This window comes from Hemicordylus capensis, chromosome 6 (genome assembly GCF_027244095.1).
Source record: "Hemicordylus capensis ecotype Gifberg chromosome 6, rHemCap1.1.pri, whole genome shotgun sequence".
In the NCBI taxonomy this organism is placed as follows: Eukaryota; Metazoa; Chordata; class Lepidosauria; order Squamata; family Cordylidae; genus Hemicordylus; species Hemicordylus capensis.
The window spans coordinates 125,478,157-125,550,245 of NC_069662.1; the positions used below are offsets into that span (position 1 = coordinate 125,478,157).

Here is a 72,089-nt window from a genome sequence, read left to right on the forward strand (position 1 = left end):
CATCAGCCACACAACAGATCTACATATGTGGGAGCCTGAATCTCTAGCCTGGAGAACATATTTAGAAATAATGAGTGTTTAGAAATATCCAATTATTATGTTACCTAGAGTTAGAAGACTTTGAAAGATAAAGAAAATAGAAAACTTTGATTACCCATTTCATCCTTTGCTCTCTTATTGCATAGGTTATAGGAATTCTCTAGATGTAAGAAAATATCAAAATGTGCTTTGTGGCAATTGCATTTGTTTCCTAATTGGGGTATCATTTTCAAAGTTCTCATTAAAGAGATTAAAACACTGTGTTAAAGTATCAGTGTCAGACTTCAAGTTAGAAATCTTTCACATCTCATTTTCAGCATGCCTCATAGTTTCCCTAATTAGGCCAAAATGATAACATATATGCAAAGCATTGCTTTACCTAAAAAGCATTTAGGTGTCCAATGTAATCAGATAAATAGCTAGGAGACAGATTTCTCATATTCGCTTTGCAAGTAGAACACCTCCCCCCCCACACACACAACCACATTTTGTTCAGATTGCCAACATGCATTTCCACAAATTCAATGCACAGAGATAGGACTACATCTTGGTTTCACAAGGTGCTGGCTGAAATGAACACATTCATAGGGTAGCTTTTCACAAATCGATCTTCCCTGCAATCATTACTCTGAATTTTATGCCATTTATTTCCCTGTCACTCCCTGCTTTCCAAGAACTGTTATATTCCGGGGTGGGAGGGCGTGTTTCAGCATCATCATTGCTTCTTTCCATTCATTGTGCCTCTTGTATGTCCTGTGTTGATTCTCTGGTAGTGTGTGGAGACCTAAATTAGTGAGAAGTTTCCATTAGTATGCTCAATTTCATGACAAGGTCAGATGTGTTGCTACTCGAGCAGTCTCACCCGCTGACAGGCACAGTTCTTCCTTATCTCAGAATCAGTATCACTGATAATTTAAGATGGGTTCATTTGTGAATTGAAGATGGATTCACTTTTGAAAAACCAAAGGGCCTGTGAAAAGACACTGCACTCCTAACTGCCTAGATCAACCCACCTGCTGTATTTTGTGGTGTATGGTTTAGTTTTGTTTTTGGATGAGCTTTGTTCTTCATTTGCCCTTTCACTGTTAGCCATTTTTATTTCTGTTGGATTAAACATTAAACCTGGATCATTTTATTAGCCTACTTTTCTTAAGGAATGTAAGCTTATGAGATCACCCAGCTTTCTGTGTGTGTGTGTGTGTGTGTGTGTGTGTGTGTGTGTGTCCCACTATCAACTTTGCAGTGCCTGGACTAGGGTGTGCAGAACGGGTTCAAATCAAACCCGGTTCGATTTAAACTGGCCCGATTTGACCAGTTCGAGCTCAAACCAGCTCAAACTTCCTCACCACCAAATTTATGTCACCACAAAATGGTAATGTAAATTTGGTGATGGTGGTGAACTTATGTCACTACCAAATTTGTCTGGTGACATAAATGGTTCTCCACGTATGCGCCACCCACCAGCCCGCAGACTGGGAAACAGGCTGCCCACCAGCCTGCAGTGCAGGGAGGGGGGAGTGACGGCGAGGCTGAGAGGAGCTGCCGCTATTACAGAGCTGCCACTGCACTGCCACCGCGGGTATGGTGCCCACTCGCCTGCCCCCTCCACCCCTCCAACCCCTTTTTAGTTGGGGAATCCTCTTTACAAGCAAGGCACTCAAAACGGGTCAAATTGCCACCACTACTGGCATGGTGCCTCTCGCCTGCCCCCCTCAGTTCAACCCAGTTCAACAGCACAAACCAAACTGCCAGCAGGTTATAATGAACCTGTTCGCGGACCTTCAGTTTGAATTATGTTCAGACTTGTAGGGACACATGGGACACCTCAATGGCATAGTTTGTGATGATGCCATCCATCCCAATTCAAGATGGCAGGCCTGTGAACATTTGAGGCACATGTGAGCTAACTTGTGAACCGTCTCACCAATTTGAACCAAAATTATAACCGTTTTAGAGATATATAGGGATACCTCAATAGCATAGTTTGTGATGATGTCATACACACCAATTCAAGATCGTGGATGCATGAACGTTTGAAGCACAAGTGGGCCACCTCATCAATTTGAACCAAATGTCGTACCATTCTAGTGACACATAGGGACATATCAGCAGCGTAGTTTGTGATGATGTCAGCAACCCCAATTCAAGATGGCAGATGCATGAACAGTTGAGATGCAAGTGGGAACTGATTTTAGCCAAATTAATACAGTTGTAGCAACACATAAGGACACCTCAATGGTGTAGTTTGTGTTGGTGTCATCCATCCCAATAGATGGCCGATGCAAGAAAGTTTGAGGCAGAATTGGCTAACGTGAAGATGGTAATTATCAATGTAGGTTATAGTGAAAGGAAAGACAGGTTAGTTATTACTAGAACTTATTGTTCTTTTTCTTCTCACTTGTAGCCAAACAATCCAAAGCTAATGGGCAAACTTCAGTATGCTTACTGCAGTTTATAGATGATGAATGCTATAAATTGGGTATATCACAACAAATAACTTAGAAAAAATGTAACTCTTGTAATTGCGGAGTGGTTCCTCAGTTGTGGAACTCCTTCCTATGAGAGCAGTGTTCTTCAGCCCCCATTAATCCTAAGTGCTAAACAATCCTATTGTCTATTTGGCCTGTGTGGCGCTTCAGTTGAAGCTGAATACTCTGCACAGCCACCCTGGCACCATGCAGAGGTGAGCATTCCCACTGTGCAGTGCTGCACTTTGCCCAATTCCAGGGAGCTTCTTTAAAGGAAATTGAGCCCTCTTGAGCCCCTGCACCATCTTGGAAGGAGTGAATGGAGTGCTGGGAAGTGTAGCCCTTAAGAAAGGAGCTCTATGAAAGAAAGAAAGTCTCTCTTAAAAGGCCTTCCCACCACTGAGAAAAGGGCAGGACAGCACAGAGATCATCACAGCAGGAAATGACTCAATCACTGGATGGTTTTTGCAAAGTGGTCCCCGTTTGAAAAATAGTGAAGATCACTATACTAGAAGTTTGTATGGTCCCCACATTCTGCGCTTTCTGCCATACTATGAAGATAAGTTTTGATTCAGCAGAAACAACAAAGAGCCTTGTAGCCTCTCGCACATCTCCTCCCAGCCCCTAAACCTCCCTGTGTATGTATGTATGTATGTATGTATGTATGTATGTATTTATTTATTCGATTTTTATACCACTCTTCCAAAATGGCTCAGGGCAGTTTACAATTAAAAACAGAAATCATTAAAAACAATTAAAACAGAAATACAAATATGAGCACCAATTTAAAAACATCTTGAAAAACAATTGAACTATCAGAACAATTAAAACCCTGAAAACCAGGTTAACATTAAAACAGTTAAAACTAATTAAAAACCCTGAAAGGCCAGGCCAAATAGATGGATATTAAGGGCTCTCTTGAAGGTCAGTAAGGAATTAAGATTATGAATTTCTGCTGGGAGTGCATTCCACAGCCCAGGAGCAGCTACAGAGAAGGCCTGCCTCTGAGACACCACCACACGAACTGGTGGTAACTGCAGACAGACCTCCTCAGATGACCTTAACGTGCAGTGGGGATCATGTAAAAGAAGGCGCTCTCTAAGTTATCTCGGACCTTAGCCGTTCAGGGCTTTAAAGGTAATAACCAGCACTTTGTATTTTGCCCAGAAACATATCGGCAGCCAGTGTAACTGTTTCAAAACAGGCATCATATGATCTCTCCGGGTTGCCCCAGAGACCAATCTGGCTGCCACATTCTGAACTAACTGAAGTTTCCGGACTACGTACAAAGGCAGCCCCACGTAGAGCACATTGCAATAGTCAAGGCAGGAGGTTACCAGCTGATGCACCACTGTTTTGAGGTCATCCTCTTCAAGGAATGGGCGCAGCTGTCAAATCTGCCAAAGCTGATAGAATGCACTCCTGGCCATGGCCTCCACCTGAGAAACCAGAGTGAGGCTTGGGTCCAGGAGTACTTCCAAGCTGCGGACCTGCTCCTTCTGGGGGAGTGTAACCCCATCCAGCACAGGAAGATCTAACTCTCCCCTGAGATTCTGAGCCGCCACAATGAGCACCTCCATCTTGCTTGGATTCAGCTTCAATTTGTTATCCCTCATCCAGCCCATTACTGCCTGTAGGCAGGCATTTAGAGAATGAGTGCCATTTCCTGAAGATGAAAAGGTTTTGGGTGTCATCAGCAAACCCAGCAACCAGGAGAGGATCATCTGTGGGGGAGGTAAGCTTCTCGGAGCTCCCTCCCCTTTCCCCTTCAAGTCCTTCCCACAGATTGTGAGAAAGGGCTCCTTGTAGGGATGTGCACAAACTGAATGCCCATTCTGCACATCCCTAGCTCCTTGTGGTGTATTTTGATTATTGCTCTCTGTTTTTAACTTGCAAACCACCTTGAACACTTTATTCTGAAAAAAACAGTCAATAAATATCACAAATAAAAAACATGTATATTTATCTTGGACAAAAAGATACCTAGATGGTTTTAGAATCGTCTATTATTTTCCATGAGCAGCTCATTTTGACAGGTGCACGGACTGATTGCATTAACAATCCAAATGCCCCAATTGGTTCATAAACTTTTGGCAAAATATTCCACTTCATTTACTCCTATTTATATGTATCAGTTTCCTCCTATTTACGTGTGCAGCTGAGGTTTTATTCTTGCCAGACCTATTTCTGATACAATATATTTCTTTGCAGTGAGTGCATGTCAGGAGGTGTAGTAAATAACATGATAGATGTTGTTATTTATACAAAAGGGGAAGGTGACTTTTTCCATTATAAAGCCTGAAACACAAGTGTGGAAAGCATGCAACAATCCTATTTCTTATACATAATGTCCAGATGAATGTCTCCTTCTTTAAACCGCTCAGGAGCTGCTATTACATGTAATATAGTTATGGGACTCCACATAAGCAAGTGAAAACAGATTTTCTCATGTAGTATGTATGTTGTTGACTATCCCGCAAACATGATCAAGAAACCAGAATTTCAAGATGCACAGTGCCTGCTTCTCTGGAAGGCCCTTAAGCAATCCATTTTGCGTCTATGATCGACTTCAAAAAAATAATGATTATCCTGTTCTATTTTAGCAACAGAATGAAGCTTGTTAAATTGGAAGACCAGAGCCACCACCACCACCACGAGCCCCCCCCCCTTAAACAAATTCTGCCCCTTTGCTGGGGGTGGGAGTGGGGGCGAAGAGGGGAGAGTTCCGCTTCACCAAAACTTTTACCTTCACCCAGGAAGGCAGGGTGGGATGGGGAGCAATGGCTGCAGGGAGGGGGGGGCCAAGAGGGGTGTCCTGGCCCCCTGTTACCTGGATGGAAGGCGGCTATCTCCTGCCAGATCCCCTCCCTCCTCCCAGAGGCTCTCTGCTTCCTCCACATGGAGGGAGGCCAGAAATGGGCTGCTTAGCAAAGATTGAGAGGGAGGAGAGCTGGGAGGAGCTTGCTGCCCTCCATTATGGCAACAGGGGGGGGACTCTCCCCTTCTTGCCCCCCCCCTTACTGCAGCCACTGCAGCCCATCCCACCCTCCCTCCCTGGGTCAAGGTAAAAGATTTGATGAAGGGAAACTCTCCCCATCTTGCTCCCCGCAACCTCCCTGCAACAGCTAGTGATGCCACCAAGCAGCGGCAGTTTTTTTCATGCAAAAGGGGGGCTTTCTCCTTGCCTCCACCCCCACCCTCGCTGCAGCCACCACTGCCATGCCTTGGGGAAAGGGGGAATGTTTTCCCTCACCCCGCTCCCTTCCCGCAGCCTACTGCCACCACCACACAGTGGCTTTTTAAAGAACAGGCAAAAGCCAGAAGAGAAGGGCAGGCGCACTAGGGCTGGGTGCATGATTTGGAGCCCCCCCCCGAGACAGGATTTGGAGGCCCCCCAAGACAGAGGCCACAGACCAGCGGCCCCAAGTCCGGGGGTAAGAGTGGCCCTGCTAACTTGCCAAAGAGGCACCGTGGTGATTCTCTTTATTTAGCAAGGGGAGAGTAAGTGGCCCTATACACTCCCAGCACAGTACCCCCAGTGGTTGTTGCTGGTGTCTATCTTGTGTTTCTTTTTAGATTGTGAGCCCTTTGGGGACAGGGAGCCATCTTATTTATTTATTATTTCTCTGTGTAAACCTCCCTGAGCCATTTTTGGAAGGGCGGTATAGAAATCAAATGAATGAATGAATGAATGAATGAAATGAAATAAGATCACTCTTTAGGAGCAATGCCAGTGGCACCCCATCAAGGGCATTGCCTTTCTATCATTTCAGCATGCAGCAACAAATCTAAATGAAGCTCAAAAGCCAGAAGATGGCAGAAGAGAAGGGACTATGAGAAGGTAAAGTCTAGGTTCTATGGTGCAGATAGAAGGGGAAAAGGAACTGGTGACAAACAAGTTCTAGTGTAATGAAGATCCTTCACAAGACAAAGGGCCAGTTTGCACAATACCTCCCCTGGCTACTCCACTGAAATGGCTAAGACATCAAGTGCATGCCCATTGTGAAACCTTTATGCCCTAATGCCCTCCTTGCATGTCTTTTTATCATGAAAATGTGTATCCCTTTTCTTGACCCGCTCTCCCTCCACACAAACACGAGCAATCAGCTCACCCTGGGCAGCCAAATCGGCCACCCACACAATTACTGGCTCCATCATGGAGCTGGTTGGGGCAGCGGGAAATGGGGGGCCTCAGGCCCCTGGATGTCCCAGAATCCCCCACGCAAGTGCATGGGGCATTGTGGGGAGCCCCCTGGTGCCGGGAGGCTTGTTGTAGCCTCTTGGTCAGGGGTCTCTTTGTGAGTCACCATAGCGCTGAGCCGCACCTCAATGACACACAATCAGAGAAATGGGGCTAGTGAAACCTAACCTTGTTTAACATAGGAACATAGGAAACTGCCATATACTGAGTCAGACCATTGGTCTATCGAGCTCAGTATTGTCTTCACAGACTGGCAGCGGCTTCTCCAAGGTTGCAGGCAGGAATCTCTCTCAGCCCTATCTTGGAGATGCCAGGGAGGGAACTTGGAACCTTCTGCTCTTCCCAGAGTGGCTCCATCCCCTGAGGGGAATCTCTTGTAGTGCTCACACTTCTAGTCTCCCATGCATATGCAACCAGGGCAGACCCTGCTTAGCTATGGGGACAAGTCATGCTTGCTACCACAAGACCAGCTCTCTTCTCCATAAAAGGTGAACACAGGAACATAGGAAGCTGCCATATACTGAGTCAGACCCTTGGTCTATCTAGCTCAGCATTGTCTTCACAGACTGCCAGCGGCTTCTCCAAGGTTGCAGGCAGGAATCTCAGCCCTATCTTGGAGATGCCAGGGAGGGAACTTGGAACCTTCTACTCTTCCCAGAGTGGCTCCATCCCCTGAGGGGAATATCTTAGAGTGCTCACACTTCTAGCCTCCCATTCAAATGCAACCAGGGTGGACCCTGCTTAGCTAAGGCGACAAGTCATGCTTGCTACCACAAGACCAGCTCTCCTCCCTATTAAGGGGTGGGATTACATGGGCTTGCCACCGGGAGCCACACAGCTCCTGGCAGTTCACACGCGCTGTGAAAACCGGGCTGGGCATCCTTTGCCTGGTTTCCACTGTGTGAGAGAATAGCCTCTCTGTCTGCTCCACTATCACAAATGCAGTTAGTGGAACAAGAATCTTCATCCTTCAGACTTTTGAATTTGCCCACAGTCCTTTTCTCGTGCTTTTTAAGAGCAGTAACCTGAATGCATGCCATCAAAATCCACAATAGTTAGCATTTCTCAAGGGCCCAATAGGTAAATACTCAGATAACTTTCTGTAACTGAAAAGATTTCGAATGTGTTGACATGGAAGCGCTCAGAATCTAACAAGGCAGATTTAAGTATTTGCACCTATAATAATCTCTTCACACTACATGGGAGGTTGCTATAAAAAAAATAACAAGAGTCATAGTTGTCAGTTGGGAGCAAATGAGAAAAAGAATGATAGTGAGGTTGTTTTAAGCCACACAATTAAAGTGTTCGCACTAATCACACCCCTCCTAGATGCAAGGTAAATAAAATATAGGACTCCTACAGAGAGAGAGAGAGAGAGAGAGAGTGTGTGTGTGTGAGAGAGAGAGAGAGAGAGAGAGAGCGCCATAGGGCTATACTATGATTTTACATCTTACTAACTTGATCACTTATTTCTTCAGCTGAAAAGCATTTGGTAGCACTTCTAAGTCATTTTTGCACCTTTAAGGGGGAAAATACAATATAAGAGGTCACCAACAGTGCAGTCTTTTCAATAAGGGAATCCCTGCTCATAGAGATATTTTCCAACATAATAACATGTTAAAGCCACAGCATTTTCCCCTGCTTAGATGAAATCAGACCCTGGATCCACCTAAGTCAGTATGGTCTAAGTCACCTGAGTCAGTATGGTCTACACCAGGGCTGCTCAACTTTGGCCCTCCAGCTATTTTTGGACTTCCATAATCCCCAGCCACAGCAGTCAATAACCAGTTGATAGGAATTGTAGGCCAACATCTGCAGAAGGGCCAAAGTTCAGCAGCCCTGGTCTACACGGATTGGCAACGGCTAGGCTTTCTCGAACAGCTAGGCTAAACTCGATTGCACCAGCAATGAATGCACCACTGAGAGACCTTAAAAGCCAAGTAGAAGACAGATCATCCTGGAGAAAATCTATCTATGTGGTCACTAAGAGACGACACCGACTTGACGGCACTTAATCAATCAATCAGGCTTTCCCAAGGGGCTTTCTACCTGCAACTGCCAGAGACTGAACCCGTTGTGTGTGCTCTTACCAAGCTTCTAGGGGTCTTCTGTTGTGGTCCTGCCTGTGAGATCTAGCACGCTGCCAGAAGAAGTTACCTGTCTGTGCAATAAAGAAGCTGTTGCTGTGGACTGATGTTCAGTGTTGTGTGTAGCCTGTAGTTTTAACAGAACCTGGATCCTTTTGCATGCACAGGATTAGCTATACCTGAACTCCATCCAGAACCAGAGGCCACAGGCACATTATTCAGCTTAGATGCTTCAAACCCAGATCTTGGCATAGGCCTACTAAGCGCTACAGTACACTGCACTAGCTTTCTATATCAAGGCATTTATGTCTCAAGGCATTTATCATATATATATATATAGGGTTATGCGTGGGCACCCCTGAAAATCTAAAAATAAGTCATATCTAGCATAATTATCATTCTTCCCATGGTGCAACATTGCGCTTCCCATTGTTCTGGAAAATCCAAGCTGCATACTGGCAGCAATTGCCATAGTTAACATAAACACAAGTCTTCAAAATGAAAGGCATGTGGCTTTTGATCAAAATAAATGCTATTTTTAGGACAGCCAGAAGAAGCCAAGTACATTATAGGTCTGAAATTGAACAGTTTTGTTTTTATAAAAAACTGTGTCTTCCTCTATGAAATCACCATAATGACCCAATTACCACAAGGAATTTTACTGTAACAATTGTTTGTTACAATTGTTTACTGTAACATCCATTTAGATGATGGGCACTCTGATCCAAAACACTTTCAATGATCCACAACACTCATCACTTCTTAATCGGAGAACATCTGCTCTGTCTTCTCTGAACAATTTCATTTTCACCAATTGCTACATTTGCACATAACGTGAAACTGGAGTTGAAAGGGCCAGAGGTTGCCAAACCTGAATGTCCAAATGCAGGACAGTCCCTTCAAACTCTGGTTTCATGTGGAGAACGATGTGAGGTTCTGCCCTCCAAACTCCATTTTGAACCCTCAGGTTGTAGTGAGTTTCCCCACCCCAACCCGAGGTTTAATGCAGCCTGCTTTACCCCAATTCTGTACTGGAGGCTGTGTTCCTTGAAACCAGAGTTGAGGAAGAAAGCTCTTCCCTCTCTCTGGCTGTGATTGGCTGTGTGGGCTATCCTTCAGGAAAGAAGGAAGCCCACACAGCCAGCCAGTTCCCCCTCCTCTCTGCAGTCTCACTCTCCTTTATGTCCTAATTTGGACAGCAGAGCAGGGGAATGGAACCATGAGTCCAATGGAACAGCATTAGATGTAAATATGGCCAGGATCTATCCAGGGAGCCAATAAAACTAAATCACATGGGTTTCATCAGATGTCACAGGAAAGAAGGGTGGGGAAAGAACTGGAAGCAGCATGTGGATACTTTCATAGCTGCTATGCATTTTTAGCACATCCAGAAAACTGGTAAGGACTCACCTTGACCGTTTCTGCCCGGATTTGGGGTCCTTTTATGGCACTAGCTGCAAACCAACATAAACCAATTGACACTTGTTTCATTAACTAGACAGCCCTGTGTATCATAGATATCAAGGCATCTAGAACATTGATAGAAATTCTGGGTTCATGTCAAGCATGCCAGCAATAGGGGTGTGCACAAACTGGCTGACCCAGTTCAGTTCAAGGCCAAATCAGCCTCAAACTGGAGCAGGCCAGTTCAGTCGTTGCACCCTTCGAACCCCCCCAGTTCGGTTCAGCTGGGGGGGGATTCAAGATATATATATATAACTTACCCCCTCTGGGGGGGGTGCTTCTCTGTAGCTACCGAGGGTCCGCGGATGTTCCCCATCCACCTGCCAGCCTTCCTTATGTATAAAAGCACCCAATTCGGGCAATCTTCAGCCCTTTCCAGGCCTTGCTCCCATCGCAGTGGCCATTTTGGAGGCTACCACACATGCACAATGGGCCCCTGCATGGCCTGGGTCATGACCATGTAGTCCCTCCATTTCAGACTCAGTATCACATTGGTAAAATCAAAATAGAGACCTTTCTCACAGGGTTGATGGAAGGATGAATGGATTAAGAAAGAATCATGAAGAACGTTTCTGCACTAAAAAGTCTTATAGGAAGTAATAGAGCTGCACCAGGATGGTCAGGCATGGGCACAGAGAGGGGCACAGGAGACAGGAAGTTCTGCCCTCCCACCACCATGGGCACCACCCCATGGACATCCCTGCTGCTACTACCCTTCCTCATCCTGCTGGGGCTTGCTGTTCATTTTCCTCTTTTCACTCTTCTGGAGCATGCCCCTTTCCTCTCCCCCTCCCCACATGAGCTAGAAATGTTCCTTCCACCACTGCCTAGCTTGATGGCATAGTCTACTAGCATTCTGCTGCATGGCCCAAGAATACTGAGAACCCACCTGCAGATGGGGGGTGTGTGTCATATTGTCCTTTGTCTCAGGCAGAGATATATTTTGGACTGCCCCTGAGTCCACAAAGGTGGTGTCTAGAGTACTGGGAGTTATCTGGTCCCAGCTGCTCCAGAGCTGGGGAGCCCAGCTCCTCTACTTGGCTCTTTACTGAGGTCGAATGGACCGCTGGTTCATATGATCACGCCCAGGTAGCTGGGTTCCCTATTGGCTCACTGCCATTTTAAGCAGTGAGCCAGGGGGAGGGAGCAGCCGCACAAACAGGACAGGCTGCACTACTGAGAGCAGCTGCTCCGCTGCTTGTGTGGTGCTCTGTGGGATGCAGGTGGACTTCCTCCGTCCGAGCTGTCCTTGGGATTCTGCAGCCGAGTTGGCTGTGTGGGCACATGTCACAATGGAGTATGAAGGAACCATCACTCATGTGGGGGGAATGCAGGTAAGCTCTTGCCTTTCCCCCAGCTCTCCCCAACTAAGGTCATGTGAATAACCTTCCTGTCTGTTGCACACTCATTCAATTGTAGAATTTGGTTCTGTGTTTTTCAGCACTTAGCAGAGCCCCTGCACCGTGTTAGAGACTGTGGGCTGTGGTCTCTAACATGCACCCAACAGCCACATTCTGCTCTTTGGAAGAGGACTGAGCCAAAAGCAGAGGTGCACCTAGGTAATTTTGGAGCCTGGACTTAAAGGCCTTTGGAGGGCCCCCCTTCCCCTGCAAAATGAGCATCATCATGTTCAGCTGGGCAACCACACCACCCAGGACAGACTAAAGAGGATTTGGGGGCCTCCAGGGGCTGTGGAGGCCCCCGAAGTCCAGGGGTAAGAGCACCTCTGGCCAAAAGAGGGGGTACACTGCATGAAAAATATTACCTCCCTTACTCTGTTTAGTCACCTTGGAGGGCTGACAAGAAATGTTCATCCATTCAGAGTGAAAATAGGAAGCATTGCCCTCACTCCCATTTGGCTTAGTGATGTCATTAGATAGCTAAATCCAATTAGCTAAATGACATCCTCAGGAACTCTATACAGATTGATAACAATGCTGCCTGTGCTCTGCCTTGTCATCCCGCAACCAAATCAAGCTAGCTTATCAGGAAGAAGCTCATATATTTTTTTAAAATGTCACTGAGGTTGCAAATCAGGGAAGGTAGCAGCTTCAGAAAAGCAAGTAACAATATAAAAGAGAGAAGCAGGGGGAAGCAGCAGCAGCAGCAACAAAAGGTGGTTCATGACACATCCCTTTCCAAACCTATCTCCAAGACGCAAATTTTGTGGGCAAACACAGCACAGCCTTTGTTCTGTGCTAAGATGCTACAGGTTTCTAGGCTGTTTCCTCTACTGTTCGTTTGTTCTCAAGCCTATTTGTCCATTTTCTTGGTTTTAAACTTTTAGACTCTCTTATAATCCTTTCCTAGTGAGAGATCACTAGTTCTATTTCCATTACAGTTCACTATAACAGCCTGTATGATGGATGGCCACCATTTGCACACAAATGGAAGAGACTGCGTAGCTAATGAAAGCAACAGAACACTGCTCCTGATTGTGCTGCTTTCTGACCTTTTCTAACTGCTTTTATCTCAATGCCCTTGGCATGCTACACAATGCTCCCAAGCCCATCTTTTATTATATTTTGCTCTGGTGATTTGAGCTTGAAAAAAGTCATACCAAACTCAAAATCTTTTCGCTTCCTCTTTCCAGCTGATACCACCTTGGTGCAGTATTTCCTGACATTTTGCAACCCCTGGCATATTTGCACACATTTTTAAAATGCAGTACACCACTTCCCCTTGACACACTTCATCAGCCCCAGCATATTACTATATGTACATGAAATGCGATTCAAGCATTGAATCGCAGCACATCCACATGAGGGATCTACCCCAAAGGAGGAAAGGTACCACTAAGTCCAGGAGGAGGCCAGCATGGCTAACAGGTAACATCAAGGAAGCCATAAAAGGGAAGACTTCCTTCTGAAATTGGAAGGCCTGTCCAAATGAAGAGAACAAATAGGAACACAAATGATGGCAAAATAAATTCAAGGTGACAATAAGGGAGGTAAAAAGAAAGTTTGAGGAACATTTAGCTAAAAGCATCAAGGGGAATAACAAAAACTTCTTTAAATATATCAGAAGCAGGAAACCTGCCAGGGAGACGGTTGGATCATTAGACAAAGAGGGTGTGAAAGGGATTATTAAGGAGAATATGGAGGTTGCGGAGAAGCTAAATGAGTTCTTTGTGTCCATCTTCACGGCAGAGGATACTGAGCATACACCTGTTCCTGAACCAGGCTTTTTGGGGATGGAGGCTAAAGAACTGAGTCAGATGGAAGTGACAAGAGATGATGTTCTAAACTGTCTGGAAAAACTGAAAACTAGGAAATTGCCAGGGCCTGATGGCATCCATCCAAAAGTCCTCAAAGAACTCAAATGTGAAATTGCCGACCTCCTTGCTAAAATATATAACTTATCCCTGCAATCAGACTCTGCACCAGAGGACTGGAAAGTAGCAAATGTAACACCAATTTTCAAAAAGGGATCCAGGGGAGATTCGGGAAATTACAGGCCGGTTAGCCTAACGTCCATTACAGGCAAATTGATGGAAAGCATCCTCAAGGATAAAACTGTAAATCACATAGAACAACAGGCCCTGCTGGGAGAGAACCAGCATGGCTTCTGCAAAGGTAAATATTGTCTCACCAACCTTTTGGAGTTCTTTGAGTGTGAGTGGATAAAGTGTCTGGATAAAGGTGACCCAGTTGACATAGTATACCTGGACTTCCAAAAAGCTTTCAACAAAGTTCCTCATCAAATACTCCTGAGAAAACTTAGCAGCCAAGAGTGTAACCCCTGCTAACTCGGCAAGGAGGCATCTTTTAATGTGGTGATTCTCTTTATTTAGCAGGGGGAGAGTAACTGGCCCTATCCACCCCGAGCATAGTACCTCCAGTGACTGTTGCTGGTATCTATCATGTTTCTTTTTAGATTATGAGCCCTTTGGGGACAGGGTTCCATCTTATTTGTTATTTCTCTGTGTAAACCTCCCTGAGCCATTTTTGGAAGGGTGGTATAGAAATCATCATCATCATCATCATCATGATGCTCTGCACCACCGCAGTGATGTCGATAGGCTATACCTCCCTCACAGCTCAGGTGGAAGAGGAATGCTGCAAGTCCATCAAACAGTAGAGGAGGAGAAAAGAGGCCTTGAAGAATATATCAAGGACAGTGAAGAAGATGCACTTCAAATGGTCAATAATGAGAAACTATTCAACACCTATGAAACAAAGCAGGCCTACAAGAAAGAACAAGTCGAGAACCGAGCAGAAAAATGGAAAAATAAGCCACTGCATGGTCAATATTTACACAATATAAGTGGAAAATCAGACATCACCAAGACCTGGCAATGGCTTAAGAATGGCAACTTGAAGAAAGAAACAGAGGGTTTAATACTGGCTGCACAAGAACAGGCACTAAGAACAAATGCAATAAGAGCAAAAGTCGATATCCCATTAAACCTTTTAAAAGCAATATAACTAAACTTAGCTACAGGAATAGAAATTAAAGCATCTTTGTCTGAAAGCAGATGTTTTACAAGGTTAGCATCGGATTGATCTGCCATTTTACATAGAGGAGCAATAAGGTGTTCCCTGGGATACAAATGGAGATTACAGTGGAGAAGGATATGTGCGACAGTTTCTGTATCTCCTGACCCACAACGGCAGTGTCATGCTTCTAAAGGCACACCTTGAAACCTCCCAGCTAGAAGTGCGGATGGAATGGAATTAACCCTTACTCTCGTGAATATCCATAGAAACTTAGAGAAAGTAATTGTCGACAGATATTTTGTGGGGGAAAGATCCATATTAGTTCTTATAGCTCTATCAAACTCTAGAAGCGCAGCCCAGTTTTCTTGGATCTCAATATCAACAAAGCGTTGTCTCACTACTCTTTTCACGTTCACTAGACCCAATTCCAACAGTTGGGCTGGGTCTAAGCCTAGAGAGGTGAGCTTCGTACTTACTGTAGTACACCATAATGGCTGGGGACTAACTGAAAGAAACTCAGGAATTAAACCAACTGGTCGCAGATGTATTTTCAACCAGAAATAAATAATCAAAAGCCAGGCCCGAGATTCAATTTTTATGAAGCCAGCCTCTGTCCTTAAAGTCACATTTGCTGTACATTTTGGTGTACCAAATAAATTCCTCAAGAACCCTGATTGGGTTCTTTCCAAAGTGTCAAACCTTGAGTATGGACCTAGTTGTATGCCATACAATAATTGAGGAATGACCTTTGCAGTATAAAGCTTTAAGGCAGCTGGTATGAAGCCTGCACCCTGAGTTCTGAAAAATCTTAAGATTGCTGCTGTGCTGCGTTTTGCCGAGTCTGTGACCATACTAATATGTGCTGATTTCCCAGCATTATGTTGAAAAATTACCCCCAGGTATTTTATTTGATTTACCTGTTCTAGTCGGTGTCCATCTAGCATCCATACAAATTTTTTAACTGTATTGATGAAACACATGATTTTAGATTTGTCGTAATTAATCTGTAGATGCTCATCTCTGCAGTAAAGTGCTAAGGCATCTAACCCTCTTTTGAGCCCAACCCTGGTTTGAGACAGAATTACTGCGTCGTCGGCATACATCAGGATTGGGATTTTCTTGTTGGCTAGTTTTGGTGGGTGAGTGTCAGATGTCTGCAAACACTTTATCAAATTGTTAATGCAAAGGTTGAATAGGTAAGGGACTAGTACACACCCTTGTCGCACCCCTTTCCTAATGGGTACTAAGTTTGTAAGGTTACCAGCATGGTCTAAACGCACTCTTAAAAAGGAATTTTCGTGCATTTTGATGAGCAAGAGTAGAAGCCTTCGGTCCATAGAAGTAGCCGCCAATTTAGACCAAAGACGGCCTCTAGAAACTGTATCAAAAGCCATCTTAAGGTCTATAAAAGCAGCAAACAGGGGTCGCTTATTCCTTTTTACCTGTTTGTCCACAAGATGTTGGAATATTAGACAGTGGTCTAATCCAGATCTGTTAGCTCTAAATCCTGCCTGGTCATCCTCAATAATGCACTCCTGCTCCATCCAAGCACATAATTTGACACATAAGTGCTTGGCATAAAGTTTACTTATGATATTTAAAAGGCTTATTGGTCTATAATTAAAGGGATCATCCCTTCTGCCTTTCTTATGGATGGGAACCACAATCGCCGTTCCCCAATCCTGGGGGAATTGTGCTGTTTGATCAATATGTGTGAAGAGAGCGGCCAGCACAGGAGCCCACCAATCTTTGTAGAGCTTCAGAAGTTCCAGCGGGATACAATCGTTTCCAGGTGCTTTCCCGCATTTCAGTTGCATGATTAATTGCTCTGTCTCTTTAGTGGAGACCGGAGACCAGTGTGGTAATGAACCTATTTGAAGGGGGCCTTGGGGAGAGATATCATTATAAAGTGCCCAAAAATGAGTTTCCCATAATTCTGGGGTTATTGAGCAGGCCTGAGTGGAGTGTATCTTATTATTTGCTATTGAAATTAGTCTCCAAAAGCTCATCGAGTCGTTGTTCTTCACTGCACTTATTAGAAGTGACCACTTCTTTTGTGTATCAGCCCTTTTTTTTTAATCTAAGAAGGGCTTTATATTCCTTTTTCTTTTTCGATATTTCTATAACCAGGTCTGCAGAGGGATTAGCGCTAGCATATTTTGAAAGAGTAACAAGATGTTTTTTAGCCCTAATACACTATAATCGAACCATTTTTTAGGGCGGTAAGATTTTAGTTCTGATCTGGCGTGGTCCGGTTTGGTTATTAAAGCTTTGATTGAGCAAATAAGGATCTCATAGTTCTCAGTGACACAATGGTCTCTATCCTGGTCGGTTAAAACACCGAGTAGATTCCTCCTAGCCACTTTGCCAGTCTCTGAGTTGATCCAATGAGAAAAGAGTTGATCCAATTTATAATTCCACCTAACTCTGCCACCCCACAATTCTTTAGATTGAGTTAAACATAAATTCTTACAGATCTTAGATTGTCCGTCATATATATAGGTTAAAGTTAATGGATTATGGTCACTTTCAGGTCTAGCACTAATTTTAAAGTTGTCTATTGAGTCAAAGACATCTCTCGTGACAAGCACATAGTCAATTGTAGATAAACTTTCCCCTCGATGAAAAGTGTATTGACCTGGGCAATCCTGGGATATCACCCCAATCTTAAACTGTATATATATATATATATATATATATATATATATATATATATATATATATATACATATTTTAATGTTTACTGGTTTTTACTCTCTGTTTGGTCAATGACTGTAAATAAAATTACATTACATTACATTACATTACATTACATTACATTACATTACAGAGCAAAAGTCGAAAAATCTACCACAAACAGCAAGTGCCGCCTTTGTAAAGAAGCAGATGAAACAGTGGACCACCTATTCAGCTGTTGTAAAAAGATTGCACAGACTGACTACAAACAAAGGCATGACAAAGTAGCAGGGATGGTACACTGGAACATCTTCAAAAAATACAAGCTACCTGTAGCCAAAAATTGGTGGGACCATAAAATTGAAAAAGTTGAAGAAAATGAAGATGTAAAAATATTATGGGACTTCCGACTACAAACAGACAAACATCTGCCATACAATACACCAGATATAACTGTAGTCGAGAAGAAAGAAAAACAAGTCAAAATAATCGACATAGCAATACCAGGGGATAGCAGAATAGAAGAAAAAGAAATAGAAAAAAATCACCAAATACAAAGATCTACAAATGGAAATTGAAAGGCTGTGGCAGAAGAAGACCTAAATAATCCCAGTGGTAATTGGCGCCCTGGGTGCAGTTCCAAAAGACCTTGAAGAGCACCTCAACACCATAGGGGCCACAGAAATCACCATCAGCCAATTACAAAAAGCAGCTTTACTGGGAACAGCCTATATTCTGCGACGATATCTATAACAATTGACAATAAAATTCAGCCATCCCAGGTCCTTGGGAAGGACTCGATGTCTGGATAAAACAAACCAGTCAATAACACCTGTCTGACTGTGTAAACAAGAAATAATAATAATAATAATAATAATAATAATAATAATAATAAGAAGAAGAAGAAGAAGAAGAAGAAGAAGAAGAAGAAGAAGAAGAAGAAGAAGAAGAAGAAGGGGACAAGTACATGTGTGGACTGCTAACTGGTTGAAGGACAGGAAACAGAGGATAGGGATAAATGGAGAGTTTTCACAATGAAGAGAAGTAAGAAGTGGGGTTCCGCAGGGAACTGTACTGGGACTGGGGTTTTTTAACGTATTCATAAATGATCTAGAAGTAGGGGTAAGCAGCAAGGTGACCAAATTTGCAGATTACACCAAACTCTTACGGGTAGTGAAACCCAAAACAGATTGTGAGGAGCTCCAAAAGGATCTCTCCAAACTGGGGGAGTGGGCGACAAAATGGCAAATGCGGTTCAATGTTGGCGAGTATAAAGTGATGCACATTGAACGAAAAAACCCAACTTCAAGCATATGTTGATGGGATATGAGCTGTTGGTGACTGACCAGAAGAGGGATATTGGGGTTGTGGTGGACAGCTAGTCAAAAATGTTGACTCAATGTGTGGCAGCTGTGAAAAAGGCCAATTCCATGCTAGGGATCATTAGGAAGGGGACTGAAAATAAAATGGCTAATATTATAATGCCCTTATAAAAAATGATGGTGCGGCCACACTTGGAGTACTGTGTACAATTCTGGTCATCACATCTAAAAATGGACACTGTAGAACTGGAAAAGGTGCAGAAGAGGGCAACCAAGATGATCAGGGGTCTAGAGCGCCTTTCTTATGAGGCAAGGCTGCAACACCTGGGGCTTTTTAGTTTAGAAAAAAGATAGCTGTGGGGAGACATGAGAGAGGTCTATAAAATCATGCATGGTGTGGAGAAAGTGGAGAGAGAGAGATTCTTCTCTCTCACACATAACGCTAGAACCAGGGGTCATCCCATGAAATTGATTGCCCGGAAATTTAGGACCAGCAAAGGGAGGTACTTTTCCAGACAACGCATAATCCACTTGTGGAATTCTCTGTCATGAGATGTGGTGACAGCCAACAACCTTGATGGCTTTGAGAGGGGTTTAGATAACTTCATGTAGGAGAGGTCTATCAACGGCTACTAGTCAGAGGGCTATAGGCCACCTCCAGCCTCAAAGGCAGGATGTCTTTGAATATCAGTTGCAGGGGAGTAACAGCAGGAGAGAGGGCATGTCCTCAACTCCTGCCTGTAGGCTTCCAGCGGCATCTGGTGGGCCACTGTGTGAAACAGGATGCTGGACTAGATGGGCCTCGGGGCCTGTTTTTATGTTCTTACGAGGGCTTACACAGCCCCTTTAACATGGAGGAGAGCATGGTTGGTGACCACACAAATGGCTGCCATGCATGCACAAAGGTCATGTGCATGCCAGTGTCATGTAGGGGCAGCTGGGGGTGAGTGCCACGAGCGCACGATGATAACTGTGGCAAGTGCAGCAAGGAAGTGGCAGCAAGCTGCGGAGGACTCATAATATAAGGAAATAATTTATACTAGCAGACCCAGTGCAGAATGTCTGCTCCCTCTTCCCCCGGGCATCTCTGACACCCGCCCGGCCTGTTCCCTCCCCCACCCCATTTCTGGCAGGCTTTCAAGCTGTCCTGGCCCCTCCCCTTCTGCCGCTGCCTCCTCACCCTGGCTGCCGGCCCACTGCTGCCTCCTCGCTGCTGCTGCCTCCCCACCACCGCCTCCCTGCCGTGGCCGGGCCGCTACCGCTGCCATCTCCCCACTCTCGAGGCTGGGCCCACCGCCACCGCCTCCCCAACGTGGCTGGGCCCGTTGCCGGCTCGCTGCTTCTCCTCACTGCCAACAGCAGCCAACTGGTGCCCAGCCAATCAGGTGCCTCCCTCGCTGGCACGCATAGCCTTGCCACATCCCTACGCATGGCTGGTGGCTGGCTAAGAGAATTAAGTATAATGATTATCCAGCTACCTTCAGGATTCCCTGGTTCAGGGAACTTTAGTTAGCAGTTATTTTGTAGGCTGCTGGACCAGAAAAACCCTGGAGCCATGTTCTATCCCCTCAGTAAGCTTTCCTCCATGCTCACATTTCCTTTCCTTTCCTTAGTGCCCTCAAGCTCCTTGTTTGCATCTAAGTCTCAGTCCAAATCAGTAAGTAGCTAGGATCCCATTGAGCTCGGTGAGAAACTCATTACTGAAGGATTAACTCTTTTCCCCCTCCCAGTCTATGGATGAATTAAATCCATCAATAGGCACTTTGCCATTAGACAATCTCTTCCTTGTGGATTTTGTATCAGGATGGGGTTGGACATATTTTACTTGGGGCATTTTGAAGAAAGGCTCAGTCTGGCACAGCACAGCTGCACTAATCAAACTACTCACTCTGGGATGGTCTGCAATTACTTCACTGTGAAGACTTCAGAATCATTGTGTTATGTGTCATGTACTGATTACATTGGTCGCCACCTAATGGCACAGTGGGGAAATGACTTGACTAGAGAGCCAGAGTTCGAATACCCAGTGGTATGTTTCCCGGATGATGGGAAACACCTATATCGGGCAGCAGCGATATAGGAAGATGCTGAAAGGCATCATCTCATACTGCACAAGATATGGCAATGGTAATCCCCTCCTGTATTCTACCAAAGAAAACCACAGGGCTCTGTCATCGCCAGGAGTCGACATCAACTCGACAGCACAACTTTACTTTACTGATTACATTGATATCCCACTTTTCACCCATCATAAAACTCAAGGAGGTGTACATGAGGTTCTGGGGCAAGCACTAATGTGGGCACTGACCAGATCCAGACTCCCTTAAGTTCAGCAAGGTGGTATATAATTGCCCTCAGACTATAACTTAGATTTTTATGATTGCAGATCGTTTTTGCATGTATGAAAGTAGATTATACAAGTAATCTGAAGTCAGTTGGCCCAAGAATGAGACTTAACTGGGTATGGTATTCTTGCAAGTGGATGGTGGTGCAGAATAGTGGCTAGGAGAAATAAACCATGACCTAGTTCACATTTCAGTTTTGCTATGAAACCATTGAGTGACCTCACGTAAGCCACTCTTTTCAGCCTCAACTTCCCATCTGCAATATAGACCACTAGGAACTTTGTGTGTCCTGTTCCTTCTGAAATCAGTTGACACCAGTCCTTTTTGAACTTTCATTGAAGGCATGGAATTTGATTGTCCTCTAAACTTTCATTCAAAGACAGCCTTCATGTGTACAACTATCTATCTATCTATCTATCTATCTATCTATCTATCTATCTATCTATCTATTTATTTATGTCATATTTATAGACTGCCTGATATGTGTATCTCTAGGTGGTATACATGATTTAAAACAACAAATCTAAATGAGAGTAAAAACAATAAAAACAAAATAAATTTCACAGAATAGAACATTAAACAATATTTCACAGAATAAAACATTAAAGCAATTTCATAGGATAAATACAATTAAACAGTTTTAAATTAATTTCAGTTATAAGCCTGAGATAACCGATGAGATTCTTTTTTAAAGCAATCAGAGAAGAAGATGCTCTTATTTCAGTGGGGAGCATGTTCCAAAGCCCCAGGGCAGCCACAGAGAAGGCCCAGTCCCAAGTCACCACCAAACAAGCTGGTGGCAACCATAACCAGATCTCCCGAGATGATCTTAATAGGTAGCTAGGTTCATGACAAAGAAAGAGCTCTCTTAAGTAACCTGGACCCAAGCCATTAAAGGTAATATAATAGCACTATAGGTTTATAGGTAATAACCAGCACTTTGTATTTCACTCTGAAACATATCGGCAGCCCGTGCAGTTCTTACAGAATCAATGTTATATGCTCCCTTGGAGTTCTCCTAGAGACCCGTCTGGCTGCCACAGTCTGTACCAATTGTAGTTTCAACCACATAGGACGACATAGGAAGCTGCCATATACCGAGTCAGAACATTGGTCCCTCTAGCTCAGTACAGTCTATACAGATTGGTAGCAGCTTCTCCAAGGTTGCAGGCAGGAAACTTTCTCAGCCCTATCTTGGAGATGCCAGGGAGGGAACGTGGAACCTTCTGCATGCAAGCATGCAGGTGTTCTTCCCAGATTGGTCCCATCCTCTAAGAGGAATATTTTACAGTGCTCACATATGTAGTCTCCCATTCAAATGAAAACGAGGACAGACCCTGCTTAGCAAAGGGGACAATTCATGCTTGCTAACACAAGACCAGCTCTCCTCCCATAGTTTCCAGACTATGTACAAAGGCAGCTCCATATAGACTAGTCGAGCCTGGAGGATGTCAGCATATGCACCACTGTTTTAAAGTCATTTTTCTCCAGAAATGGGCATCGCTGACATATCAGCCAAAGCTGATCAAAAGCATTTCTGCCCACTGCCTCAACAGAGAGAGAAACCAGAGAGAGTTTCAGATCCTGGAGCACACTTGTGGGGGTGTAACCCCATATGGAACAGGCAGATTTAAACCAACTCTCGGGTCCTGACCCGTGACAGACATTGGACCGGGTCCAATCAGTGAGACCTGGTTTGTGGTGGTGAGCGGGGTGAGTGGGCTAAGCCCGCTTTCCCTGCACACGAGCGCGGAGGGAGCCCTGGGCGGCTGGATCGGCCGCCCACACGATTGCCGGCTCCATGATGGAGCCGGCAATGGCTTGGGAGCTCGAGGGCTGCACGGCCCCCAGAAGCCCCAGTATGCCCTGCGTGAACACGCAGGGCATACTGGGGAGACTCCCAGAGCCGGGAGGCGACTTTTCACCTCCCCTCTGGGGGTCTACTCGTGAGTAGCCACAACTACTCACGATCAGATAGCCCGGGTTTGCAGAGTGCTCACTCTGCAAACCCGGGCTATGGGGAGGGCTACAGGAGCAAGTTACCCGCTCGAGAACCACCGGGCTTGCAGCCGAGCCCGGTGGTTCTCATGATCTGCAAAAATCGGGCTAGGCTCTCCTAGCCCGATTTTTGCAGATCGTGAGAATAGCCCCGTTACCTCCATAAGCTCCAGAGACCCTGCCTTTTCTAGGGTTTTTGATTGCATGGAGGGAACCCATGCACATACAAGTAATACAGGCTCGATTCAGATGAACATGTGGCAGCCAGAAGCAGGAACAGTGAGCACAACCCCAATCCTCCCCAAGAGATTTATTGCCCATGGATTCCATATGTCTTTACAGAGCTATGTATGTGTGTATGTATGTATGTATGTATGTATGTATTTAGAATTTCTTGTATACCGCCTCCTCCAAAGGCTCTAGGCGGTGAACAATAAGAATAGCAATTGAAAAATAAATAAAGGGCAAAAACCTGCTGGAAAAGGTAGGTCTTAAGAAAGGCCTTAGAAGCCACTAAGGAGAGGGCTGAATGAATCTAGTGGGGGGGGGGAGATCTGGAAGAATCTTGTCCTGCTGATTAACCCAATAGCCCACAAGGTCCAAGGAAAGTATGTTGGATCTAGACCCATAAGACCGATTTCAGATTACATGTTTGTTGAGTGGCTCAGCAGCAATTAGCCATCTTAAAATGAGGTTTTAGGAAAGAATAACTCTGCTTCTGCTCCAACTAAAGTTAGCACACTTGCCACTGAAATCAAAAGTTTGCAGACTTAGTAATTATTAACTTGTCCCGCTGCTTTTGATGGAACTTTAGCTTGATTAAGTTTAGCTGGATCTTTATCAATAATAATATAATAAACTAACAATGGACATATTGTGATCATGTGAGTAAACGAAGTAGGGAAAAGTTGTTAACTACCCTGAAGCTTATGAATCAGTTGGAGCTATAATACAGAAAGAAAGAAAGAAAGAAAGAAAGAAAGAAAGAAAGAAAGAAAGAAAGAAAGAAAGAAAGAAAGAAGGTGTGTGGAATGGGTGGAAGGCTTTAGCCACTTTATGGAGATAAATTTCTAGCACAATTTATTTTAAAAGGTATTAAAATAAACACTCTTTTGGTGCTTTGTGAACATTCAGATAACAGGAGTCAGCATCGATGACTGTGATGTGCTCCAGATTATTTTAACTTAACATGCCTTAATCACAGGGTGATAATGAATGCAGCTGCACAGGCTTCCTTTAAGTTTTTTGTGCTACATTCCATGATCTATACAGAAATTTGGATGCCTATCAAAAATGGCACGCCATCTGCCTCTCATTTATCATCCCTTTTAAAGCTGTAAATGTTCACCGGGAAAGACATGTGGAAGCAAAGCTATTTCATTCTGGGCTTACCCTGATTTCTTCAGCAAAATGGTGCTGTCTCAAGCAGCACTGACAGTAATTGGTTCAAAACCTGTAAGCACACAAAGATGGGACATTAACTACCGGATTATTTTTTATAAGGTCAGCCAGCACCACTAAGTTAACCAATGCCATTCTTGACAGATAAAATGAGCAGCCTTGATTTCCCCAAAGTTCTCCTTAATAATCTTTGTTTCTAACTCTTAGAGACTGCCAATTAGTTGAGTCTGTCCTTCATTACAGTGGGGGAAAGGGGGAATTCTTTCTTTATACTCTCCTCCCCACGTTTCAATTAAGGGCTAAGAACCTTTAAATAAAGGTTAGCAAAGGAATAATAGTCAAAAGGTTCAGGGCTCAAAGAAAAAAAATGCAATTACATTTAATTAGTTTGATGACTAATGCGTACTACCCAGATTAATGGGGCAGTCTAAAGTTCAGCTCACTCAATCTGTCCCAATCTGTGCAGCAATTACTTGTTCTGTGGTCTGATACCACGAGGTCTTGACCTTTCTCATTTGGGTCTTCAGCACGATGATTCCCTAGCTTATCATCTTTTGGATGGCATAGAGATTCAAAATATCAATGTATGCTGTAAATGGAAACATTATGAGGTATTCACTAGGCTTCGTGAAAAGACATTTGACATTTTAGACCTAAACAGGAAGGCAGTGGAAAAGGTAACATAGTGGCTCAATTACCTGCAGTGCTTAGGTAAGGGAGCTTATCTATGGTCTGACATGATGTCCGAATGACGAACCATGATGTGAGACCAGCCAGCAATCTAGACTCAGGAACCATCCTTTGAAGTGGGGTTTGTAAATCATGGTTTGTGCTTATTGTGGTTTGGTGCAATATTGGTACTATAAATTGTGTTTTAATTGTGTTTTAATAGTTTTAACTTTTTAATTTTAATTGTTGAAATGTTTTCATCTTTTATTGGCTGTTTTTATTGTTTTGTAAACCGCCCAGAGAACTTGCATTTTGGGTGGTATAGAAATGTATTAAATAAATAAATAAATAAATATTTAAACTGTCAAACCAGTTATGATCATTGCTCCATCTCTGAGCCACAAGCTCCAACTCTTTCACAAGTGGGTCAAATGACAAAAGCAGACAAGTAGCAATAAACCATGGTTTACCATTACTGTGGTTCAGATGGCATGCAGACCTAAGTTAAAGCCAAGCTCTGTGTGACATCCCTGAACCTCAGGAATATGTGCTGCCCCCTCCCATAACTGCATGAGCATCTACTTCCTTTCTAGGTTAAAATGGGCCAAGATTGTGTGTGTCCTCTGAACCAACCTATCTCAGCTTATTCAAGCTACTTGCTTCTGTTAACCCAAGATCTGTATCCAAAATTTGAAGTGGGCTACAGATCTCAGGTAAAGTGAAGCAAGGAGCTTAGAATAAGCAGAGATTGGTCATTTCAGATGACATGACCAATCTTGACTTATTTTAACCAAATAGGAAGTAGATGCTCATGTGGGGATGGAAGAAGGGAGTGCATGTTCCTGAGGCCCAGGGATATCACACAGAGCCCAGCTCTAACCAAGACTCCACAAAACATCTGAACCAGTTTCCATGTTTGGAAACCCAAACTATGGCTGCCTTCAGACAAAACGTGAAACCAGAGGTAAGCGTGCCAGAGGTTTGACTCTGTGACCATCTGGATGCAGAAAACCATGGATTAATCACCCAACCTCGGGTAGGTTTTAGAACCCAAACCATAATTTGAACCTTCAGTTTGTAGTGGGTTTTGCTGCTGAAACATGAGGTTTGAGGATGGCATTGTGTTGTCCTAATTCTGCCACTGCTGTAACCTGGGTTCTCTGCCCAAGCTGCTCCCTCCCACTACCATCGAGAGGCCAGCTTAGAGCAGCCCCGAAATGTGTCAGTTCAAGGGCTGCCGTGTTTCTTGCTGGCCGCTTTTTGGAGCTGACGCCCCACCCCCTGCTTGGCAACAAGGATGCCAGATCCCTACAGCTTCTGGATTTAAAGGGACAGAAATGCACTGGAGACAACCAGCTTTCCCCTTTGACTTCTGGATCTCCCCTGTTCCTTGGGCAAAAAAAGGATGGAGGACAAGACGGAAACTGCAGGCTAGGTCTCAGAGAACTCATCATTGTAGTGCTTGTTGCACAAACACATTGATCCCCAATAACAATAACCCTTTAATGCATTTTTGGCAACACACGTCTCGATTGCCCTCAGTTCCCCCATCCTTCCATCATAAGGAACCTCTACCTGCAATTCCTATAGGAAACACCTCTGGTTGGGTGTTACATATGACCCTTGTTCAATTGGGACCTTGTTCAATTGGGAGCTGTGACCTTGTGACAGCTTCCAATTGATCAAGGAGAGTAGGCGCACTAGCAGTTGCCTCACACCTGATCTAGCGTGTCTGCTAGCACTCCCATGGGTGCATTTCATGGCTGGACATTAGGTGTATATTTACTGTGGACATGGACAGCGTGTTTCCTCTAACTGGTATGTATATAAATTCTTGTATATCTAACCCTAACCCCTGCTAACTAAGCAAAGAGGCACCTTTTTAACATGATGATTCTCTTTATTTAGCAGGGGGAGAGCAACTGGCCCTATCCACCTCCAGCACAGTACCTCCAGTGACTGTTCCTGGTGTCTATCTTGTGTTTTTTTTAGAATGTGAGCCCTTTGGGGACAGGGAGCCATCTTATTTATTTATTATTTCTCTATGTAAACTGCTTTGAACACTTTTGTTTAAAAGCAGTATATAAATATTTGTTGTTGTTGTTGTATATAGTGGTGTCTGTTAGGGACGTGCAAACAGGTTCGGAACCAAACCAGCTCAAAGACTGCTGGAACAGAATACCCCTGGGTCAGGCCATGCAGAGGCCCATTGTGCAGGCACAGCAGCCACCAAAATGGCCACGACGCCAGGGGAACAGCCCAAATGGGCCAAAACAAGGCCAAAGGGGAACATTTTTGAAGAAAGAAAGGCCTGTGGGGGAGGGGGACCTCCATGAATCCCCCCATCACCTTGGAGAACCCCCCAGAGGGGGGTAAGTTTTTTTAAATTGTTAATTTTAATGTTAAAATATTCACTGACACACACACACCCAGACCAGACCAAACCGGGAGGGGGTGCTTTCAAGGGGGTGCCAGACCGAACAGGCCTGGTCTGGTTCAGACTTGAACTGAACTGGACCAGCCAGTTCTGTGCACACCCCTAATGTCTATGGATGCATAGCCCAGCCCCCTGTTTAGGAGGCCTCCCTGACAGGTATAGTAGAATATGTTCCTATAAAGGAGCACCAGCCATGAAAGGGACAACCCACTCATTCTCATTCCTTTCTAAGTAACCCTTTCCCCCTTTTGTCAAGCTACAACAGAGTGGATGGTTCGGCGGGTGGGGGGGAGTTCCCAACAGGCCTGGTGCAGTCAGTCTAGCTTTAAACAGTTAAGGTGGGAAGACAGGGGCCAATCCTGTCTTCCTGGGTGGTGGGGAGGAAGGGGCTCCCAAGTCCCTTCCTCCCCAACTGGGGAAGACAGTTTATCTTTCCCCAGGGAGCTTAAAAGGGGACCCTCACAAGGGGAATTCAGATATCCTCATATTGTTTAGTAAGCAACCATTTTTCTGTCTGTTTATTGATAACCATGGCCAAGCTGGCAACTGGATTCCCCCTAGGGAGAATCCCCTTGTTGATCTCAGGCTGCCATCCAATGGTAGGGTATGCTTCAGTACCAGGATTGCTAACTCATGCAAAAGGAGGACCTATCTTGGTCATGGAGGGCTTGGTTGTTGGTGGGGTAGACAAATCTTAGTAACAGTTAATTCAGTGCAGCAGGAATCCCTCATGATCCATTTGTTCCATCCATCAAGTGTCACAAGTTATCACATTTTAATTGCCTCACATCTTACTTTCAGACCAATGCATCAGAATTACTAGGGCAGAGGTTCTCAACCTGTGATCCTTCACATGTTGCTAAACTACAACTCCCATCATTCCCAGCTACAGTTTATTGTGGCTGGTAACGATGTGGGGTGTGGTTCAGCAACATCTGGAGGAACACAGGTTGGGAACTTCTCTGTTAAAGTGTTGTTATATCCACCTCCCAAGGAAGACAGACAATATTGTGCCAAATGAATGTTAAGAAGTATGCATAAGGTCTTTAGGAAGTCTACCTTCCAGGCCACAAATCCGCTTAGCTTTAGCAAGGTTGCTTCACACGTACCTTCAGACCATGCCTTGATGCTGAAAGACCTTTTTCATATTGTCTTTCATCCACTTTCACTCTCAGAACACACTGCAGTGACCAGATTTTCAGCAGCCAACGCTTTTGCTAGTCATACAGAATAAGGAACACAGAATAAATGAGACAATCTTGCTTGGACCTGGTCATTAAAAAAGAAAGTCCATGCAAGCTTTTAAACTGCACATTCAGCCTCAGGCATAGGTGTTCAGAGTAAAAATAAAATAAAATAAAATAAAATAAAATAATATGTTATTACATGCTAAATAAAGAAGTCGGCTCCTCTTTAGAACAAAGAAAGATAATGCTTATTAGAAAAGTCTAAAGTTACAAAACCCCGTAATGATCCAGGAAAGGCAAAGGGCATTAAGAAATGCTTTCACTGTGGCTCAAGATTTTTGTGTTTTTTGGGGAATAATTAGAAGTACAAGAGTTGACAGTTCAAGATCATGTGTTTGTCTCATAATCACAGCCCCATAAAAGTAGTCATCATATTAGCAGAATGTGAAATGAATAGGAAGAGTCAGCTCAGGTCATTCTGATTGCGCTTTTGCAGCCATACAATCTGGCCATGCAATGTAGATAGATTGCACTCTTTCTAGTCAAGCCTGGTTGGCAATGATCAATGGGCAATCAGTTTCAGCAGGATCCTTTGAAGTTCTTTGTGAGGTTAGCCACCTAGAGCAAAATAACGCGTGGCATTAAACCACTATGAGCAGACAGGCTTAAGCCAGTGGCCACAACTGTGGGAGCCCCACTCTGGTTCAGAATTACTGAGGAGTTAACAGATTTCTCATTATTATTTCTTGTTTACACAGTGAGACAGGTGTTATTGACTGGTTTGTTTTATCCAGACATCGAGTCCTTCCCAAGGACCTGGGATGGCTGAATTTTATTGTCAATTGTTATAGATATTGTCGCAGAATATAGGCTATTCCCAGTAAAGCTGCCCTTAGATGCATCTTGATGGCCTTTTCAAAAGTTGTAAGAGATGGAGAGGCTCTTATTTCAACAGGAAGTGTGTTCCAAAGCCTCGGGGCAGCAATGGGGAAGGCCGGTCTCTGAGTATTAATCAATTTTATTACAGCCATAGGCAATACAAAAGACATAAAAAGGCATTAAAACAAAATATTATACGTAGTAAACATAAAAAACAGAATAAAACAGTAAGCTCCTATGAATTAGACCTTAAACAAGACCTTAATCTTACAAGATCTAAACCTCGCTAAGTACCCCTCCCCTTAGATGAGGTTAACGGAGAGAGGTTAACGGAGTCATCTTTTTGCTCGTATGTTGCCGCGGCGCATGTCAACACAAGAGTAGACCCCCCCCAACCGGGGGCTGCAATCGGGGATCTCTCCAGAATACCCCACACACTCACATGGGGCATCCTGAAACTTCCGGGGGCTGCGCGGCCCCCGATCCCCACAGCCCCTACCGGCTCTGTGAATGGAGCTGGCAGTTGTGTGGGTGGCCGATCCAGCCGCCCAGGGCTGCCTTTTGATCGTCTGCCGGGAGAGCAAGCTAAGCCCACTCTCCCCGCAAACCCCATTACGGCTCTTCACACTGACGTGTGAACAGCCTCATCAATATTTGGGGTTTCAGTCAGTCTGGTAAGGAAGAGAAAATCCATTTGGATGACCATTGCCTTTGAACTCATTTAAAAACAGCCATTGACGATTTCACTGTCTTAGAAGAGGAAAGAAAATAGCATTCCGGATTAGAACTCTGGGATTTCATTAAAGTATAAAACAAATTCTCTGCGTATTTAGCTCTAAAGAAAAAGAATACTCTCTTTATCTAAATGCACTAAGCCAAGCATTTCTTAAAACATAATGAGGTCATATTTCTTCATTATTGTCATTCACTATGTAATATACATCTATAGGACATTTTTCTTTTTTAAAAAAAGGTGCATTCATGGTTTAGAAAATAACTCCAATAATACGTAGATTTCCCCCCCTGAGAAGATAAAGGAAATCACTGTGTTTTCCCACAGATCCTAAAAAATAATAGATGAACGTAATGAAGAGAAGCAAATGATTGATTGCTAAAGCTGTAATTCAATCACAGGATAATCTGATGATGGTATCTTTGCCTGCACAAGATTTCCTCTGGAAGTGTATGATATTATCAGTATCCTTCAGCTGAATTATAGCTCAGTCATTAATCTCTCCCATCCATTCTTCTATAATGCCAGGTCTCCCTGCTAGCATCTGTCAGTGGAATGTGGGGCTGCTGTCCCAACTGGGCAAAGAGGCACCTTTTACCATGGTGATTCTCTTTATTTAGCGGGGGGAGAGTAACTGGCCCTATCCACCCCCAGCACAGTACTTCCAGTGACTGTTGCTGGTGTCTAGCTGATGTTTCTTTTTAGAATGTGAGCCCTTTGGGGACAAGGTTCCATCTTTTTTGTTTGTTATTTCTCTGTGTAAACTGCCCTGAGCCATTTTCAGAAGGGCGGTATAGAAATCGAATTAATAATAATAATAATAATAATAGTAGTAGTAGTAGTAGTAGTAGTAATAACTAGATCATAAGACCAGGAAAATAATGACCATCAATCATGCTCTGCACCCCCGCAGTGATGTCGATAGGCTCTACCTCCCTCGCAGCTCAGGTGGAAGAGGAATGCTGCAAGTCCATCAAACAGTAGAGGAGGAGAAAAGAGGCCTTGAAGAATATATCAAGGACAGTGAAGAAGATGCACTTCAAATGATCAATAACACGAAACTATTCAACACCAATGAAACAAAGCAGGCCTACAAGAAAGAACAAGTCAAGAACTGAGCAGAAAAATGGAAAAAGAAGCCCCTGCATGGTCAATATTTGCACAATATAAGTGGAAAATCAGACATCACCAAGACCTGGCAATGGCTTAAGAATGGCAACTTGAAAAAAGAAACAGAGGGTTTAATACTGGCTGCGCAAGAACAGGCACTAAGAACAAATGCAATAAGAGCAAAAGTAGAAAAATCCACAACAAACAGCAAGTGCCGCCTTTGTAAAGAAGCAGATGAAACCGTGGACCACCTAATCAGCTGTTGTAAAAAGATCGCACAGACTGACTACAAACAAAGGCATGACAAGGTAGCAGGGATGATACACTGGAACATCTGCAAAAAATACAAGCGCTACCTGTAGCCAAGAATTGGTGGGACCATAAAATTGAAAATGTGGTAGAAAATGAAGATGTAAAAATATTATGGGACTTGTGACTACAAACAGACAAACATCTGCCACACAATACACCAGATATAACTGTAGTCGAGAAGAAAGAAAAACAAGTCAAAATAATCGACATAGCAATACCAGGGGATAGCAGAATAGAAGAAAAAGAAATAGAAAAAATCACAAAATAGAAAGATCTACAAATTGAAATTGGAAGGCTGTGGCAGAAAAAGACCAAAGTAATCCCAGTAGTTTGAAGGGGAAGGAGTGCGGGTGTTGGGGCAGGTGTGAACAGGGCATGTCAGGCATGGATGACAAGGGGTGCTGCCAAGCAGAATGCAGCCAAAGATGTTCTGGCTGCATGGCCATAGAGTGCAGGTGGGAGGCTAGAGCATTGGTGGTGGTCTCCTCTGGGTGTTGGCATCTATGGGTGGTGTACAGGTGAGCGCATGGCACATATAGGTAAGCAGGATCAGTGTGAGACACAGCTTCAGACAATCAGTGGATCCTGATCAGGGTGTTCAGGGGGATAACTAGCCCAGATCTGATCCTAGAGCAAATATCCTAGTTAACTCTGCAGAACTTAACTTGGATTTGCCACTGCACATTGGTTCACATGATGTGACGTGCGCGCGCGACGTGCGCACACGCAAAAGGCTTTTTGAAGCCTTTTGCCAACGACTGGGGGAAGGGGCGGCAGGGAGGTATCCTGCCGCCCCAAAAGCTTTACCAAACGAATGCGCCGGCGGGGGAAATGTGGCGGGGGGAGGGTAAGTACACCCTCCCCCGCCCTTAAAGAGCCCTGCACACCAGTGCTGGACCGCCGGACCGGTCCGGGCTCATCCCTAACACTCGCCTCTCTCTCTGCACCATGTGTGCAGAGATGCAGACAGCATCTCTCTGCAGCTAGCTAGCTAGCTTATTTCTCCAGTTTCCTATCTAGAATGGAGTTCTCCAATAAAGACTCCTTATATTGATTTGAAACTATGAACTGGCTCCAAGTTTCTTTTGCCCTCAGCAAACACGCATGCCTGGGTAGACTCCGCTGTGTTTTGCCTCTGTGCACTCTGCTGTAATAGAAGGGTATCTCTTACCAGAGAGAATTCCCAACAATAATAACCAAAGTAAAGATTGCAAGTGTAGAGAGAAAGACCACATGATTTTAACACAAGCATGGTAACAAGAGTATAAATCAAGTCTCTTTCTTACTACACACACACACACACACACACACACACACCTGCACAGTTTGGGTACTTAAGCTTCTGATCTGACTAAGTGATCAGCTTAGCAGAGCAGTTGGCACTCGGTCAGGCTGCAAGATGGGGAGGTTAGGCTGAGAGAGAAGTGACTGGCCGAGAGTCACCCAGCAAGTATCATGGCTGAATGAGGATTTGAACTCAGGTCTCCCTGGTCCTAGTCCAGCACTCTAACCACTATACCACACACCACATTGCCCAGAGACAGATTCCAGATGCTTCATGGGAAGATGGAAGTTGTGAGCTGGTGCAACGGGCGATGAGAAGGGGTGTTGAAGTGCCAGTGCATCGACCTTTTGCATCAACTATCCTAAAGACCGCTAGGGGCACTGGGTAATGAGTAAGGGTCACCCTAATTGTTCTATCTGTTTCTATGACCCCTTATATGACTCTACAGTTATTTTCTGTGCTGAGTCAGAAGCCCTTCCTTTCCTCTTAGAGAGCAGATGGAAACATCTCTCTCTCTCTTCCTATCTATTCATTGAGGCTCTGCACATGATTGGTGCAGATCATGTAGATCGCTAACCTGGTTTAAGGAGAAGGGGAATTAGGTGGGCTAGCCACCATGGAAGCACCGGGCTCGCTTGCGAGCCCGGCAGCTTTCACGAGTCACAGAAACCAGGCTGGACACCTTAAGACCGATTTCTGTGGATCGTGGGAATAGCTTAATTATGTAGTTCTATAGATTAGGATTAGGTCTTCCCTATCCAAAGTATACTTCACCAATAAATGCTTAGTATTTAGTTCTACAAAAATCTTATCTAAATAGCTGCAACAAGAAAACTCTGCATTCTACTCTGTAACTGATGTGGGTAGCTTCTTTAGTGCTCTGCTAATTAACTAGGGGATAAAAATTAAAAACCTCAAATTACTTGTTCTCCCAAAGGAAAAAATTTCTCCTTCCTTTTCAGCTGGGGCAATTAGTTTTTATAATGATCCAAAGGGGACGTTCTCTCCTGCTCTAGGCCTCCTCCCTCATGCATAGATAGATAGGTGGAAAGCACCTTCCAAACCCCACAGGGCAAGTCCCTCCAAGCCCATTGGCTGCTGGTCAAAGCGAAGTCAGGTCATTGTCCAGAGGTTCTTCCTTCATCTGGGATGGTCCGTCTGTGTTGTTCCACGCTGCACACAACCCTTGGCCCTCTGCTCACGGCACTCTTTTCTTGCACCTGGCACCTCTTGGTGCTTTCTCCCGTACCCCTGACCAACTAGAACACTTTTAAACAGGTAGTTGTTAGAAAACTGAAGGTACTTTGGTATTTGGGTGAAAGTGCCTCATTTGCAGTTTCTTTTTCGTTTCTGCCTTTTCCCCATTTTGCTGGCTTTTAACCAGGTCAAGGCTTTTCATTTCCTCAGCATATAAACACCACAAAGTATTGCTCACTCATCATTGCTCCTGGGGGTTCAAGAGAGAGAAGAAGAGGAGCACGTAAAGGCGATAGAAGTAAGTATCTGAGACCGCTTGCTTAGGGTCCTACTTCAGGCAAACAGACTGTTAGGATAATGCTCCACTATTACTCCAGTATTACTTGGTGTTCATTTCAGGACAAAACTGCTGCTTTAATTAAAAGCTTAGTGAGGAACGCTTGGGATTCTTAGCTCATTTGGGAATGTGAGGTGCACAGGGAGGGAACAATATGATTATCTGTCACTGGCAGTTTTAGTATGACAAATCTTGCTTTATTGTAGGAGCCTGGATATTTACATTATATTTCTAGGTGTCCCCCCCCCACCACCATCACCACCACATTAGACTTCAGTGGGAAGTTTCCAAAGGGAAACATTAGGAAAACATCTTTTTGCTTTTAATGACTGGTGTTGAGCAGGTTAAAACAATCCTGACATCTAGCCCGTCCAAAATATTTCTAGTCCACTCTTAAATCTTAATATATGCCAAAGGTGACTTCCATAACAGAGTTGGAGCAACAATTGGCATAGCAATGATGTTAAGTGCTCAACAGTAAGCTGTTTGTGTTTCTTTTTCCCAAGCAAACAATTAAATGATTCAAATCATTAGAAGGTTCAACAGAGGAGACAGTGAGATACATGGCCCCAAGTTTGCTTGCTACCCCAATATGCTTATTGTATTTAATTTATTTGGATTTTTTAACGTTACTCTTCCTTGTTACTTGGAGCAGGCTACACCATCACTAAAGCGGGGGGCGGGGCGGGGAGAGACAAAACCCAAGCATATAACAGACAAAGTGACAGGCATTCAAGGCAGAAAGACAGTTCAGGGCTGAGATGTGTTTTTGGTAGCACTGATTTACCAGAACGTTTTGCTTTTCAGAGTCTAGAGAAGACGATGGCGATAAGCACTTTGGCGGTTTTGCTTTTGTTCTCTTCCATTATGACATTTGGCATCTCCCATATCGTCCATTATACAAGCTCAGGGGGAATATGCGGAGATACATGTGGATATCATGGCTATGATTATACTTGGTGCAAGCAAAGTGGTGGCAATGGGAAAGCTTGGGACTACTGTTCCTTAGAAGAGGGCCTGGAAGCTTCTGGCAAAAATTGTTCCACATCCTGCGATTTCTGGGGGAAATCTTACCGCTTCTGTTACTTAAGTGATGGCAATTGGCACTACTGTGGATTGATAGGCCAGCTGAAGTTTGTCAGATATTCTCAGGACAACAGCAATTGTATCAATGAATGCCAAATAACTGAAGGCTCTTTCCAGTGTGTTACACGACATGGCACTCAACGCTGCTCCCCATTCCGTGATGTGACCCCCACAGGTTTGCCCTGCCATCATCACTACCGTTGCTCCAGATACGGACACAGTGAGTCTCGGTGCCTTACAGATAATGATGAAGGCAGATGGGATTACTGTGGGCAGAAGAGCCTGGAAGAGTGTGTGTGGACGAAAGACCTCGTCTCCCAGGTAGAGATCTGCACACTTTCCAACTCCCAAAGGGAAGGCAGGATCATCTTCCGCAGAGAGAAGCGGAACAAGATGCTCCCTCTTTCCAGGGAAGAATTCAAAAATGCTGTCCACCTTATTGAGAAGATCAACTCAGTCACAAGGCTCCCTGACTCTGGGGATCTGACAAATGTGCGTTTCTATAGGCAAGAAGACGTCTTATGTAAAAACATCAGTTATCACAGGGTGGAACTTCAGATCAGTGTCTCCAGTGAAACGTCTGTGCCTGTTGCTCATGTCCTCTACCCAGCGCTCTTGAACTCTGCTGAGATCTTGCGCTTGGCATTTTACACCAGCCTTCATAGCACCTTTTATCTCCCTGCTTATACCATTGCTGTGTCTGTGGATGAACCGATGTTATGTTCCACAGGCAGTTAGCAGATTATTTACACACATGCTAGTGATTTCTATTTCATGTCTATGTCATTGATGCTTTGCTACTTTCCCACAAGTATCCTTTGCTAATACCACTGCATTAATTTGACAATTCTCTCACTTCCCACCTTCTTATTGCAATATTCCAGGTGGTTATAAAGCTTTACAGTGTTTAGGATAAACCAACATCCAATTGCCTTTAAGTAACAATAATATTTTCCAAAAAATCCTACTAACATCTATTGCTGGTGTTCTGGCCACCCTGACCACCACATTGGGCCCAGAGTTACAAATCCAAAATTACGTGAAATCAAGGCCAGTGTCTGATTCTACTTAATTAAGAAATCAATTGATGCCTGAACTCTGAGTGAAATGATTAACTCCTAAGAGACAAGTCAAATTGTCTGGACTTTGCTCTCAGGTAATGTCTTTGAGAAAGCTGGAAGCATTTCTGCATTTCCTCTGGCAGAACGTTTACAATAGTCAAATCAGAGCAGAGCTTAGTGTGATATGGTCATTTCTGTAAGGAACAAGCCCAATTGTTTGTGCTTTTGTTCTCTGGTGATTTCAATATTTACAATGTTGAATTAGATGCATGGATTACTAGTCTCACACATGTATCCTCTTGCTGCTACTTTGGAATGTTTTAGAATTGCATACTAGGTACTTTTACAAAACAAGAGATTTAATTGCTGTCTCACACACATAGCTTAGGTTCTTCCTGTTTACTTCTTAACACCTTTGATTTTTAACATTCTTTGAGACAAGACTGCCAGAAAGTCTGTGGACAGGAGATGGCCCTCAGCAATGCAGATTTGTTTGGGGGAATGTCAATAGAACAGATTCTTCCCAATAACAGTTAATCACAACAGAAGATATAATTCCGACTGATCTGAATTTCCCGTTGTCAGGAGATAGGATCCAGAGGATAACAGCAATTGACGCTTTTTGAGATTCAGGAGGGATGCTGATATCTTGAGAAAACTCTTACATTGAGATCAGCGATTGAACTACTATAAAAAAGTGAGTTCTCTCGACAGGGCTTCAGTAAACTTTTGCCTAACAAGCAAAGCTGCTCATTTCTTGAACCTGTTGCTAAACCGTGAGGCAGAAGCAAAGGTTCTTCTTGACATGGGCAAGAAATTACTGGTGATCCTACTGCAGGGCTAGAAATCAGAGTAATTTCTACCTACTGTTCAGCAATATCCAACATGGCCTCATTAGGCCCGCCTGAAACTTCGCCCCCAGCATCGGACCCAAGCTGCACACACTTGCTGTCCCACAATCAGACCCGGTAGTATGCCTCTCTCAAGAACCAGTCTTTGCCTCCAACTTCCCTCCGTCACTAAACCCTGGTGCTCGGCCAATCCCACTTCCAAGCAATTCCCTGCCTTCTCTCCTTTCCAGTTTCTCTATCTCTTGCTAGTTAGAAGTAATTACTGAGATGACATGCATCTCCACACATGATAGTTAGGAATACTGCTTGGATATTACTAGTTTCTTGCTCAGTTAAACTGATGCCGTGGCTCTGACAATCTTTTATACTCATTAAAGCTCATTTGTATGTGCTGAGAGTCTTTTGGTCTTCTTTCTGCCTTCAAACCCAGAATATACATAGTCACCATATAAAGAACTGGTCACTTTGTGACACTGGTGAAACAAGCCTAATTTCCTATGCTAGCTCCAGAGCATATCTAGTGTACAAATCAGGCTTGGCTCACAACACTGACAAAATTATCTGCACTCAGAAAGGGGCATACAGTATTATACAAGATGCACCAGATGCACCAGTTTCAGACAAATGATCCCCCCCCCCGCCCGTAGTCTTTGTAATCTGCCATAATAAGCTACTGGCATTTATGAAATTAATAAAGATTTATTATTGAAACAGATAAAATTGCATTTTCAAAGGTATCTGCAAGTGTGTGTGTTTACGTGTATGTATATATATTTGTGTGTGTTAATGACTGACTGATCGATTGATTAAGTGCCATCAAGTCAGTGTCGACTTTTAGTGACCACATAGATAGATTCTTTCTAGGACAATCTGTCTTCAACTTGGCCTTTAAGGTCTCTCAGTGGTGCATTCATTGCTTCATAATTGAGTCTATCCACCTTGCTGCTGGTCATCCTCCTCTTCTCTTTTCTTCAACTTTTCCCAGCATTATAGACTGTTGGGAATTCTCTCTGGTAGGAGAAACCCTTCTTCATTATAGCAGAGTTCACAGAGGCACAACACAGCAGAATTTAGTTAGGCATGCATGTATGCTGAGAGTAAAGTAACTTGGAGCCAGTTCATAGCTTCAAATCGATATAAATTGTATTTATTAGAGAACTCCATTCTAGATAGGAAAGTGAGGAGTTACGATCTCTAATCTAGCTAGCTAGCTGGATGCTGATGGATTCTGCATCTCTGCACACATGGAGCAGGGAGAGGAGCTTGCATGTTGCAAGGTAGAAGGACAGGAAGAGAAGGGAAGAGAGGAAGGAAGTGGCTGGAAGGAAGGAACTCCCTAAGATTAGCAATCTACATTCCAAAGGGATAGTGTCAGAGCAGTAGAGAAGGGATGACCAATGTCTTGACTCTCTAGCCCTCTGACTCACTAGTCTGTCCTCCACTGTCATTGAGACAAGAGACAGCGCACAGTCCTTCACTTCCAACATAGACTTCTCAAGGAAGCTGGGTTTTCGCATAATGTGTCCAAAGTATGACAGTTTGAGCCTAGTCATTTGCGCCTCGAGTGAAAATTCTGGATTGATTTGTTCTATGATGCTTCCCCCCCCGCCCCCGGCTGTCCATGGTATCCTCAAAAGTCTTCTCCAGTACCAAAGTTCAAAAGTGTCAATACTTTTTCTATCTTGCTTCTTCAAAGTCCAGCTTTCGCATCCATAGAGTGTCACAGGAAAAACCATAAAAATAGTTAAAACAGTTATACCCTATATAGTGTCCTTCTGCATACATATCATCACATCGGATATAAGCTTTAGGACAGGGAAAGTATAATTTTATATACAAGAACAAGCCTCAGATACAATTTACATGATGATTAAAAATGATATTCTTTGGTGCTGTTCCAAAACCTGCCCCCCGCCCCATTGTTTCTTATTGTTGCCTTATACTGTAGAATCAATAGATTAGCCTACCCGCACAGATCATCTGTGCGCTCTTTGGGGGTTTGCTGCTCCTTCCTGCCCCACTCGCTCTTGCCCTCCCTTCCTCTCCATCCTGCCCCACAATCTCTTGCCCTCCTTCCCTCTCCCTCCTGCCCCACACATTCTTGCCCACCTTCCCCCTCCCTCCTGCCCCACACTCTCTTGCCCTCCCTCCCCCTCCCTCCTGCTTCCCTCTCTCTTGTCCTCCCTCCCCTTCCATTCATCTCCTTCTCCCCCCCGCACTGTGCAATTTACCTCAGCGGGTGGCGAACAGAGAACCTCCTCCTGGGCGGCAAAGTCCCACCACCCATTTCCCTCCCACCCCGGCCTCCAATGGGAGCCGGGGCTTCGCGCTGTTGCCTGTTTCCCACTCCCCCTTCTCGCCGGCGCCTCCTCTGGCCAACCTGCCGCCGGCCTCCTTGTCCTTACCCGGGACGGCCTGACTTGGGCAGGCCATCCTGCCACCTCCTGGCAGCCAGCCGAGCCAGGCTTCTCAGGCTGTTTTGCGGCCCGCCGCTACCGCCCGCTGCCATTTTTCTTGCCCGCAACTCTCGCCCTTTGGCGGCGGAACTCTCTCAACCTGTCGCGAGAGTTCCGCCACCAAATCCTGGGCACGTATGCCAGCTAAGTAAATTAAATATATAGATGGACTCCTACACCCAAATTTCACAAACAGGATGTGCGCCCGGGAAACGTGAGTCTTTTTGAATTCAGGATTTGTTAATAAGAGTTATTTCACACACACACACACACACACACCAGCAAGATACAAGGGTTACTTCAGATGGTTACTTCAGACATCAGAATAAAGGCTTAGGTCCAGGGTACTTAAAGAGATTGCCTTCTCTGTTGTGAGCCCTGTCACCTATTAAGATCACCTGGAGAGGTCCAGTTATGGTTGCCGCCAACCTGTTTGGTGATAACTCGGGACCAGGCCTTCTCTGTGGCTGCCCCAGGGCTTTGGAACACAATCCCTGCTGAAATAAGAGCATCTCCTTCTTTGTTTGTTATTAGGAGGACCCTGAAGACGTACCTATTTTCCCAGGCTATTAACTGAAATCTAATCTTACATTTTAATGTGCTTTATCTATTATGGTTTTTGTCATTTTGATGAATTTTAAATGTTTTCTATTTTCTATTATGTTTTAATTTTGTACGCTGCCTAGAGATTTCTATATTAGGCGGTATATACATTCAATCAATCAATCAATAAGGTACCAGCAAGACAGCAAGATGCTCTCCTGCCTCCTGCACAGAGGTCTCGACTCTTAAGCAGCAACTGGTTTGCCATTGCACTGACCTGGCAAATGACGGCTTGATCAAAAACATAACTAAGTAACTAATTGATGTGAAGAGGCAAAGCATGTGTACAAGACTGAAATTGGGACAAGTTATGGTTTTGGCTAGTCACTGTTATTTGGGTTCTATAGCCAAATTTAACAAGTTTAAATATACATACAGGCACTTTTATATTCCTGAAAGATTATAAGGAAGAATTAAGGAGGAAGGCCTGATACGCAATTGTTAGGAAATTAATGAAGAGGAATGTGCAATACCAAAATGGTATAAGAACTTGCTTTTTGTGATATTGTCAGCAGGTTCACACGTTAAACAGGGCCTACCTGAAAAGTCGGTACTGTCTTAACTGTGACTGAAACCATGCCAAAGCAGGAATCCTTTCAAAATTTTAAACAGATATTATTTTTATATTTATATTACTAGCTCTACTCTTTGTATTTTAATTGTGTGTTTTAACTAGACAGTATTGTAAACTGCTTTGAGATAATTGTAACGAAAAGCTCTCTGTGTATGTGTGTGTGTGTGTGTGTGTGTCAAACAAACAAACAACAACAATAATAATATACTTGAGGTTCATTCAGGCCTCAAGCTGAGATGTGTAACCAAGATTTGAAGCTGGCTTGCCAAACCAAGTGCTGCTCTCAATGAGGTGTCCATTACATCTGAACTCATGCTTTTCATGAAGCTCTGGTTTGTTCCAAGCAAGCCTGCCCCCTTTTCCATCGAGACCAATGGCAGTGAAGTAGTATAAGGCAGACTCAGATAGCATCCAGGGCGTCACTGGGAGTACGTGTGAGCCTGGCCTGTATAGTGTTCTTTTAAGGTTCAGCTGGATTCCAGATGTCTGATGGATGAAATATGTAAGCATGTTTCTGTACGTTCTTGTGTAGTGTTTACACAAAATAACTCTAGGCAGACACAGAGCTCTTAGCAAAGCCTTTTCATTAAGCAACAAACACACCAAGCTAGCAGATACAAAGCATGGCAGATTCAATGTACATCAGGACAGAGTGAAACCTAACTGCAGATTCCCTAAGCAATTCCACAAATCTTACACTTTCATGGAACGTTCTAAAGATTTCATTTTCCTCTGTGGCCAAACACAAGGCAGGACACACCTTTCATGTGAGGCCAATTCCTCTTTCTTAGCAACACTGTGAGGCTGTTCTGACGATCAGCCAAAACCAGGCTAAGAAAACTAAGCCCGGTTTCGGCTGAAACTGCCGGAAGCCGTGTGGCTCCTGGCAGCAAACCTGCCTCCAGAGCTCACCTTTAAAAGAAGGTTATGGGAGCAAGCATTCCCTTAGCCCCATTTTTTGGATTGTCTACGAGCCCTGGCTGCTTGCAGGGGGCCCCAGTCAGCATCAGGGGAATCCCGATAATGCACCATACACTCGCATGGTGCATTATGGGGGTTCCAAGGGCCTCCCAGCCCCCAAACCTCCCTGCTGCCAGCCCACCCAGCAATGATCTGCCCACTCAGCAATGTTGTGGAGGTGGTCTGCGAGGGAGGTAAGCTTTTTGAGGCTCCCTCCCCTGCACCTTGAAGCCCTCACAGATCATGAGAAAGGGCTCTGTATATCATTTTTCTCCCAGGCATAGGAGGGATTTTTTTTTTAAAAAAAGTTTCATACATGTGTGTTCATCCACGATTGCTATATAGTAAGGTCATTCACATGACCCATGTACCTGGCAGTGGGGACAGCGGGCAGAGATGCAGGCTCCTTCCTGCATCCCCGCACACAAGAGGCACCGATCTGAACGCTCTTCCATTCACGCAGCACATGAGTGGGGCCACAGTGAGCAGCAGAGCTGGGAGCCAGAGGAGAAAGTCCTCTGGCATCCCACAATGCACTGCATTGGGGAATCCCCCTGCCACCAGGAGCTCTTGCCACCTGGGTTTCTGCACACTTGGGTACGGGAGTAGAAGGGCACACCCATGCCCTTCTACCTTGGTAAACTCCCGAGTAAAAACCTCGGGCTAACCGGCAGGGCAGCGCTGGGATCAGGCCCAATCCCAGCACTCCACACAAGCAGCCCTCCCCAGGCAGAACTGTGCAAGTCCGGGTAGGGCTGCTCCTGTGAACAGCCTCATTGGGTATTCTGAAGAAAGAACATGAACAAATCTTAGCAGAAAGACGTCAGGAAGTAATAGGTTTTACGCATCGGGAGGGGGTTGTCGTTGAAACTGGACACACCTGAGACTAATTTCTTGTCTTTGGGGCATTTTAAATTAGCGGCTGTGTTGGAGGAAAAAATCCAAACTTCTTACCACCTAAATGTAAATATAGACAGATGACACACGTGGCACTTCTTTGTATCTCTGACTTTTTAACCCACTGAATTTAACCCATTGAATACTGTGGTCTGTCTACCCAGAAAAATACAATTCTACCCACTCCAGATGATTCCCCCTTGAATGAAAATGTAAAGGCTGGAGTATTTGGAGGATTGCAAAGTATTTCAGTTCCAGAAACCCATGTGTTGCTCTACCAACAACCACTAGCTCACCCTGGCAGCTGCCTTCTAAGGGAATCCAAGTGGACATGCACAATAATTTTTGGACACAAACCGCTTGTATTTTCCTCAGGCCATTGTAACTGAGGGGGTCGGGGATTTGTTAGGTCACCACTGTTTTCTTCACAGGCTGGGGCTTTCTATCTTTGCTAAGGACCCTTTCACTGTTGGCCAGTGAAATGGCTCACTAATGGAAACCATTGGCCATTACTCTGGGGTGAATTCCCATCCTTACTAATAACTGTCAGGAAGCAACAGTGGAGGCAAATGGTGTTTCAGGCAGCACCAAGCAACTGATTGATTGCCAAGGGCTCCCAACATCTGTGTGGAAATCACAGAAGCATAGGAAGCTACATTCTCCCAACAGACTATTGGTCCATCTAGCTAAGTATTGTATTGTCTACACCAGGGCTGCACAACTTCGGCCCTCCTGCAGATCTTGGACTACAATTCCCGTCATCCCTGACTAGTAGCCACTGTGGCTCGGGATGATGGCCGCTGTAGTCCAAAAACAACTGGGGGGCTGAGGTTGTGCAGCCCTGGTCTACGCTCCAGAATTTCAGACAAGGATCTTTCCAAGGACTGTGGGGAGATGCCAGGAATTGAACCCAAGGACGCCGACATGCAGAGCAGGTCCTATGGCCTCTTCCCAATATGGTTGCACAATATGACCAAGGTGTCCCATGTCTCCACTGCCCACACTCACGGGTTACCAATGGTTACTTATTAGACAAGCTCAGTTCATTTGAATCTATATTTCCGTAAATGTTTTACCAGCCTGTAGACACAAACTGAGCAGAAGATTGCATTTTGTGGCAAGGTCATTTCACTTTTATCACAACTGGGATGCAAAGAGGAGGAGAGCTGTTCTTGAAGTAGCAAATATGAACTGTCCCCTCTGTTAAGCAGAGTCTGCTCTGATTTGCATTTGGATGTGTGACTACACATGAGCATTGTCTGCTGTAAGATGTTCCCCTTATGGTACAGGGCCAAAGCTCAGTGATAGAGCACCTGTTTGCATGCAGAAGGTCCCAGGTTCAATCCTTGGCATCTTCAGGTAAGGCTGGAGGAAATGCCTGCCTGAAATCCTGGAGAGCTGCTGTAAGTTAGACACTGTAGACAATACTGAGCTGGATGGACTAATGGTCTGACTCAATGAATGAATGAATGAATGAATGAATAAGAACATAAGAACCTAAGAACAGCCCTGTTGGATCATGCCCTAGGCCCATCTAGTCCAGCATCCTGCTTCACACAGTGGCCCACCAGATGCCCCTAGAAGCCTACGAGCAGGAGTTGAGGGCATGCCCTCTCTCCTGCTCTTACTCCCCTGCAACTGGTACTCAGAGGCATCCTGAATTTTTATTATGGCCAGTGACCTGCAGTCAGCAAGTAAAGATAAAAGTAAGATATAAAGCAAAAGATAAAAGTAAAAAGATAAAATAAAAGATAAAAGTAAAAAATCAAAACAAGATCAAAACAACAGAGGCAGGTAGTAAAACATCAGCACATACAGGGGTCTCATATACAATTAGTCAATTGCTCCCATCTCTGTTTACAAGGTGTCGCACAGAATCTTGCAACCCCAGCTGTAATGGCTATATAATGGTCTGCAAGAAGGGAGCTATAGTATTCTTGCAATCGACCTGGCATATCTTTCAGAAGTGGTTCAATCCAGGCAACTGTGAAAAATGCCCCCATTTTTCACATTTTCAGGGAGCATGAGAAAGAGGGCAAAATGTGTGCCTTTTGACCATGCCCACCTCAGGGTCTTCCCTTGCAGCTGTGTACCTTCTTTCACCGTTCACCTCCCTATTACTTATGCCTGTATCACGGATACACATTTGGGACCCGGCCTGGAATACACTGTTCCAGAACACCATGAAAAATGATTTTTTTAAAAAAAATGGGGGTAGGGGCAGATGAAGGTGGACACTTCCTTATTTAGTTGCTGATTTTCCTAACTTAGTCCTTCTATTTCCAGGCATAGAAGACTGTGCAGGTGTTATGCTTATGCACACACTGAAGACTAGGACAGGCAGAAACTCTTCTCCAAACTAGAAAATTAGTGTTCTGAAGGGAGGATGGATGTACATGCGCAGAAACATATTCCAGGAATCGTTGCAGAAGAGATGCTGCATAGGCATGGAGCTGGATCAGTGTCCCAGAAGAGTGTGGATCAGTATCCCAGCACTCCAGAAAAAAAGACAAAACAAAAATATGGTCAGCAAAGGATGGTCAGCAAGTATAGGCAACTGCTTATGGCGGCAAATCTTGGGGAGCGGCATCTTAGGATAGAGGAGAACTTAATTCTCTTTTTTTAACTTTTAAAATGCCACTTTGTAGTGATGGAGGCTCCGCCCGCCTCCTACACCATTACAGGAGGTGAGGTCGGGCACTGGAGGCAGGTGGCAGAGACAGTGGTGAAAGAGGTCCTCACTCAAGCCGGGCTAACTTGCAAATGACACAGAACAGATGATTTTGAGCCTCTGCACAAGTGCACGCGTGCTCAGAAGGCCAAAACCGCCCACTCTGTGTCATTTGCAAGCAAGCCGGGCTCGAATGTGGAGCTCTTGGGCCACTGTTCTCTAGTGCCCAACCTGACCTCCTGTAATGGTTTAGGAGGTGGGCGGAGCCTCCGCCTCCACATAGCGGCATTTTAAAGGTTAAAAAAAAGCATTGCGTTTCCCTCCCCCACAAGCCCCCTTAGTCTTGTCCCCGGGGCGGCAAATCTTTGGCTGCCAATGGGCAGCAAAAAGATTAATCCGCCCCTGATATATTGGAGGGCGGCTCCTGTGGGAGGGATGCAGCAAGTGGGAAAGAAGCCAACACTCACTAAAGTCAACAACACTTTGAGTTACCATGTGGAGTGGGGAGAAAATAAGAACATAGACATAGGAACATAAGAACAGGGCTGCTGGATCAGGCCCAAGGCCTATCTAGTCCAGCATCCTGTTTCACACAGTGGCCCACCAGATGCCTTTGGGAAGCTCATAGGCAAGGGGTGAGGGCACACCCTCTCTCCTACTGTTACTCCCTGGCCACTGGCATTTAGAGGCATCTTGCCTCTGAGGCTGGAGGTGCCTATAGTCACCAGACTAGAAACTATTGATAGACCTGTCCCTGATGAATTTGTCTAAATCCCTTTTAAACCCAATCAAGCTGGTGGCCATCACCACAACCTGTGGCAGAAAATTCCATAGATTAATTATGTGCTGTGTGAAAAAGTACTTCCTTTTGTTGGTCCTAAATTCCCTGACAATCAGTCCCACAATCAGGGGATGACCCCTGGTTCTAGTGTTGTGAGAGAGGAAGAAAAATCTCTCTCTACTCCATGCATAATTATATACACCTCTACCAGGCGTCCCCATAGTCACCTCTTTTCCAAACTGAAAAGCCCCAGATATTGTAGCCTTGCTTCATAAGGAAGGTGCTCTAGGCATCTTCCTCGTGGCACAAGAGGAACAGCCTGTGGAACGCCCCATCACCACTGGCATTTACTTCTCATCCGGTTCCTGCAGGAGTGTAACAAGGTTGAAGTGGGCTCTGAGACAAAAAGTGAAGATGGGCCCTTGCCTCCTCCAAACAATTCTTCAGAGAGATGCAAGGGGGAGAACAAAGAGCAAACTGCAATTGTTGACTGTGCGGATTGCATGAATGAACACTGCACATGCCCATCGGCCAGCTGAGCGATGGGAGTGGGAACAGTCATTTTAAAAATCCTCCGCTCCATACATCCTGAGTATAAATGTTATATAATATGCACATGCTGTTTAAAATCTGAGCTTTTAAATACAATATCTACCTCCAGGATGAGGCATGATCCTGGCGGTTCTTACATGCAGGCAACACCAGGCTTGGCTTCGTTAGCCTGGTTCTGCTTGTGCACAAGAACAGCCTCTATGTGTTCATTAACCTAGAGAACAAATAGGGGTTCATCAAGCTGACTAAAGTTATATATTAGCTTTATTCAGTTTGATGAACCCCTGTGTGTTTTGCAAAAGACATATGATAATGCTGCAGTACCATGGGTTATTGTTGGATGCACAACTGTGAATTCTCGGAGGGGGCAGGGTTGGGCTTATGCTTGGAAAGCAGATGGTTCACAGGGCTGTTTATGTGTTTGTTTGCTTGTTTGTTTGCTTGCTTGTTTGGAGGGAGAGGATGAAGTTGGAGGAAAGATCAATGATTGGCTAGCAGGCTAACAATGTCCTTGGTCTAGATAGCTTTGCTTACTTTAAGTGATGTTTTCCTGTACCCAAACCTGATTGGCAATAAGATTGCTTTCCTAGGAATAGTGTTGGAGATGAACTTCCAGTGCATTGACCTTTTGCACCAACTGTCCTAATGACCACTAGGGGCATTGGGAGTAGAGACAGTGAGTCATGGTCTCCCTATCTGTCCCTACTCTATGACCCCTGAACTGACTCTGCAGCACTTCCTGTGCTGAGTCACAATCCTTCCTTTCCTTCTAGAGAGCAGATGGAAACATCTCTCTCTCTCTCCTTACCTATCCATGATATAGTCCTTTAGATTAGATATAGCTGCAATATCCAAACCATCCTCTGCTATCTACTCTGTAACTGCAGCGTGTGTGCTCATTCCTTAGTGCTCTGCTGTTTTACCTATTGTGGGTAAAAATCAACAACCTCTAACAAGGTTATGGGCCCAGCAGGAGCAACAGGCTTCTAGGCACAAGCAGAGTTTATTTTATTTTTCATTTTTGAAAGTGCAGCTGAGTGAGTTAGAAACTGCAGTATGGATCCTGTGACTACAGCCTACTCAGGAATGGCTCCTTCTTTTCCCAAACTGGATGCCAATAACTACGAAACCTGGGCCCTCAAGATGAAAGCAATCTTCATGACAAAAGGAATCTTTAAAGTGCTCACGGAGAGATGGCCAGCCCAAGATGAAGCTGCTCAAGCCTCGTGGGACAAGAAAAACCAACACGCATATGGCCTTTTAATTTTGAGTATAAGCGATGATTTATTGGTCTATGTGCAGTATACAGATTTAGCCTCAGAAACGTGGGATAGACTGAAAAAGCAATGTGGCCAAGTCTCTGCAAACGCAGCTCTGCTCCTGTATAATGCGAAAGCAAACTGCAGGAAGGGGGAGACTTTGAAGCCCACATAGTGAATATCTTAGAAATTAACAGGCTTTTGAAGAGTAACCAATGTGAATTGAATCATGTTATTCTAACTGGGGCAATCCTACAATCCCTGCCTAAAAGTTTTGAACCCCTAATTGTCGCTCTTGAACTGTCTCATTGTGAACTGAAGGTTGATCATGTTGTGTCCAGTCTGAGAAATTTAAAGCAAAGTTGCAGCAGGAGAAATTTGAAAGCGATTGCACTCTGGCACATTTCAGCAGGCAAAGTAATTCCAGCATTAGCAAGCAGCGTAGCCTCAGTGACTCATCAGCATATTCAAAGAGTGGGAAACTCAGAGGGCACAGACCTGGTCACTATGGCAATGAAGTAAACACAGGGATGAGTCATGGCGACAAACAAAGAGGGGAGGAGAAGCACAGACAAGGTGGCTTATCTGAAAGGGCTAGTAGTAATGCCAAAAGCTACATTGCCTTAAAAGAGCCAAGGAAGGGTCACACTTTCATCCTGGACTCAGGTGCATCCCAGAATATAATCTGTGATCCCAGCCTATTTATCAAACTCGATAAAAGCCACAGATCTGTTGTGACACTAGCAGATTCAAGGAAGCTAAGCGTGGCTGGCAAGGGAACAGCAAAGATACCTTGTGGCTCTGCTGCTGAAGCTTATGATGTTAAGATAAAAGATGCACTTTTCGTGCCAGAGATGCAAGTCAACTTGATTTCAACTGGGCATGGACTCAAGAAGGGGTGTAAAGCAATTTTTGGAAATGAAGCATGCTACATCTCTAAAGATGATGAGTTAATCATGACTGCCCACATTCGGGATGATGGACTTTTTGAAGTAGACTGTGCTACTGCACAAGCAAATGTGGCAAGTAGTTGCCAACACAAAAATTGTGATTTCTCATGGCACAGAAAATTGGGCCACCGATGCCTAAACTTTGAAACTGACTTCCAAATGAGGGAACTAACCGAGAAATCAGTGCCAGATTCAGAAGGGGCTGCACAACCCGAACCCGAACTGAGGCGCTCACAGAGGCATAACAAAGGGGTTCCACCTAACAGACTCTCACTCATGGCTAAAGGAGGAGACAGAGATGCAAGAACCCACTACAGTACATGGCAAGAAATAGAAAGGTTGCCAGCTGATGAAGCTGAGAAGTGGAGAAAGGCAGCAATGGAAGAAATTGATTCCTTGCACAAAAATGAGACTTGGAGACTTGTGGAACCACCTGCTGGAAGAAAGACTGTGGGATGCAAATGGGTCTTCAAAGTCAAGCAAGATGCAGAAGGGGATGTACAGCGCTACAAAGCCAGATTAGTAGCCAAAGGATACTCCCAAATCTATGGTCCAGACTATGATAAGACTTTTGCGCCAGTCGTGAAACATACCTCAATTAGAACATTGCTCAGCGTGGCAGCAGCCAAAGGGATGCAAGCTGAACACTTGGACATAAAGACTGCCTTCCTACATGGGGAAATTGGGAAGACATCTACATGCAATAACCACCAGACTTTGAGGAACCTGGAAAGAAGGGGCTAGTGTGCAAACTGCAAAAGAGCATCTATGGCTTAAAGCAGGCAGCCAGAGTATGGAATGAAAAACGGATCAATTACTACTTAAGGAGGGATTCACACAAGGAAAAGCTGACCCCTGCCTATATTCTAGACTCAGAGACAATAGATGGACTTACATTCTGATTTATGTTGATGATTTGATTCTTGCACATGAGGAAAGGCAAGACAGTCATGAAATTGTACAACACCTGAGCAAGGAAATAGAGGTGAAGGAACTCGGAAGCATCTCCTATTACCTTGGCATCCAAATAGAAAGAGAAGAGAACGGAACATTCCTTCTCAACCAAAAACAGAAGATAAAAGATCTTCTAGAATGCCTGGGACTGACAGATGCCAATGAAGTCAGCACACCAATGAATGCTGATTTCTGGAAGCAAGATGAGGACAGCGAGCCTTTACCAGCCAACAATCAATATAGAAAGGCAATTGGAAAACTTTTGTACATAGCCACAGTGACAAGGCCAGACATTGCTTCAGCAGTGAGAATCCTGAGCAGAAAAGTGAGTGCGCCAACGAACAAAGACTGGATAGCGGTCAAAAGACTGGGAAGGTACCTGAAAGGTACTGCGCATTATGTATTGGAGATTCCAGCAAACAGCAATCCCAAACTCGTGGGATATGTGGATACAGACTGGGGCAAGGACAGAACAGACCGCAAGTCCACAAGTGGACAACTGTTCCTGTATGGAGGTGGAGCCATAGCTTGGAGTATCTGCAAGCAGTCACTTGTCGCGCAATCATCCACAGAAGCGGAGTACATTTCAGCAAGTGAAGCATGCAGGAAAGCAGTATGGATACACCAACTACTATTGGACTTTGGCATTGAGGAACAAAAGCCCACAGTGATGTTTAAGGACAACCAAAGTTGTATCCAGATTTCCCAAATGGAGAAGATGAAATATCGAACTAAGCATATTCCCATAAAGTACCACCATGTTCTGGACTTGCAAGAAAAAGGGGTGGTCCAGCTGAGGTACTGCCCCACAGAAGAGATGCTGGCAGATGGATTAACCAAGCCATTATCCAAAGACAGATTCCAGATGCTTCGTGAGAAGATGGGAGTCGTGACCAGGTGTGACAGACGATGAGAAGGGGTGTTGGAGATGAACTTCCAGTGCATCGACCTTTTGCACCAACTGTCCTAATGACCACTAGGGGCATTGGGAGTAGAGACAGTGAGTCAGGGTCTCCCTATCTGTCCCTACTCTATGACCCCTGAACTGACTCTGCAGCACTTCCTGTGCTGAGTCACAATCCTTCCTTTCCTCCTAGAGAGCAGATGGAAACATCTCTCTCTCTCCTTACCTATCCATTATGTAGTCCTTTAGATTAGATATAGGTCTTTCCTATCTAAGTGTATTTAACCAATAAATATTTAGTGTTTAGTCATACAAGGATCTCCATGTGTTTTCTCTAAACAGCTGCAATATCCAAACCATCCTCTGCTACCTACTCTGTAACTGCAGCGTGTGTGCTCATTCCTTAGTGCTCTGCTGTTTTACCTATTGTGGGTAAAGATCAACAACCTCTAATATAGTGAAGTCATTACTATACTACTACTACTACTTCTACTAACCAACAAACAAGAACAACAAGGCCAAATCAACCTTTGAATGAGGCTGTACATAGCAGGGGAAAGAAAGGTAAGAGAGAGAAAGCTTCTGAAAACATGTTCAAACCCTCTCTCCCAAACTCCGTTGTTTTGCACCAAAATTCCAACTCAGTGAAACTTCAGCATAGGCAGAGCTAATATCTGGCCCCACAATAACTGTGCATTAGCTGCAGACATTTTAACACGAAACAGGTTTCTCTGCCAGGACCCTGACTAACCGCAAAGCAACAGTGGCAGATTCTGAGGTGTAAATGCACACAAGAAGGTTTCTTCACTTTTGTGTCTTCAGATAAATTCTTCTTACTGTGATTCATCGCTGGTCTTCTGGCAGTGAATATGAATTGTCTCCCTTGCTAAGAAGGATATGCCCTAGTTTACATTTGGGTGGTGAGCACTTGTGGGCACTGCCTAGAAGATATTCCCCGTAGGGAATGAGGCTGTGGTTCAATGGTGGATCATCTGCTTGCATGCAGAAGATCACAGGTTCACTCCGTGGCATCTCCAAGTAATCCTGAGAGAGTCTTCTACCTGAAACCTTTGAGAGCATCTGCCAGTCAGTGCAGACAATACTGAGCTACTTGGGCCAATGACCCGACTACAAGGTCATTCATGTGGCCATTTGTGGTGGGGATGAGGAGGGCTGGGAGGAAGGCAGGACACCACCTACCTTCCCCCACATGTTCTCGCTGCTCCCAGGCTCTACCGTTCTTGCCAAAAGAACTGGTGCAAAAGCACTCCTGGAGTGGCGACGGGGGGATGGAAGTAGGCTGTATCCTCCCGTATTCTGTAGTGCACCATGCAATGCATTATGGAAATTCACTTTTAGACTCGGAGGCTCTTCACGCAAGCAGTGTGAAGAGCCTACAGGGGGGTTGCTCCAGACTCCCTTAGCCCAGTTCCTGCTGCTTGTGAGAATTGCCTCTAGGTTTTAAACCCAGGCTCCTTAATGGTTCTCACAACTATCCCTACCTGGGTCTACAGCTCCCTACTCTACCCAAGTAAGGCTGGTCATGAGAATGTCCGTTTTGAATAAGGCAGCCAGGGTATTTAGTGCAACATCAGCGCAGGCTGGAGGTCCGGGGTGGGGGGAAGTCACTGTAATTTATCAGAAGTCTGTCTCCCTCTCTAGGCCTCCTGTCCAAGTGGGTGCTAGTTTGTGTTGGAAATGGAGTTCCAGTGCATCGACCTTTTGCACCAACTATCCTAATGACCACTAGGACAACTGGGAGTAGAGAGAGTGAGTATGGGTCTCCCTAGCTATTTTACCTGTCTCTACTCTATGACCCCTGATTGGACTCTTCAGGTATTTCCTGTTGAGAATCAGAATCCCTCCTTTCTTCTTAGAGAGCAGATGGAAACATATGTCTCTCCCCCTACCTATTCATTATGTAGTTCTTTAGATTAAGGATTAGGTCTTTCCTATCCAAAGTGTACGTCACCAATAAATAGATAGAGGCTCTCCACAAGAGCAGTGTGGAGAGCCTGCAGGGCTTCTGTGGGGAGAGAGGGCTTGACCTGCTCGAGAGAGCGCTCTTGACCCGAGAGCGAGCACAGAGGGAGATCGCTCTTGACCCAAGAGTGAGCACAGAGCCCACCTTGGGTGGCCAGATCGGCCACCCACAAGATAACTGGCTTCATCACGGAGCTAGTTGGGGTTGTGGGAGGTTGGGGGCTGTCCAGCCCCCAGAAGTCTCAGAATGCCCTACACGAGTGCACAGCGCATTCTGGGGAGACCCCCGAGGCTGGAAGGCTTGTTGTAACCTCCCAGTCGGGGGTCTCCTCATGGGTAGCCGCAGTGTGGACCTGCGCCGTGGCAACTCACAATCAGGGCAATGGGGTTACCTCATTTAAGGGGAGGGGAATTAGGCAGGCTAGCCACCAGGGTCATCGGAAAGTGGACTGAGCTCCCTTAGCCTGCTTTTCAGCGGTCGTGAGAATTGCCTCATCGTATTTAGTTCTACAAGAATCTCCGTGTGTCTTCTATAAATAGCTGCAACAACTAAACTCTGCATTCTATTCTGTAACTGGAGTGGGTAGTTTCTTTATTGCTCTGCTAATTAACTGGGGGATAAAAAAATTACAACCCCCAAAGGTTAGGAATGTTTGTACCTGTTCTCGGGCACTCTTGGGATAGAGTGGGGATTCTGATTCTACCCACCCTGCTGCCCAACAGTATCCCTGCCTGATTCACAGACATGGTCTCGGACTTGGTGTTGAGGACCCCCGGGATTATTCTTTTGGGTGGCTTCAACGTCCATGCTGAGGCTGCTTGTCTGGGACGGCTCAGGACTTCATAGCCTCCATGACAACCATGGGGCTGTCTGAACATGTTGTTGGCCCAACACCTGAACTGAGATACCCTCTAGATCTAGTTTTCTCAACTGGGCAGGAGGATGGTGATCTGAAAGCGGGGGTGTCATCTATGCCCTTATCATGGTCAGGTCACTTCCTTTTGACATTTAGGTTTTTAGTGACTATTGCCCTTTGCAAGGGAGGGGGTGTGTATTAAAATGGTCTGCCCCTGGAAACTAAGGGACTTTAATGGATTCCTGAGGGTTTGGGGGGATATTTCCAGCAGGCATGGCTAATGTGCAAGTCAAAGCTCTGGTTGTTCACAGGAATGCAAAGAAAACTTGAGCAGTTTACACAATAGTTCTCTAGGACCCTGGTGATCAGTTGGTGCTCGGGCATGGCACAGGACGGGGAGCAGCTCTGCACAGGTCCTACAGGCCAAAGTGAAGTTTCTCCTTCCTTTTCAGCTGCGGCAATTATTTATTTAATTGTTCGTTCATTCAATTTCTATACCACCCTTCCAAAAATGGCTCAGGGCAGTTTACACAAAGAAATAACAAATAAATCAGACAGATCCCTGTCCCCAAAGGCCTCACAATCTAAGAGAAACATAAGACAGACACCAGCAACAGTCACTGGAGGTATTATGCTGGTGTGGATCGGGCCAGTTACTCTACCCCTGCTGAGTAAAGAGAATCACCACATTTAAAAGGTACCTCTTCTTCCCCCAAAGGAAGAAATTTCTCCTTCCTTTTAAGCTGGGGCAATTAGTTTTTATAATGATCCAAAGGGGACGTTCTCTCCTACTCTAGGCCTCCTCCCTCTTAAATAGATAGATGGGTGGAAAGTACCTTCCAAATCCCACAGGGGAATTCCCTCCAAGCCCATTGGCTCCTGGTCAAAGCCTGGTCAGGTCATTGTCCAGAAGTTCTTCCTTCATCTGGGATGGTCTGTCTGTGATGTTCCACAGTGCAAACAACACTTGGCCCACAAAGTATTGCTCTCTCATCATTGCTCCTGGGGGTTCAAGAGAGAGAAGAAGAGTAGCGCGTAAAGGCGATAGAAGTAAGTATCTGAGACAACTTGCTTAGGGTCCTACTTCAAGCAAATAGACTGTTAGGATAATGCTCCAGTATTACTCCAGTATTACTTGGTGTTCATTTTAGGACAAAACTGCTGCTTTAATTAAAAGCTTAGTGAGGAACACTTGGGATTTTTAGCTCACTTGGGAATGTGAGGTGCACAGGGAGGGAACAATATGATTATCTGTCACTGGCATTTTTAGTATGACAAATCTTGCTTTATTGTAGGAGCCTGGATATTTACATTATATTTCTACCCCCCCACACACACACACCACACCATCACCACCACATTAGCCTTCAGTGGGAAGTTTCCAAAGGGAAACATTAGGAAAACATCTTTTTGCTTTTAATGACTGGTGTTGAGCAGGTTAAAACAATCCTGACATCTAGCCCGTCCAAAATATTTCTGTTCCACTCCTCCATCTTAATATATGTCAAATGTGACTTCCATAACAGAGTTGGAGCAACAATTGGCATAGCAAAGATGTTAAGTGCTCAACAGTAAGCTGTTTGTGTTTCTTTTTCCCAAGCAAACAATTAAATGATTCAAATCATTAGAAGGTTCAACAGAGGAGACAGTGAGATACATGGCCCCAAGTTTGCTTGCTACCCCAATATGCTTATTGTATTTTATTTATTTGGATTTTTTAACGTTACTCTTCCTTGTTACTTGGAGCAGGCTACACCATCACTAAAGCGGGGGGCGGGGCGGGGAGAGACAAAACCCAAGCATATAACAGACAAAGTGACAGGCATTCAAGGCAGAAAGACAGTTCAGGGCTGAGATGTGTTTTTGGTAGCACTGATTTACCAGAACGTTTTGCTTTTCAGAGTCTAGAGAAGACGATGGCGATAAGCACTTTGGCGGTTTTGCTTTTGTTCTCTTCCATTATGACATTTGGCATCTCCCATATCGTCCATTATACAAGCTCTGGGGGAACATGCAAAGACACATGTGGATATCATGGCTATGGTTATACTTGGTGCAAGCAAAGTGGTGGCAATGGGTACTATTGGGACTACTGTTCGTTAGAAGAGGGCCTAGGAGCTTCTGGCAAAAATTGTTCCACATCCTGCGATTTACGGGGAGGATCTTACCGCTACTGTTACTTAAGTGATGGCAATTGGCACTACTGTGGATTGATAGGCCAGCTGTTTGTCAGGTATTCTCAGGACAACAGCAAATGTATCAATAAATGCCAAATAACTGAAGGCTCTTTCCAGTGTGTTACACGACATGGCACTCAACGCTGCTCCCCATTCCGTGATGTGACCCCCACAGGTTTGCCCTGCCATCATCACTACCGTTGCTCCAGAAACGGACACAGTGAGTATCGGTGCCTTACAGATAATGATGAAGGCAGATGGGATTACTGTGGGCAGAAGAGCCTGGATGAGTGTGTGTGGACGAATGACCTTGTCTCCCAGGTAGAGATCTGCACACTTTCCATCTCCCAAAAGGAAGGCAGGATCATCTTCCGCAGAGAGAAGCGGAACAAGATGCTCCCTCTTTCCAGGGAAGAATTCAGAAATGCTGTCCACCTTATTGAGAAGATCAACTCAGTCACAAGACTCCCTGACTCTGGGGATCTGACAACTGTGCGTTTCTATAGGCAAGAAGACGTCTTATGTGAAAACATCAGTTATCACAGGGTGGAACTTCAGATCAGTGTGTTCAGTGAAACGTCTGTGCCTGTTGCTCACGTCCTCTACCCAGCGCTCCTGAACTCTGCTGAGATCTTGCGCTTGGCATTTTACACCAGCCTTCATAGCACCTTTTATCTCCCTGCTTATACCATTGCTGTGTCTGTGGGTGGACCAATGTTATGTTCCACAGTCAGTTAACAGATTCTTTGCACACATGCTAGTGATTTCTATTTCATGTCTATGTCATTGATGCTTTGCTACTTTCCCACAAGTATCCTTTGCTAATACGACTGCATTAATTTGACAATTATCTTACTTCCCACCTTCTTATTGCAATATTCCAGGTGGTTATAAAGCTTTACAGTGTTTAGGATAAACCAACATCCAGTTGCCTTTAAGTAACAATAATATTTTCCAAAAAATCCTACTAACATCTATTGCTGGTGTTCTGGCCACCCTGACCACCACATTGGGCTCAGAGTTACAAATCCAAAATTACGTGAAATCAAGGCCTGTGTCTGATTCTACTTAATTAAGAAATCAATTGATGCCTGAAATCTGAGTGAAATGATTAACTCCTAAGAGAGAAGTCAAATAGTCTGGACTTTGCTCTCAGGTAATGTCTTTGAGAAAGCTGGAAGCATTTCCTGGAAAGCTGGAAGCATTTCTGCATTTCCTCTGGCAGAAAGTTTACAATAGTCAAATCACAGAGCAGAGTTCAGTGTGACATGGTCATTTCTGTAAGGAACAAGCCCAATTGTTTGTGCTTTTGTTCTCTGGTGATTTCAATATTTACAATGTTGAATTAGATGCATGGATTACTAGTCTCACACATGTATCCTCTTGCTGCTACTTTGGAATGTTTTAGAATTGCATACTAGGTAGTTTTACAAAAGAAGTGATTTAATTGCTGTCTCACACACATAGCTTAGGTTCTTCCTGTTTACTTCTTAACACCTTTGATTTTTAACATTCTTTGAGACAAGACTGCCAGAAAGTCTGTGGACAGGAGATGGCCCTCAGAGATGTAGATTTGTTTGGGGGAATGTCAATAGAACAGATTCTTCCCAATAACAGTTAATCACAACAGAAGATATAATTCCGACTGATCTGAATTTCCCGTTGTCAGGAGACAGGATCCAGAGGATAACAGCAATTGAGGCTTTTTGAGATTCAGGAGGGATGCTGATATCTTGAGAAAACTCTTACATTGAGATCAATGATTGAACTACTATAAAAAAGTGAGTTCTCTGGACAGGGCTTCAGTAAACTTTTACCAAACAAGCAAAGCGGCTCATTTCTTGAACCTGTTGCTAAACCATGAGGCAGAAGCAAAGGTTCTTCTTGACATGGGCAAGAAATTACTGGTGATCCTACTGCAGGGCTAGAATCAGAGTAATTTCTACCTACTATTCAGCAATAGTATGGCCCGCCTGAAACTTCGCCCACAGCATCGGACCCAAGCTGCACACACTTGCTGTCCCACAATCAGACCCGGTAGTATGCCTCTCTCAAGAACCAGTCTTTGCCTCCAACTTCCCTCCCTGTCACTAAACCCTGGTGCTCGGCCAATCCCACTTCCAAGCAATTCCCTGCCTTCTCTCCTTTCCAGTTTCTCTATCTCTTGCTAGTTAGAAGTAATTACTGAGATGACATGCATCTCCACACATACGATAGTTAGGAATGCTGCTTGGATATTACTAGTTTCTTGCTCAGTTAAACTGATGCCGTGGCTCTGACAATCTTTTATACTCATTAAAGCTCATTGGTATGTGCTGAGAGTCTTTTGGTCTTCTTTCTGCCTTCAAACCCAGAATATACATAGTCACCATATAAAGAACTGGTCACTTTGTGACACTGGTGAAACAAGCCTAATTTCCTATGCTAGCTCCAGAGCATATCTAGTGTACAAATCAGGCTTGGCTCACAACACTGACAAAATTATCTGCACTCAGAAAGGGACATACAGTATTATACAAGATGCACCAGATGCACCAGTTTCAGACAAATGATCCCCCCCCCCGCCCGTAGTCTTTGTAATCTGCCATAATAAGCTACTGGCATTTATGAAATTAATAAAGATTTATTATTGAAACAGATAAAATTGCATTTTCAAAGGTATCTGCAAGTGTGTGTGTTTACGTGTATGTATATATATGTGTGTGTGTTAATGACTGACTGATCGATTGATTAAGTGCTGTCAAGTCAGTGTCGACTTTTAGTGACCAGATAGATAGATTCTTTCCAGGACAATCTGTCTTCAACTTGGCCTTTAAGGTCTCTCAGTGTTGCATTCATTGCTGTCATAGTTGAGTCTATCCACCTTGCTGCTGGTCATCCTCCTCTTCTCTTTTCTTCAACTTTTCCCAGCTGTCCATGGTATCCTCAAAAGTCTTCTCCAGTACCAAAGTTCAAAAGTGTCAATACTTTTTCTATCTTGCTTCTTCAAAGTCCAGCTTTCGCATCCATAGAGTGTCACAGGAAAAACCATAAAAATAGTTAAAACAGTTATACCCTATATAGTGTCCTTCTGCATACATATCATCACATCGGATATAAGCTTTAGGACAGGGAAAGTATAATTTTATATACAAGAACAAGCCTCAGATACAATTTACATGATGATTAAAAATGATATTCTTTGGTGCTGTTCCAAAACCTGCCCCCCCCGCCCCATTGTTTCTTATTGTTGCCTTATACTGTAGAATCAATAGATTAGCCTACCCGCACAAATCATCTGTGCGCTCTTTGGGGGTGGCTGCTCCCTCCTGCCCCACTCTCTCTTGCCCTCCCTCCCCCTCCCTCCTGCCCCACAATCTCTTGCCCTCCTTCCCTCTCCCTCCTGCCCCACACATTCTTGCCCACCTTCCCCCTCCCTCCTGCCCCACACTCTCTTGCCCTCCCTCCCCCTCCCTCCTGCTTCCCTCTCTCTTGTCCTCCCTCCCCTTCCATTCATCTCCTTCTCCCCCCCCCCCACTGTGCAATTTACCTCAGCGGGTGGCGAACAGAGAACCTCCTCCCGGGCGGCAAAGTCCCACCACCCATTTCCCTCCCACCCCGGCCTCCAATGGGAGCCGGGGCTTCGCGCCGTTGCCTGTTTCCCACTCCCCTTTCTCGCCGGCGCCTCCTCTGGCCAACTTGTTGCCGGCCACCTTGTCCTTACCTGGGACGGCCTGACTTGGGCAGGCCGTCCTGCCGCCTCCTGGCAGCCAGCCGAGCCCGCCTTCTCAGGCTGTTTTGCGGCCCGCCGCTTCCGCCCGCTGCCATTTTTCTTGCTCGCAACTCTCGCCCTTTGGCGGCGGAACTCTCTCAACCTGTCACGAGAGTTCCGCCACCAAATCCTGGGCACGTATGCCAGCTAAGTAAATTAAATATATAGATTGACTCCTACACCCAAATTTCACAAACAGGATGTGCGCCCGGGAAACGTGAGTCTTTTTGAATTCAGGATTTGTTAATAAGAGTTATTTCACACACACACACACACACACCAGCAAGATACAAGGGTTACTTCAGATGGTTACTTCAGACATCAGAATAAAGGCTTAGGTCCAGGGTACTTAAAGAGATTGCCTTCTCTGTTGTGAGCCCTGTCGCCTATTAAGATCACCTGGAGAGGTCTGGTTATGGTTGACGCCAACCTGTTTGGTGACAGCTTGGGACCAGGCCTTCTCTGTGGCTGCCCCGGGGCTTTAGAACACAATCCCTGCTGAAATAAGAGCATCTCCTTCTTTGTTTGTTTTTAGGAGGACCCTGAAGACGTACCTATTTTCCCAGGCTATTAACTGAAATCTAATCTTACATTTTAACGTGCTTTATCTATTATGGTTTTTGTCATTTTGATGAATTTTAAATGTTTTCTATTTTCTATTATGTTTTAATTCTGTACGCTGCCTAGAGATTTCTATATTAGGCAGTATATACATTCAATCAATCAATCAATCAATAAGGTACCAGCAAGACAGCAAGATGCTCTCCTGCCTCCTGCACAGAGGTCTCGACTCTTAAGCAGCAACTGGTTTGCCATTGCACTGACCTGGCAAATGACGGCTTGATCAAAAACATAACTAAGTAACTAATTGATGTGAAGAGACAAAGCAAGTGTATAAGACTGAAATTGGGACAAGTTATGGTTTTGGCTAGTCACTGTTATTTGGGTTCTATACCCAAATTTAACAAGTTAAAATATACATACAGGCACTTTTATATTCCTGAAAGATTATAAGGAAGAATTAAGGAGGAAGGCCTGATATGCAATTGTTAGGAAATTAATGAAGAGGAATGTGCAATACCAAAATGGTATAAGAACTTGCTTTTTGTGATATTGTCAGCAGGTTCACACATTAAACAGGGGCTACTTGAAAAGTCGGTACTGTCTTAACTGTGACTGAAACCATGCCAAAGCAGGAACCTTTCAAAATTTTAAACAGATATTATTTTTATATTTAAATTTTATATTACTAGCTCTACTTTTTGTATTTAAATTGTGTGTTTTAACTAGACAGTATTGTAAACTGCTGTGAGATAATTGTAATGAAAAGCTGTGTGTGTGTGTGTGTAGCAAACAAACAAACAACAACAACAACAACAACAATAATAATAATAATATACTTGTGGTTCATTCAGGCCTCAAGCTGAGATGTGTAACCAAGATTTGAAGCTGGCTTGCCAAACCAAGTGCTGCTCTCAATGAGGTGTCCATTACATCTGAACTCATGCTTTTCATGAAGCTCTGGTTTGTTCCAAGCAAGCCTCCCCCTTTTCCATCAAGACCAATGGCAGTGAAGTAGAATAAGGCAGACTCAGATAGCATCCAGGGCTTCACTGGGAGTACGTGTGAGCCTGGCCTGTATAGTGTTCTTTTAAGGTTCAGCTGGATTCCAGATGTCTGATGGATGAAATATGTAAGCATGTTTCTGTACGTTCTTGTGTAGTGTTTACACAAAATAACTCTAGGCAGACACAGAGCTCTTAGCAAAGACTTTTCATTAAGCAACAAGCACACCAAGCTAGCAGATGCAAAGCTTGGCAGATTCAATGTACATCAGGACAGAGTGAAACCTAACTGCAGATTCCCTAAGCAATTCCACAAATCTTACACTTTCATGGAACGTTCTAAAGATTTCATTTTCCTCTGTGGCCAAACGACACACCTTTCATGTGAGGCCAATTCCTCTTTCTTAGCAACACTGTTAGGCTGTTCTGACAATCAGCTAAAACCAGGCTAAGAAAACTAAGCCCGGTTTCGGCTGAAACTGCCGGAAGCCGTGTGGCTCCTGGCAGCAAACCTGCCTCCAGAGCTCACCTTTAAAAGAAGGTTAAGGGAGCAAGCATTCCTTAGCCCCATTTTTTGGATTGTCTGCGAGCCCTGGCTGCTTGCAGGGGGCCCCAGTCAGCATCAGGGGAATCCCGATAATGCACCATACACTCGCATGGTGCATTATGGGGGTTCCAAGGGCCTCCCAGCCCCCAAACCTCCCTGCTGCCAGCCCACCCAGCAATGATCTGCCCACTCAGCAATGTTGTGGAGGTGGTCTGCGAGGGAGGTAAGCTTTTTGAGGCTCCCTCCCCTGCACCTTGAAGCCCTCACAGATCGTGAGAAAGGGCTCTGTATATCATTTTTCTCCCAGGCATAGGAGGGATTTTTTTTTAAAAAAAGTTTCATACATGTGTGTTCATCCACGATTGCTATATAGTAAGGTCATTCACATGACCCATGTACCTGGCAGTGGGGACAGCGGGCAGAGATGCAGGCTCCTTCCTGCATCCCCGCACACAAGAGGCACCGATCTGAACGCTCTTCCATTCACGCAGCACATGAGTGGGGCCACAGTGAGCAGCAGAGCTGGGAGCCAGAGGAGAAAGTCCTCTGGCATCCCACAATGCACTGCATTGGGGAATCCCCCTGCCACCAGGAGCTCTTGCCACCCGGGTTTCTGCACACTTGGGTACGGGAGTAGAAGGGCACACCCATGCCCTTCTACCTTGGTAAACTCCCGAGTAAAAACCTCGGGCTAACCGGCAGGGCAGCGCTGGGATCAGGCCCAATCCCATCACTCCACACAAGCAGCCCTCCCCAGGCAGAGCTGTGCAAGTCCGGGTAGGGCTACTCCTGTGAACAGCCTTATTGGGTATTCTGAAGAAAGAACATGAACAAATCTTAGCAGAAAGACGTCAGGAAGTAATAGGTTTTACGCATCGGGAGGGGGTTGTCGTTGAAACTGGACACACCTGAGACTAATTTCTTGTCTTTGGGGCATTTTAAATTAGCGGCTGTGTTGGAGGAAAAAATGCAAACTTCTTACCACCTAAATGTAAATATAGACAGATGACACACGTGGCACTTCTTTGTATCTCTGACTTTTTAACCCACTGAATTTAACCCATTGAATACTGTGGTCTGTCTACCCAGAAAAATACAATTCTACCCACTCCAGATGATTCCCCCTTGAATGAAAATGTAAAGGCTGGAGTATTTGGAGGATTGCAAAGTATTTCAGTTCCAGAAACCCATGTGTTGCTCTACCAACAACCACTAGCACACCCTGGCAGCTGCTTTCTAAGGGAATCCAAGTGGACATGCACAATAATTTTTGGACACAAACCGCTTGTATTTTCCTCAGGCCATTGTAACTGAGGGGGTCGGGGATTTGTTAGGTCACCACTGTTTTCTTCACAGGCTGGGGCTTTCTATCTTTGCTAAGGACCCTTTCACTGTTGGCCAGTGAAATGGCTCACTAATGGAAACCATTGGCCATTACTCTGGGGTGAATTCCCATCCTTACTAATAACTGTCAGGAAGCAACAGTGGAGGCAAATGGTGTTTCACGCAGCACCAAGCAACTGACTGGTTGCCAAGGGCTCCCAACATCAGCCAGTGAGCAACTGTGTGGAAATCACAGAAGCATAGGAAGCTACATTCTCCCAACAGACTATTGGTCCATCTAGCTAAGTATTGTATTGTCTACACCAGGGCTGCACAACTTCGGCCCTCCTGCAGATCTTGGACTACAATTCCCATCATCCCTGACTAGTAGCCACTGTGGCTGGGGATGATGGCCGCTGTAGTCCAAAAACAAACTGAGGGGCTGAGGTTGTGCAGCCCTGGTCTACGCTCCAGAATTTCAGACAAGGATCTTTCCAAGGACTATGTGGAGATGCCAGGAATTGAACCCAAGGCCGCCTACATGCAGAGCAGGTCCTATGGCCTCTTCCCAATATGGTTGCACAATATGACCAAGGTGTCCCATGTCTCCACTGCCTACACTCAGTGGCTACTAATGGTTGCTTATTAGAGCAGCTCAGTTCATTTGAATCTATCTTTCTGTAAATGTTTTACCAGCCTGTAGACACAACCTGGGCAGAAGATTGCATTTTGTGGCAAGGTCATTTCACTTTTATCACAGCTGGGATGCAAAGAGGAGGAGAGCTGTTCTTGCAGTAGCAAATATGAACTGTCCCCTCTGTTAAGCAGGGTCTGCTCTGGTTTGCATTTGGATGTGTGACTACACATGAGCATTGTCTGCTGTAAGATGTTCCCCTTATGGTACAGGGCCATAGCTCAGTGATAGAGCACCTGTTTGCATGCAGAAGGTCCCAGGTTCAATCCTTGGCATCTTCAGGTAAGGCTGGAGGAAATGCCTGCCTGAAATCCTGGAGAGCTGCTGTCAGTCACTGTAGACAATACTGAGCTGGATGGACTAATGGTCTGACTCAATGAATGAATGAATGAATGAATGAATGAATAGGAACATAAGAACCTAAGAACAGCCCTGTTGGATCATGCCCTAGGCCCATCTAGTCCAGCACCCTGCTTCACACAGTGGCCCACCAGATGCCCCTAGAAGCCTACGAGCAGGAGTTGAGGGCATGCCCTCTCTCCTGCTCTTACTCCCCTGCAACTGGTACTCAGAGGCATCCTGAATGAATGGATTTTTATTACGGCCAGTGACCAGCAGTCAGCAAGTAAAGATAAAAGTAAAGAATAAAATAAAAGATAAAAGTAAAAAGATAAAATAAAAGATGAAAGTAAAAAATCAAAATAAGATCGAAACAACAGAGGCAGGTAGTAAAACATCAGCACATACAGGGGTCTCATATACAATTAGTCAATTGCCCCAATCTCAGTTTACAAGGTGTTGCACAGAATCTTGCAACCCCAGCTGTAATGGCTATATAATGGTCTGCAAGAAGGGCGCTATAGTACTCTCGCGATCGACCTGGCATATCTTTCAAAAGTGGTTCAATCCAGGCAACTGTGAAAAATGCCCCCTATTTTTCACATTTTCAGGGGTGCATGAGAAAGAGAGTAAAAGGTCTGCCGTTTGATCACACACACCTCAGGGTCTTCCCTTGCAGCTGTGTACCTTCTTTCACCGTTCACCTGCCTCCCTATTACTTATGCCTGTATCACAGATACACATTTGGGACCAGGCCTGGAATACACTGTTCCAGAACACCATGAAAAATGATTTTTTAAAAAATTGGGGGTAGAGGCAGATGAAGGTGGACACTTCCTCATTTAGTTGCTGATTTTCCTAACTTAGTCCTCCTATTTCCAGGCATAAAGGACTGTGCAGGTGTTATGCTTATGCACACACTGAAGACTAGGACAGGCAGAAACTCTTCTGCAAACTAGAAAATTAGTGTTCTGAAGGGAGGATGGATGTACATGTGCAGAAACATATTCCAGGAATCGTTGCAGAAGAGATGCTGCATAGGCATGGAGCTGGATCAGTGTCCCAGAAGAGTGTGGATCAGTATCCCAGCACTCCAGAAAAAAAAGACAAAACAAAAATATGGTCAGCAAGTATAGGCAACTGCTTATGGCGGCAAATCTTGGGGAGCGGCATCTTAGGATAGAGGAGAACTTAATTCTCTTTTCTTAACTTTTAAAATGCCACTGTGTAGTGATGGAGGCTCCGCCCACCTCCTACACCATTGCAGGAGGTGAGGTCGGGCACTGGAGGCAGGTGGCAGAGACAGTGGTGAAAGAGGTCCTCACTCAAGCCGGGCTAACTCACAAATGACAAAGAGCAGATGATTTTGAGCCTCTGCACAAGTGCACGCGTGCTCAGAAGCCCAAAACCGCCCACTCTGTGTCATTTGCATGCAAGCCAGCCTCAAAAAGATTAATCCGCCCCTGATATATTGGAGGGCGGCTCCTGTGGGAGGGATGCAGCAAGTGGGAAAGAAGCCAACACTCACTACAGTCAACAACACTTTGAGTTACTATGTGGAGTGGGGAGAAAATAAGAACATAAACATAGGAACATAATAAAAGCTCTTCTGGATCAGGCCCAAGGCCTATCTAGTCCCGCATCCTGTTTCACACAGTGGCCCACCAGAGGCCTTTGGGAAACTCACAGGCAAGGGGTGAGGGCACGCCCTCTCTCCTACTGTTACTCCCTGGCCACTGGCATTTAGAGGCATCTTGCCTCTGAGGCTGGAGGTGCCTATAGTCACCAGACTAGTAACTATTGACAGACCTGTCCCTGATGAATTTGTCTAAATCCCTTTTAAACCCAATCAAGCTGGTGGCCATCACCACATCCTGTGGCAGAAAATTCCATAGATTAATTATGTGCTGTGTGAAAAAGTACTTCCTTTTGTTGGTCCTAAATTCCCTGACAATCAGTTCCATGGGATGACCCCTGGTTCTAGTGTTGTGAGAGTGAAAGAAACATTTCTCTCTACTCCATGCATAATTTTATACACCTCTATCAGGCCTCCCCATAGACACTTCTTTTCCAAACTGAAAAGCCCCAGATATTGTAGCCTTGCTTCATAAGGAAGGTGCTCTAGGCATCTTCCTCGTGGCACAAGAGGAACAGCCTGTGGAATGCCCCATCACCACTGGCATTTACTTCTCATCCGGTTCCTGCAGGAGTGTAACAAGGTTGAAGTGGGCTCTGAGACAAAAAGTGAAGATGGGCCCTTGCCTCCTCCAAACAATTCTTCAGAGAGATGCAAGGGGGAGAACAAAGAGCAAACTGCAATTGTTGACTGTGCGGATTGCATGAATGAACACTGCACATGCCCATCGGCCAGCTGAGCGATGGGAGTGGGAACAGTCATTTTAAAAATACTCCGCTCCATACATCCTGAGTATAAATGTTATATAATATGCACATGCTATTTAAAATTTGAGCTTTTAAAAACAATTTCTACCTCCAGGATGAGGCATGATCCTGGCGGTTCTTACATGCAGGCAACACCAGTCTTGGCTTCATTAGCCTGGTTCTGCTTGTGCACGAGAACAGCCTCTATGTGTTCATTAACCTAGAGAACTCCTGATGTGTTCATTAACCTAGAGAACAAATAGGGGTTCATCAAGCTGACTAAAGTTATATATTAGCTTTATTCAGTTTGATGAACCCCTGTGTGTTTTGCAAAAGACATATGATAATGCTGCAGTACCATTGGTTATTGTTGGACGCACTACTGTGAATTCTCCGAGGGGGCAGGGTTGGGCTTATGCTTGGAAAGCAGATGGTTCACAGGGCTGTTTATGTGTTTGTTTGTTTGTTTGTTTGCTTGCTTGCTTGTTTGCTTGTTTGCTTGTTTGGAGGGAGAGGATGAAGTTGGAGGCAAGATCAATGCTTGGCTAGCAGGCTAACAATGTCCTTGGTCTAGATAGCTTTGCTTACTTTAAGTGATGTTTTCCTGTACCCAAACCTGATTGGTGATAAGATTGCTTTCCTAGGAATAGTGTTGGAGATGAACTTCCAGTGCATTGACCTTTTGCACCAACTGTCCTAATGACCACTAGGGGCATTGGGAGTAGAGACAGCGAGTCAGGGTCTCCCTATCTCTCCCTACTCTATGACCCCTGAACTGACTCTGCAGCACTTCCTGTGCTGAGTCACAATCCTTCCTTTCCTTCTAGAGAGCAGATGGAAACATCTCTCTCTCTCTCCTTACCTATCCATGATATAGTCCTTTAGATTAGATATAGCTGCAATATCCAAACCATCCTCAGCTACCTACTCTGTAACTGGAGAGTGTGCTCATTCCTTAGTGCTCTGCTGTTTTACCTATTGTGGGTAAAAATCAACAACCTCTAACAGGGTTATAGGCCCAGCAGGAGCAACAGGCTTCTAGGCACAAGCAGAGTTTATTTTATTTTTCATTTTTGAAAGTGCAGCTGAGTGAGTTAGAAACTGCAGTATGGATCCTGTGACTACAGCCTACTCAGGAATGGCTCCTTCTTTTCCCAAACTAGATGGCAATAACTACGAAACCTAGGCCCTCAAGATGAAAGCGATCTTCATGACAAAAGGAATCTTTAAAGTGCTCACGGAGAGACGGCCAGCCCAAGATGAAGCTGCTCAAGCCTCGTGGGACAAGAAAAACCAACACGTGTATGGCCTTTTAATTTTGAGCATAAGCGATGATTTATTGGTCTATGTGCAGTTTACAGATTTAGCCTCAGAAACGTGGGATAGACTGAAAAAGCAATGTGGCCAAGTCTCTGCAAACGCAGCTCTTCTTCTGTATAAAAGGCTATGCGAAAGCAAACTGCAGGAAGGGGGAGACTTTGAAGCCCACATAGCGAATATCTTAGAAATTAACAGGCTTTTGAAGAGTAACCAATGTGAATTGAATCATGTTATTCTAATTGGGGCAATCCTACAATCCCTGCCTAAAAGTTTTGAACCCCTAATTGTCGCTCTTGAACTGTCTCATTGTGAACTGAAGGTTGATCATGTTGTGTCCAGTCTGAGAAATTTAAAGCAAAGTTGCAGCAGGAGAAATTTGAAAGCGATTGCATTCTGGCACATTTCAGCAGGCAAAGTAATTCCAGCATTAGCAAGCAGCGTAGCCTCAGTGACTCATCAGCATATTCAAAGAGTGGGAAACTCAGAGGGCACAGACCTGGTCACTATGGCAATGAAGTAAACACAGGGATGAATCATGGCGACAAACAAAGAGGGGAGGAGAAGCACAGACAAGGTGGCTTATCTGAAAGGGCTAGTCGTAATGCCAAAAGCTACATTGCCTTAAAAGAGCCAAGGAAGGGTCACACTTTCATCCTGGACTCAGGTGCATCCCAGAATATAATCTGTGATCCCAGCCTATTTATCGAACTCGATAAAAGCCACAGATCTGTTGTGACACTAGCAGATTCAAGGAAGCTAAGCGTGGCTGGCAAGGGGACAGCAAAGATACTTTGTGGCTCTGCTGCTGAAGCTTATCAGGTTAAGATAAAAGATGCACTTTTCGTGCCAGAGATGCAAGTCAACTTGATTTCAACTGGGCATGGACTCAAGAAGGGGTGTAAAGCAATTTTTGAAAATGAAGCATGCTACATCTCTAAAGACGATGAGTTAATCATGACTGCCCACATGCGGGATGATGGACTTTTTGAAGTAGACCTTGCTACTGCACAAGCAAATGTGGCAAGTAGCTGCCAACACAAGAACTGTGATTTCTCATGGCACAGAAAATTGGGCCACCGATGCCTAAACTTTGAAACTGACTTCCAAATGAGGGAACTAACCGAGAAATCAGTGCCAGATTCAGAAGGGGCTGCACAACCCGAACCCGAACTGAGGCGCTCACAGAGGCATAACAAAGGGGTTCCACCTAACAGACTCTCACTCATGGCTAAAGGAGGAGACAGAGATGCAAGAACCCACTACAGTACATGGCAAGAAATAGAAAGGTTGCCAGCTGATGAAGCTGAGAAGTGGAGAAAGGCAGCAATGGAAGAAATTGATTCCTTGCACAAAAATGAGACTTGGAGACTTGTGGAACCACCTGCTGGAAGAAAGACTGTGGGATGCAAATGGGTCTTCAAAGTCAAGCAAGATGCAGAAGGGGATGTACAGCGCTACAAAGCCGGATTAGTAGCCAAAGGATACTCCCAAATCTATGGTCCAGACTATGATAAGACTTTTGCACCAGTCGTGAAACATACCTCAATTAGAACATTGCTCAGCGTGGCAGCAGCCAAAGGGATGCAAGCTGAACACTTGGACATAAAGACTGCCTTCCTACATGGGGAAATTGGGAAGACATCTACATGCAACAACCACCAGGCTTTGAGGAACCTGGAAAGAAGGGGCTAGTGTGCAAACTGCAAAAGAGCATCTATGGCTTAAAGCAGGCAGCCAGAGTATAGGATGAAAAACTGAATCAATTACTACTTAAGGAGGGATTCACACAAGGAAAAGCTGACCCCTGCCTATATTCTAGACTCAGAGACAATAGATGGACTTACTTTCTGTCTTATGTTGATGATTTGATTCTTGCACATGAGGAAAGGCAAGACAGTCATGAAATTGTACAACACTTGAGCAAGGAAATAGAGGTGAAGGAACACGGAAGCATCTCCTATTACCTTGGCATCCAAATAGAAAGAGAAGAGAACGGAACATTCCTTCTCAACCAAAAACAGAAGATAAAAGATCTTCTAGAATGCCTGGGACTGACAGATTCCAATGAAGTCAGCACACCAATGAATGCTGATTTCTGGAAGCAAGATGAGGACAGCGAGCCTTTACCAGCCAACAATCAGTATAGAAAGGCAATTGGAAAACTTTTGTACATAGCCACAGTGACAAGACCAGACATTGCTTCAGCAGTGGGAATCCTAAGCAGAAAAGTGAGTGTGCCAACGAACAAAGACTGGATAGCGGTCAAAAGACTGGGAAGGTACCTGAAAGGTACTGCGCATTATGTATTGGAGATTCCAGCAAACAGCAATCCCAAACTCGTGGGATATGTGGATACAGACTGGGGCAAGGACAGAACAGACCGCAAGTCCACAAGTGGACACCTGTTCCTGTATGGAGGTGGAGCCATAGCTTGGAGTATCTGCAAGCAGTCACTTGTCACGCAATCATCCACAGAAGCGGAGTACATTTCAGCAAGCGAAGCATGCAGGAAAGCAGTATGGATACACCAACTACTATTGGACTTTGGCATTGAGGAACAAAAGCCCACAGTGATGTTTAAGGACAACCAAAGTTGTATCCAGATTTCCCAAATGGAGAAGATGAAATATCGAACTAAGCATATTCCCACAAAGTACCACCATGTTCTGGACTTGCAAGAAAAAGGGGTGGTCCAGCTGAGGTACTGCCCCACAGAAGAGATGCTGGCAGATGGATTAACCAAGCCATTATCCAAAGACAGATTCCAGATGCTTCGTGAGAAGATGGGAGTCGTGACCAGGTGCGACAGACGATGAGAAGGGGTGTTGGAGATGAACTTCCAGTGCATCGACCTTTTGCACCAACTGTCCTGATAACCACTAGGGGCATTGGGAGTAGAGACAGTGAGTCAGGGTCTCCCTATCTGTCCCTACTCTATGACCCCTGAACTGACTCTGCAGCACTTCCTGTGCTGAGTCACAATCCTTCCTTTCCTTCTAGAGAGCAGATGGAAACATCTCTCTCTCTCCTTACCTATCCATTATGTAGTCCTTTAGATTAGATATAGGTCTTTCCTATCTAAGTGTATTTAACCAATAAATATTTAGTGTTTAGTCATACAAGGATCTCCATGTGTTTTCTCTAAACAGCTGCAATATCCAAACCATCCTCTGCTACCTACTCTGTAACTGCAGCGTGTGTGCTCATCCCTTAGTGCTCTGCTGTTTTACCTATTGTGGGTAAAGATCAACAACCTCTAACATAGTGAAGTCATTACTATACTACTACTACTACTTCTACTAACCAACAAACAAGAACAACAAGGCCAAATCAACCTTTGAATGAGGCTGTACATAGCAGGGGAAAGAAAGGTAAGAGAGAGAAAGCTTCTGAAAACATGTTCAAACCCTCTCTCCCAAACTCCGTTGTTTTGCACCAAAATTCCAACTCAGTGAAACTTCAGCATAGGCAGAGCTAATATCTGGCCCCACAATAACTGTGTAATAGCTGCAGACATTTTAGCACAAAACAGGTTTCTCTGCCAGGACCCTGACTAACCGCAAAGCAACATTGGCGGATTCTGAGGTGTAAATGCACACAACAAGGTTTCTTCACTTTTGTGTCTTCAGATAAATTCTTCTTACTGTGATTCATCACTGGTCTTCTGGCAGCGAATATGAATTGTCTCCCTTGCTAAGAAGGATATGCCCTAGTTTACACTTGGGTGGTGAGCACTTGTGGGCACTGCCTAGAAGATATTCCCCGTAGGGAATGAGGCTGTGGTTCAATGGTGGAGCATCTGCTTGCATGCAGAAGATCACAGGTTCACTCCGTAGCATCTCCAAGTAGTCCTGAGAGAGTCTTCTGCCTGAAACCTTTCAGAGCATCTGCCAGTCAGTGTAGACAATCCTGAGCTACTTGGGCCAATGACCCGACTACAAGGTCATTCATGTGGCCATTTGTGGCGGGGATGAGGAGGGCTGGGAGGAAGGCAGGACACCACCTA

General features: G+C 44.8%; 2 protein-coding genes across 2 annotated transcripts; both read left to right on the top strand.

The window, feature by feature from the left end:
• Positions 1–34,318: 34,318 nt before the first annotated feature.
• On the top strand, positions 34,319–37,976 carry LOC128328921 (uncharacterized). Its single transcript, XM_053259165.1, has 2 exons — positions 34,319–34,547; positions 35,394–37,976. The coding sequence occupies exon 2, from the start codon at positions 35,409–35,411 to the stop codon at positions 36,408–36,410; it is 1,002 nt and encodes a 333-aa protein (XP_053115140.1). The 5' UTR covers positions 34,319–34,547; positions 35,394–35,408; the 3' UTR covers positions 36,411–37,976.
• Positions 37,977–54,944: 16,968 nt separating this feature from the next.
• On the top strand, positions 54,945–58,478 carry LOC128329012 (uncharacterized). The gene is made up of 2 exons (XM_053259373.1): positions 54,945–55,035; positions 55,887–58,478. Exon 2 carries the CDS (start codon positions 55,902–55,904, stop codon positions 56,898–56,900), a length of 999 nt encoding a protein of 332 aa, XP_053115348.1. The 5' UTR covers positions 54,945–55,035; positions 55,887–55,901; the 3' UTR covers positions 56,901–58,478.
• Positions 58,479–72,089: the final 13,611 nt, after the last annotated feature.

Excerpts from the sequence above, each read along its gene's own strand:
- LOC128328921 (XM_053259165.1), top strand. The coding sequence starts at position 35,409 with ATGGCGATAAGCACTTTGGCGGTTTTGCTTTTGTTCTCTTCCATTATG.
- LOC128329012 (XM_053259373.1), top strand. The coding sequence starts at position 55,902 with ATGGCGATAAGCACTTTGGCGGTTTTGCTTTTGTTCTCTTCCATTATG.